This window comes from Danio aesculapii, chromosome 23 (assembly GCF_903798145.1).
Source record: "Danio aesculapii chromosome 23, fDanAes4.1, whole genome shotgun sequence".
NCBI classification, from domain to species: Eukaryota; Metazoa; Chordata; class Actinopteri; order Cypriniformes; family Danionidae; genus Danio; species Danio aesculapii.
The window spans coordinates 23,109,967-23,182,055 of record NC_079457.1 but is presented as its reverse complement, the minus strand read 5'-3'; the positions used below and the strand labels follow the sequence as shown (position 1 = coordinate 23,182,055).

Below are 72,089 nucleotides of genomic sequence, written 5' to 3'. Positions count from 1 at the left end.
TATTTCTCACGGGGTGTTTTGGTTTGGTCAAGTAGTGCTAAAACAGTGTTGAAGAGGATTTGTTGAGAATGCCAAAGTAAACATAAGCAGAATTTATTAAGGTAAGTGTTTTGGATTTGCTTACAAAATGCCAAAAAAGAAGTAGCATATGCCTTTTTTCCCTTTGTATTTTTGTGGTTGTCAGTTGGCATTTATTGTTTGGTCGTGCATTACATTTGTTAATGAGTTTAAAAGCTATATTTAAAACTCCAATTAACGTGTAAACTTCATGTGGTTGCCAAAAAACTACATGCACAATTCCTTAATAGGTCTGTTAATACTTAAAGATATGAAAGCAATTATTTGAAGTGAACGTTTTTCAGCTTTCATAAGATGAAAATGGGGAAGTTTGTATGAAGAATGATAGAAGGAGAGAGTCTGAGGGGGTGGCCTGTTGTCATGACTGACTCATGGTGAGGATGAACCGCTGTTGTCTGATTTGCTCTTTAACACAGGAAGTTTGCTACCTTCCCCTTTTCTGACACCCTACAAGTGCAAAATGTTCACTAAAACTGATCGCTGCACTGTACAATCACTGTACTGCGGGTCATCGCTATGGCATGTCGATGACCGCTTTCACCTCAACAACGAGCAGACCTCATGAATGAGTGCAGTGGCTGTAATGTAGATATTGTATAGCCTAGAATCTAGATGTTTTATGCTTAGTCAATTTAAATGTATCTGTGTGTTTAAAATTAGAATGTATTATACGAAATGTTATACAAGAATTTTAGACTTATTGTGAGTGAATATAATCATTTCTTTTGCGGTTTTTGTCTCAGGACTTGGGAAAACAAGCAGAGCGATTGTCAGTTAAAAAGATGTATTTTGATCTTGTTATTCATCTTGGAGGGTAAATTAATTAGATGAAAATATACATATATGTATACATATTTTGTAATTTTTGTTGGTCATATTGGTCAATATGAAATCAAAGGGATAAATTAGTTTACCCCTAAATGAACATTTGGTGTTGTTTTTACTTCTCCTCAGTTCCATACAAGGTGTGGGTGATGTTGTCTTCTGTTGAACATTAAAGTAGATTTTGTTAGCTGCACTGTAAAAACTATCCATAAATAAGCAGTTTTCTCTATTTTGTGATTCATGCATTATTTTTTTCCGGTTTATTTATGCTTTTGAATCTCATTTTGAGACCTTGATAATTCTCCTGACAACTTTTAACGTGTTTAATAGTTTAAAGTGATTTGTTCTTTTGGGTTGGTGATCTATATTATGCTACAAAAACTTTGTAAAAAGTTGCCAGTACATTTTCTCTTATTTTACAGACTTATTTCTCTATACATTATGTCTTATACATTTTTTTTTTTATTTCAAACTACTAAAATGTCAATAAAAATAATATAAAACATCACATAACACCATGATAAGGTTCTAGAGACCCACAAAAGTAGAAACAATAAAAAAAGATTCTTCTGAGAACTTTAATCCTTAAAAAGTTGGAAAAAGTTACTTTTATCAACCTTTTTAATAGTTTAAAGTGATAAATTCTTTGGGCTTGTGTTATATATTATGCTGCAAACCATGTAATAAGCTGCCAGTACATTTTCTGTTATTTTACAGATTTATTTCTTTAATCAAATCACTATTATTGTCACATCATCAGCAGCACGTGTACTGTGATGACTGAAAGTCTCCATATATTATTTCTTAAAACTGTTAATGTTTCAAACTACTAAAATGTCAATAAAAGTCACTTTGTTAAACTGTAAAGTTGAATTTTCAACATCAAAAGTTGACAGAGCTGAGATTAACATCACATAATGCAATGCACAACCGTAAATACACGCAAAACAGAAATAGGGAAACTGTTAATTAACAGATATTTTTTACAGTGTGATCATTGGTGATTTCTAAAATACAAGTCAACAGATACCAGCACTTAGATTTACTACAATATTACATTTTATCCACACTTATGGCCAAATGGTCCTTACCGAGAGTCTGAAGTTATAATAATAATAATAATACAATTTATTTATAATGTGCTTTTCTTAGACTCAAGGTGCTACAACAATAGAAACAATAAAGAGAGAATATAAAACATAATGTCGCATAATTATGAAAAGATCAATAACATAGAGAGCCACAAAAGTAGAAACGATAAAAGAAAAAAGAATATAAAACATCATATTGGCATCACAATAATATCAATGACCTAAAAAGCAACACTAAAAAATGTTTTAAGAGAACCCCCTCGGACCCTGTGTCCATTACAATGAACATCACATGTTTTTGTGTTTCCTGAGCATTTCATCTAATTTAAAGCCTCAATCAAATGGCGGTAAGGCTCGGCATGTCATAATTTGGAAAAAAATTATTGACTACACTGAAAAGCAGCATGGCATCACTTCACTCTACACACAGACTTTTATACAGACTGTTTTTATTCAGATTTATAGATATGTTTGCCAATATTTTATAGATTGTGTGTAAAAAAGAGGGATTGCACTTACAAATCAAAGTTTAAAATCTTTTGGAGCGTTGTAAGATTTAGATGAGGATTTTTTCAAATACGTCTACTCATTAGGATGTACAATGGGTTCAAGCTTTGTTACTAAAATTATATTTAAAGTAATGCTGCTGATTGAACTTTTTATATTAAAAAGAATTATATCGATGTACTTACTCATTATATCGATAACTACAGATGTATCGATAACTACTCATTGCTGAAACAATTTCATATGCAGAATATACAGCTCTTAAAGTTCTTGAGCATCACAGATGGAAATATCTCAGATGTGGACATTGTATGGAGTGATGAGGAAGATAAAAAACAAAGTTTGTTATAAACATAGTGCAATCTATACAACAAACACCTCAAAATTAAATAAAAAATCTTACAATCTTAACGTTTGTGATTTTGAAAATACATTTTAAGATTATACCAACAATCCTGTATGTATTTTATGTTGGTATAATGCCCGGGAAGTAGAACTGTTCTGACCTGATATCCATTAAAATGGACAAAAAATATATATATACTTAAATGTTGTTGAATTTTTATTATTATAATTTAGTCTGATTTATAGGAGCCTCAAAAACTATGAAAACATACTTTACATTTTTCAGAAACTTGGAACACAATTTGGGTCTGAAGGGGTGAAAACCCAAGAGAAGAAGGATGTGTAATTGTAGCAGCCAAAGAATTCTATAATTTCGCTTATTTTACAGCATGACTGATGTGAGATGGTGTAGACCCTGAAACCAAATTTTGGATATGCTCACTCTGGAGTCAGTCTATACTGTATACTGCGTTATTGGTTAAAATAAATACCTTACAATTTCATGTGCAACTCAACCGGAAGCCAGTGCAGTTGATTATGCATATTGTATCAAGCCTTGGGAATCTTTTAAAAGTCTGTTCTCCCATCTGAGATTGTGTAAGTGACTAAAATCTCATTTCAAGTAAAAAAGCTAAACATGTTAATCTTAATGGACAACACAATGTGCCCTTGACTTGACCAAGAACCAAGGTTTCAGCTAAAACAAAATATTCTTTAATGTTCTACTGAAGGACAAATTGACCCACATATTTTTGACTGAACCAATACTTTAAATGTACAATATGCCAATGACATTTAAATATAAATTATTTAAATTTAATTTAAATAAATTAAATTATATCCCTATTCTCATCATTGTTTCTACATTTCATCTGCTCAAAGCAGAATTACACCTTATTGGAGCTACAATGTCATCTCATGTCAAACTGAGGCGGGACAGAGTGGGCACTGGAGACTATGACACACAGATTAAAGGTAAAAAAAAAAACGTCATGAATATTAACAAAAGAAAAATATCTATCTATCTATCTATCTATCTATCTATCTATCTATCTATCTATCTATCTATCTATCTATCTATCTATCTATCTATCTATCTATCTATCTATCTATCTATCTATCTATCTATCTATCTATCTATCTATCTATCTATCTATCTATCTATCTATCTATCTATCTATCTATCTATCTATCTATCTATCTATCTATCTATCTATCTATCTATCTATCTATCTATGTCTGTCTGTCTGTCTCATGGTTGATCTTTGTTATGCTGGCATGTTGTAGATAACACACAGTTTTTATATCAGACTGAGTGGAACTTTATAGGTAGAACCGATGTCTGTCCATCTTAGTTTACCTTTTGAAACTTGTTACTGTTGTCCCAGTGATGGGTTGCAGCTTGAAGGGTATCTACTGCATAAAAAAATGTGCTGGATAAGTTGGCGGTATATTCCGCTGTGGCAACCCCAGATTAATAAAGGGACTAAGCCGAAAATAAAATGAATAAAAGAATGAACTTGTTACAGTAACTCTTAATTTTACACGAGACTAACTAAGTGAATATTTAGAAACAGAAACAGAATTGCTATATCTGTCTATCTTTATTTAGCTTTGTGAAACTGCAGTTAACAACAAAATGTCAACTTCACACCAGACGAACTGAGAGGAAGTTTAGTTACAGAACTGCTGTCTGTGTTTTTTCTAGAGGTGCGTTTGCAGCTGGCGGAGCAGTTGAGGATATTCGATGGTCAGGTGGAGCAGAAGACTCAGGTCTTTCAGGATATGGTCGAATATTTGCGCAGACGAGGCGAGATCGAGGGGGAATATGCTCGCTCACTGGACAAACTGTGTGACAAGTTCTCCTCTAGAACCAAAAAGTACGGATATGCCAAGAAAAGATCACCATTAATACATAAAAACTGATGTTAGCCTAGTCGGTTCATTTTAAAGTAAATAATATAATTACAGCCACATTTTCATGCAAAAATGCAATAAAACATATTTTATAATTGAGTTAAAGATGAAAGTTGTTTTTTTTCAAACTATAAATCTTTAATATAGCTTTAATTAGTTAAACCTTATTAGTTAATTTAAAAATAATGATTGATACATACATTCATTAAAGATGACTTCCCCTGTATATTGTTTAGTGCAGCGAAAGTTTTGATATGCATTTCTAGGAGAATCATTTGATGATTTTTTTTTTATTCTAATTTAACTAAAACTAATCTATAAATTTTTATATTTATTTTTTGATACTTAATGCTTAATAATGCCACTTACCTTCAAACTACTATTTATCATCATTTAAATTATAATAAACTGTAGTATTTTCACTCTTTTACTCATTAATTTCATTAAAATTTCCCTACACTACATATCTATATATATATATATATATATGTATATATATATATGTATATATATATATATATATATGTATATATATATATGTATATATATATATATATATATATATATATATATATATATATATATATATATATATATATATATGTATATATATATATGTATATATGTATATATATATATATATATATATGTATATATATATATATATATATGTATATATATATATATATATATGTATATATATATATATATGTATATATATATATATATATATATATATATATATATATATATATATATGTATATGTATATATATATATATATATATATATATATATGTATATATATATATGTATATATATATATATATATATGTATATATATATATATATATATATATATATATATATATATATATATATATATATATATATATATGTATGTATATGTATATATATATATGTATATATATATATATATGTGTGTGTGTGTATATATGTTATTTTATGTTAATGTTATTTTACATTTGATTATTTCTGTATCTGAATACTGTTAGCCTCCCCAGAAAACCATTAAGCACTGTTTATTTTGCTTTAATGTTTGCTCCATTGTACAGTCATAAACTGTAATTTTTTATTATATGTATAAAATAAATTAACATAAAAATATATTTATATTTCTCTTCTCCACTACAGAATTATCCCAATCAATCTAAATGAATGACTTTTTAAATAAAGCTATTTAAGTCATCTGGTGAAACTGTATTCATATCGCAATAATCATATCACAACTGTATATATATGTATATACAGATATATATATATATATATATAAAAATAATATTTATGTAATTTCATCAAATGAATATCAGGATCTTCATAATTCAACTCTTTGTTCTTATTGCCATCAGGAAGGAGTCCAGTCATCAGTCAGTTGTGAACTGCTGGCAGGTGTTGTTGGCACAAACACGTCAGGAGAGCCGAGATCACAGTATTTTGAGTGACAGCTACAGTAACATTCTGCCTCAACAGCTTTCACACTGCATTGAACATGCCCAACGCCTGGCCAAACGGGTACACACCCACCATCTCACACACACACACACACACACGCATACACACACGCGCGATTTCACATCCTTCCACATTTGCAGACATAAACACCCACACTTTACAAGACTTGAAGGAGCAATGCATGCCCACACACTTACATGTGGCTTCCTTTGCACTGACATTTTGCAGGCAGAGCACCGAAATACAATAGCGTTTGTTTCATTTGTTTCATTAATCGTTGAACTTTAATCATGAATCATTTGTTTTGTTTTGTCAGTTTCTTCAATGTTCATGAACATACAAATTTAGCCTTAGATGCACAACAACAACAAAAGAGTGAAAAAGAAAAGGTGAAAGGAAAAATACATTAATACAGGGAATCTGATTGTATCAGGCAGTAGACTGGGTATACAGAGTACAATGAGGTATCAAGAAAGTCATTAACAGTGCCACAGAGGTGTCCATATCAGCCAAAAGTCACTTGACTTCTGATGTGCATTGTAAGTAGTTTCTCAAGTGGAAGTAGTGCAGATATTTGAGACATCCACTTTTTGAAAGAAGATATATATTAATCATATAATAATATAATAATTAATCACCAGGGCCCAGTATTTCAAAAGTAATCCAGTGGGATTTTGGATCACAGATTGAATCAAATATTGGAAATGAGTTTTTCAAGTAACAGAGGGATTTTGAATTAAGATCAGGCCATGTAATCCAATCTTACATTTGAATTAGATCAAACCCGCTCTGTGGATTATTCAAAACTTTGAACGCAGATTGGGATCTAACGCAGATTGGGATCAAAAAAAAAAAAAAAAAAAACTATATGAAGCATGTCACATCTAATGAGATATGGTAAACGATAACAACAAAACAATATCAATGCACTATTGTATTAGAACAAACTAAAAAATGTAAATGTTTGTTGATTAAAGTGTTTCTGTTTCTTATTATTAAAACAAACAATGGCTGTTTGTGGCCACTGGTATTTTGCCTACCTGTTTTTCTTTGCTAAGCCAGAAGGCTACACTGTTGGTTCCATTTAAGGCTCTGGTAAACAGGAATTGGCAATCCTACAATTAGGATCACAGTGATCCAACCCAGTGTTCTGTCATAAAAGTAAGATAGATCAGGTAATCATGGATAGCAAAACATGGGAATTCCAAATCTGGACTAATATAATCCAGATACTTCTTACTCAAAACAACCTCATGGACAACAAGCAATCTGGCTTTAAGAAAGGAAACTCAACTGAGACTGTCTTGCTCTCGGTCGTGGAGGATCTCAGACTGGCTAAAGCAGACTCTAAATCATCTGTCCTCATCTTGCTGGATTTATCAGCTGCTTTTGACACTGTAAACCACCAGATCCTGCTATCTACGCTTGAGTCACTGGGCGTCGCAGGCACTGTTATTGAATGGTTCAGTTCTTACCTCTCGGACAGGTCATTCAGGGTGTCGTGGAGGGGAGAGGTGTCCAACCTACAGCATCTAAACACTGGGGTACCTCAGGGCTCTGTTCTTGGGCCACTTCTCTTCTCTATCTACACGACATCTTTAGTAACAGTCATCCAGAAACATGGATTTTCCTACAACTGCTATCCTGATGGTACCCAGCTATACCTCTCTTTTCACCCTGATGATCCCTCGGTTCCAGCTCGCATTTCAGCCTGCCTGTCAGACATTTCACACTGGATGAAAGATCATCATCTTCAGCTTAACCTCGCGAAAACGGAAATGCTTGAAGTTTCTGCCAACCCGACTCTATACCATAACTTTTCAATCCAGATGGATGGGGCAACCATTACTGCATCCAAAATGGTAAAAATCCTTGGAGTAACGATTGATGACCAACTAAACCTCTCTGACCACATTTCTAGAACTGCTTGATCTTGCAGATTCGCACAGTATAACATCAGGAAGGTCCGACCCTTCCTATCTGAACATACAGCTCAACTCATTGTTGAAGCTCTTGTTCTCTCCAAACTGGACTATTGCAACTCTCTACTAGCCGGGCTTCCAGCTAACTCTATCAAACCTCTTCAGCTGCTTCAGAACGCAGCAGCACGAGTGGTCTTTGATGAACCCAAAAAAGCACATGTCACTCCGCTATTCACCCGTTTGCACTGGCTGCCAGTTGCTGCTCGCAGCAAATTCAAAGCTCTGATGTTTGCTTACAAAGCGACCTCTGACTTTGCTCCTTCGTATCTGCTCTTACTTCTGCAAATTTATGTGCCCTCCAGAAACTTGCGTTCTGTGAATGAACGTCGCCTCGTTGTTCCATCCCAAAGAGGGAAGAAATCACTTTCCCGAACTCTCGCATTCAATCTGCCCAGTTGGTGGAATGAACTCCCTAACTACATCAGAACAGCAGAGTCACTTGCTGTCTTCAAGAAACGACTAAAAACTCAACTGTTTAGTCTCCACTTTCCTTCCTAATCTTAACTGCCTCTCTGGCTATACCACTAACTGTACTCTCTCTCTCTCTCAAAAAAAAAAACCTTTACTAATGCTTTGCTTCTTAGACTTTACACACCTGAAACTTGTCTATAGCACTTGTTCACTGCTGCTCTTATAGTTGTGTAAATTGCTTCCTTGTCCTCATTTGTAAGTCGCTTTGGATAAAAGTGTCTGCTAAATGACTAAATGTAAAATGTAAATGTAGATGATTTTTTTTGGAAAAACTGTTGGTAAAATAGCGTACTAAATACTAAATGTACATACTAAATGGTATGTCTCTAAAAGTGAGTGCGACTTATCCATCCCCACCCCGTCACTCCATTTGCTACGCCTCTGAGATGATAATAATTATAGTAACAAAATGTATTGCTTTGCCTGAAAAAAACAAAAAAACAAAAAACAGAAGCATAGCATGAGAATTAAACACTCTTTACCCTCCAATAGATAATAAATACAAATCCACAGAGAAACAAAACTGTAGCTTAAAAAGATCAGATTTTTGGTCCAATACGGAAACTTTCTCTTTTTTTATGTTGTGTATATTTTTCAGAGCAGGGAAATCTGCACCCAGTTACAGGATGGGCTTTTGAAGGTCACCATAGAACTTCATACAGTAAGTTTAAGTTTGTCATTGTCACATTTTTGTATGTGATTATTGATTCTTGTGTTTATAGATAATATAAAATTTATTCTCATGTTTGTTGAAAACCAGACCTTGAAGACATATTACCAGTATTATACTGAGTTCCTGTCTGCAGAAGGCAAACTAAAGGAGGCAGTCAGACTGGAGGAAAAGCAAAAACAGAGTGCTTCTAAAAAGATGGAAAGGCAAATAGAGAAAGTATGTATGGTTTTATTGTAATAGTAAAATAGGAAATGGTTTTAAAACAAATTGTTCAATACAACTCAGAGGAATGTGGATTACTAAAATGTATATCAAGGTCTTTCTTTAAAAAAAAACACAACTCAGTTACAGTAAAGCATTTTGAAAAAGTTATTATTCATTTGTTGTGTTTACATCAGCCTAGGAAGTTTATATTGGAAAAGACAAAAGTCAGGAATGTTTAATTCACTTTGGCTTAACATTTAAGATAATGATTATTTGAAAGAGGTTGTGCTTTTCTATTTGTGTTTTTCTGTTATTATTCAAGTTCAGTTTTTATTTATTTATTTCTTTTAAGATTTATTTTTTGCCTTTTTTGCCTTAAGATCTTGTATGATGGGAGTTGGACCGCTGCACATCCTAAAGATTCTCAATAGGGTTAAGTTCTGGACTCTTTGGTGGTCAACCCATGTGTGAAATTAAGTCTTCCTGGACCGCTTTTTTTTTTACAATGTGAACCTTTTAGAATATGCCTGTGCCACCAGGGAAGAAAAAATGAATTGTTATAATATCCTGGTCATTCAATATATTCAGGTAGTCAGCCGAAATCAGTCTTTGGGCACATAACTATAATGTTGCTAAATCTAGACCTAACTAACTGCACCATCCTCAGGCTTGTTTGGTTGGCACTAGGCATGATTGCACCACTTCATCCACCTCTTTTTGCTATTTCTGCAGAGAATTTTGGTAAAAATCTGCGGGTTTCTGCAGAATTATTTTTGGAGTATCATAACTAAAACCTTAATATGTGAAAAAAAAAATTATAATATCTTTTTAACTTTCATTTAATGTTTAAAATGCAAATACAATTAGATTAACTTTATTTGGTAAACAAAGCAAGTATCTCATAATATATCTACTAAAACACAGAAAATATTACTTTACAAACTGCATTGTACATCAGATGAACATTTTCACATTAGTCAATAATATTACTGTAATTAATTTAAAAACTGAATAAATATAAATTTACACACATTTACACAAGTAAACAAACAGAATTAATGATGGGCTAAAAATCTGCGGAAATCTGCAGAAAATCTGCAGAATTCTGCATGCACAGATTTAGTGTGGGCCTACCCATCACCCAGGAACATAGTAAATCTGGACTCATCAGACCACATGATCTTCTTCCATTTCTTTATAATTCAATATTTATTCTCTTCCTTTTCCTAATAACTTCACTGATGATGTTTTTAAGGGAACATAGCATGTTTAGCCTCAATCCCAATAAATTTCCCACTTAGTTTCCTTTGCATTGTGCTTGTGGAAACACTTTTATCTTCACTATCAAGAGTTCTACTGTTGTATTTTAGGATTTAGGATCAACATCAAATATGATTTAATTAATCATTTCAATTATGATTTTTACAATCTTGATCATTCAACATTTATTCCAATCACCATATTCCATGATGGAGCATATTCCAACCACATTCAGTAGTTTCAGCTTATTTTCTTTGCTTGATGCATACCAATAAATTTAGTTAGAGTCAAATAACTATCTAAAATATAATCATCCAAGCAGATATTATTCAATGAGAGGCTCTTATCCATTTGCTTTGTTAAATCCAAGTGGTGACTTTTTTTCATGGGCAGTGTATTACAGCATATTATAATTGTACAATACTGTCATATTTTATAGATTTTTAACTAATAAATGTAAATATGGTGGCTAAGTGGTTAGCATTGTCGCCTCACAGCAAGAAGTTTGCTTGTCCTGGCTGGGCCAGCTGGCATTTCTGTGTGGAGTTTGCATGTTCTCCCCGTGTTCACAATGGTTTCTTCCAGGTGCTCCGGTTTCCTCCACAGTCCAAAGACATGTGGTATAAACTAAATTGGCCGTAGTGTATGAGTATGAATGAGTGCTTCCTAATACTGGGTTGTGGCTAGAAGGTCATCCGCTGCGTAAAACATATGCTGGAATAGTTGGCGGTTCATTCTGCTTTGGTGACCTCTGAAATAGAGACTAATCCGAAGGAAAACGAATGAATAAAAAATAAATGTAATTGACAAAAGCAATAATTTAACCTCAAATATTAATATGAACATTAAGTACTGATATACCCCCGACCTAAATAATAAATGGGCTTAAATAAAATTTTGAGTTTATGAATAATTTAACCAAAAAAATCATACTTATGCCTTTTTAAAACCCAAAATCTTAAATGGGACCAATTAAAAAGTTGAAATAATGTTTGAGCAGAAGAAATTATGTTATGAAACCTTTCGGATGTACTTCATCCAGCTTATGAACGTATGTTCGGCATATTTACAAAAAATTAGTCATAATTTATGCCGCACATGCTGTTGATTTACTTTCACCAATTTATATTGAATGTAGGACCAATTCAATGCAGGATGCACATGGGCTTTTTTGTGCAGTCTTGATGTGGGTCAACTGCTCTTTGCAAGAATGGCAGATCAGTATTTGGTTATTGTGGTTATCTGTTGTGACTCACTCAATGTGTTTTGGATAAATGGTTGTTCCGGTAACTTCTGATGTTTTCACATTTCACCTTTATATTGTATATTTGTGCAGAGGCAAAGTAAAGTTCAAGAGATTCAGCTTAAGTGCACAAAAGCCCGGAATGATTACCTGCTCAACCTGGCTGCAGCAAATGCATGCATGAACAAATACTACCTTCAGGATCTTTCCACTCTTATAGATGTGAGTTTTATTTTTTAATTTTTCCATGTAGTATAATTGTGTTTGTGTACTGAGAAGGTGTAACTCAACCTTTTATTGCATGCCCTCTCAGTGCTGTGATCTGGGTTACCATCAGTCCATATCCAAGGTGTTGCATTTTTACCTGACCAGTCGCCAGTGGGCCCAGCAGAATTTGAGTACTGGGATGCGGCAGCTGGAAACAACTGTGTCTGAACTGAGCCAGAGCCAGGACAGAGACACTCTCATGCAGTTCAACAACTCAGCCTTTTGCCTGCCACTCCGCTTTCAATACCATCCCTATGAAGGCGACCAGGTACTGTGCAATAAAATGTGTCCATTTAAAGTGTTATTAAATGTATTATTTTAGTATGTGTGAGATTTTTCACACTCAGCTTTTCACACTGTGTTTAAAACAATGTTATCATCATTCTAAATACTTCTTTAAACTTTTGGGTACGTTTTCCAGCTCTAAAAAAACCCTTTGAATTACTACCACTTTTTTTTGATTGGATCATAAACCAAATTCTGTGGTAAAATATGACTATGATATGAATTTGCATGTCTTGTACATAGAATAAGTAGTATATTACAACTAGAAATGTTGTTTTGGAAATGAAAAAAAGTTATTTTATATATATTTTGTTTAAAAAAAACTTTTTTTTTTGTGTGGTTTTAGTTATAATTTTAGTAAAGGCATAATTTACTCATCCTCCACTTGTTCCAAACCTTTTCGAGTTTCTTTCTATATTAAACACAAGGGAAGATATACTGAATAATTTTGTAAAAAGTAGCCATTGCTCTCCAATGAATTTCTTTGTTCATACTATGGATCTCAACAGCTGCTTTGATCGAACATTCTTCAGTAAATCTTGTTTTGTGTTCAACAAAAAGAAAGAAAATGTGAGTAACTGGTGAGGACATTAGAGGCACACTATTCCTTTAACTATAATAACTGTTTACATATATGCATTTAGTAGATTTATTAAATAATATTTGACTAGATATTTTTAAAGACACTTCTATACAGCTTAAAGTGACATTTAAAGGCTTAACTAGGTTAATTAGGTTGACTAGGCAGGTTAGGTTTATTAGGCAAGTTATTGTATTTGATGATGGTTTGTTCTGTAGACTATCGAAAAAATATATAGCTTAAAGGGGCTAATGATTTTGACCTTAAAATGATTTTTAAAAAATTTAAAACTGCTTTTATTCTAGCCAAATTAAAACAAATAAGACTTTTCCCAGAAGAAAAAATATTATCAGGCATAATGTGAAAATTTCCTTGCTCTGTTAAACATAATTTAAGAAATATTTAAAAAAAGAAAAGAAAATTCAAAGTGGGGGCTAATTATTCTGACTTCAACTGTATGCATTTAGTAGATGATTTTAACTAAAGTGCATTCTATTCAACTGAATGTACTTTTATTCAGTTTTTGCTTTCCTTGGGAATCAAACCAACAATCATGTAATCGCTAGCATCATGCTCTCATGTTTGAGATGCAGGAAGACTAATAATCCATTTGGCAAAAACCCTAGACTAATAACTGGTGCAAAAATATGCATGTCCTCCTCCAGGTGGTTGAGGTGTCTGCAAAATGTGAGATGATGAGTGAGCTGGTGACTCGCGTCCAGCAGCTGCAGTCCAGACTTTCTTCAGTCACTCTGGAGGTTGAGGAGGTACACAAACTACACAATTTCTACACTATACAAACAAATGTCAAAAATGTCACAGTTATCAAAGTAAAGATGTGACAATAATCAGATGAATGATTATTTGATTAATTGTATTTTGGTTTACTCTTTACATTTTGACTAAATATGAATGTACATTTGAACATTTTGCAGTCTGGCAAATTACTTCAGTCAGCTCAATCTTCCATTCTGGAGAGTCTTGCTGAGATCGCTTTTGGATCCACTCCTGACTTTCCCAGCAGCCCCTCATCACCAGAGGGGAACAGCGATGTGTCTGCTAATAAGAACTTCACACTGAAGCGTAGAGCCAGCCTTCCGGATGCTGAGAGCGTGTACTTCACGGTAATCAATCAATCATTATTACATTTTAATTATATAAAATGTGGGTAGCATTGTGGCTTAGTGGTTAGCACTGTCACCTCACAGCAAAAAGGTCACTGGTTCGAGCCCCGGCTGGGTCAGTTTATTTGTGGAGTATGCATGTTCACCGTGTTCTCGTGGGTTACCTCCGGGTGCTCTGGTTTTCCCCACAGTCCAAAGACATGCTCTATAGGTGAATTGAATAAACTAAATTGACCATAGTGTATCCCAGTGCTGGATAAGGGGAAAAAAAAACAACATATGCTGGATAAGTAGGCGGTTCATTCCACTGTGGCGACACCTGATAATTAAAGGGGCTAAGCCAAAGGAAAGTGAATGAATGAATGAATGAATGAATTATATAAAATGTCAAATATTTATTTATATATTTATATATATAAAATTGTATTTGATATTTTATATATATGTATGTATATATGTATGTATGTGTGTGTGTGTGTGTGTGTGTATGTATATATATGTATGTTCATTATTATTATTTATCCATATTACTTTTTTTTTCTATCACTATGATTTCATATTGCAGAAAGTCAGAGACCATCTATGCAACAGCTCTTTAATATCAAAATTGGAGGCTAAACATGACCTGCTAAAGGTTGCGATTCAGAAAGGTGGAGTAATGTCTCTTACGTATACAGAATTTATTGAAAAGGAATACCAGCAAGAACAAATTAAACCAATTCTTTTTTTTTTTTCTTATCAGCTGAAAGTTTCGATGGTAACCATACCAGGTGAGAGAACTGCATTTATTAAAGTAGTTATAGCGTCTTAAAATACATACAGTGAAAATTGAAGTCAAAACTATTTTTTTCTCTTTTTAATATTTCCCAAATTATGTTTAACAGAGCAGGGAATTTTTCAGTTATTTCTATAATAATTTTACCTTTTGTTTGCTTATAATTTTAAGGTTAATATTATTAGCAGTTTTTGAGAGTCTACAGAACAAACCACTGTTATACAATGACTTGCCTACAATTACCCCTTAATTAACCTAGTTAAGCCTTTACATTGCACTTTAAGCTTAAATTAAAAAATGGAGTAAAATATTATACAGTGCTCATCAAAATTGAGTACACCCCATTTTGAAAATGAATACTTTATCCATTTCTCAGTGAATATAGATAATATATTGGTGCATTTAAACAAAACAGAAGTATTAAACAGATATATTTACTAAAATAATATTTTAGTCACAAAACATCTTTTGGAATTGGAAAATTAATGCAAAATATTGCAAAAAAATACAAACTACATTTGAACTAAATTTTATATATATATATATATATATATATATATATATATATATATATATATATATATATATATATATATATATATATATATATATATAAAAAATTATATAATTAGTTTTCTTTGATTTTTGCTATTTTGAACATTTGTATTTAATATTTTTCCCTAACAAATAAATTTGGGCTACTTATTTGTGAACCATTATTATTGTAAGTTATTTTGTTAGATACACTCCAGATTTGGCTTCAGTAGTGACTAATCTAATGTATATGCATAAATATAATATTGTAAAGCATCCTGTAGAAAATATTAATTTAAATGAGAGATTTGTGGGGGTGTATTTGTATATGCTGAGCACTGTATATTGTCATCATGGCAATGAAAAAAGAAATCAGTTATTAGAAATTAATAATTAAAACATTTATGTTTTAAATGTGTTGAAAAAATCTCAGAAATTGGGGAAAAAATATTAAAGAATAAAAATTTAACAGGAGGGCTAATAATTCTGACTTTAACTGTATATCAGTTATATAAAATAAATTTGACAGCATTTTAATGAGGTGGCAAAAGCAAACAAGCTTATTTTAAACATTATACATACTATAAAAAACTATAATTAAACCTTTCTATAAATTTAGGACACGCTCCAAAAGATCTGTGCGTCATAAAAAGAGTAACCCTGGTTCCCAGATCAGCCAGAAGCTCTTCAATGGGGATCTGCTTTCATATATTCAAGTAAGTCTCTCTCTGTGTTCAAGAAATGTTCTGGATTTACTCAGAACGTTTCAAATGACTCACTCATTCAGTGTTTCTTCCCATTTAGGCATCAGGACAACTCATTCCTGCCGTGGTGGAGAGCTGCATTCGCTTCATCAACCTCAATGGTAAACAGAAGTCACATAAGGAGTTTTCTGCCATTCTTTCCATCTTAATCACCGGTGAATCACGCTGACTCTGTTTTCTCTGGTAAGGTTTACATCATGAGGGCTTGTTCAGAGTGCCAGGATCTCAGATGGTGGTGAATCAGCTGAAGGATGCATTTGAGAAAGGTGATGATAAGCATTTGAATGATGATATTCTCCTCCTTTTCTTTGAACATTAGTAATGCTATAGACCATTGGGCAGAATTAATGGTCTGTAATGGTTATAATTGCCTTTTTATTTGAAGGAATTAAATGAGCAAAGGATGTTAAGGGGTAATTCACCAAAAATTGAAGGTTATGTCAACTGAAAAAGAAGATAAAAGAAGATACTTTGAAGAATGTAACAAAAACAATTATGGTACCCATTGACTTCCATAGTATTGTTTTCTTACTTCCTTTTTCCATTTCATTCATATAACCGCTATATCATAATTTAGCTACTTACTCTACATCCTACCTCATACTTTCACTGTTAAAAAACAAAGTATATATACATATATTCACACACACACTCTTTACTTTTTCTATAGGTGATGATCCTCTTGCTGATGAAGGGTGTGACATGGACTCTGTGGCTGGAGTGCTGAAGCTTTATTTTCGAGGCCTGGAGAAACCCCTCTTTCCCGAGGACAGTTATGACCAGCTAATGGAATGTGGACGTAAGAGGACTTTACCATGCTATTATGTGATTAAATGCTGGCTTAGAACACCAAAGCAATTCTTTTGCTCTATATAGTGCATGCCCTAAAATTCAAATTCATTTATGAGTAAGCTGATTTTTGTTTTGTTTGTTTGTTTTAAGAAATTATTACTTTCATTCATAAATGCAATAGATGCATTAAACTGATCAAAAATGACGGTAAAGGTATACTATAATGTATCATTATATCAAAAAGTGTTTGCTTTAAATGTGTATTTTTGCATAAATGATCCTGAATAATAAATGTTTTAACTGTTTTCAACGTTAATAATAATAATAATAATAATTATTATTATTATTATTATACAAAATTTTCTATTAGCTGCTAAGGAACTGTGGCACTGAAAATTAAATGCAAATTGAACTTTGTATTTTGCCATAACATTTTGAAATATTGAAAAAAAAAAAAAAAAAAAAAAAAATATATATATATATATATATATATTGTAATTGCAATTATATTTCACTATATATTTTTAGCAGAATTGTAAAGAAAGCAGCACATGTTGCGTTTCAACATGGATTTAGAGGCAAAATGTGATTTATAAAGAGTTAACCAGATACAGTACAAGCCGCGTGGAGCGATTACAAGTAACAAAACACAATTAAATACATATTTTGCAAGCTAGAGAAAACTAGGAGGCAACCATTTTAATCACACTTACTTACACTTGTGAACTGGAAGAAGAAACTAATCCATGAATTGCGTACTGATAAAGTTCCTGTCAAGCTCTGACAAAGTCCCATACATCAATAGTCAGTCCCACACACGCCTGCACTCTGCTAGCGTTTGATGGGAAAGGTGTGTTCTTGTTTTACCCGATCCAGCACTTCATACTTGGGATTGTTTTGTCAACAACGATACGAACAGGCAAAAGATCTGGAGGAACGATGAATTATTTAAATGACTCTGAGTCAATTTTTTTTATTAAAACTGATATTTTTAAACAATGTGCACTTTCAGATTTAAACCTCACCTGGATGTTTTCATTCACGATTTGTTGCACACTGCATGGAAGGTCATTTTTTAAAACTCATAATAGGGGCTCTTTAAAACGAATAATTAAAAAGCTGTATTAATCAAATATTGTGTTAATTAAATATATAATTTGTCTAAATATATAATAAAGTTATAGTTACTTATTTTAATACTATCGCTTTATTTAAATTTCTCCATTTCTCTTCATTTCAGAAATAGATGATGAAACTAAAAAAGTAACGCAGCTGAAGCTCATTGTTTCCTCATATCCTGCATCACTCATCATTGTCATGAGATATCTTTTTGCATTCCTTCACCAGTGAGTATCATAGTGTTGTTGTTTTTTTTTTCCTTTTTTCCCAGTCACAAAATCTAAATTTGTATGTGTCTGTATGCGTGTAAAGTGTCTCCCAGTACAGTGACGAGAACATGATGCAACCCTATAACCTGGCTGTGTGCTTTGGGCCCAGTCTGGTGAGAGGACCAAACAATGGTGATGCGGCAGAACTTCAGCGAATCAATGCCCTGGTCAAGAGCATCATCATCCAACATGAGAACATCTTCCCAAGCCAGAATGAGTTACCTGGGCCGGTGTATGAAAAGTGCATGACGCTTGAAGAAGACGACTGGTGAGAATTAAGCTCATGTTCTCTAGTATGCATTGACATGTGAACATTTACACACATATATAGTATATGTGGTTTTAAGGTTTTCCCATATCAGGACATTATAAAAGAACTATGTGGTTTTAAAATTTGGAGGATAAATCCTCAGATGAAATTAATAACATGACATCTCCCACCATATTATCATTTATTTAACAAAAATAAAACCAGTATAGAAAAGCTATGGGTAACAAACATATGACGCCATATGATTCAGATGCTTGTATCCACTTTTAGCAGTAATTACTCAAAGCAGTAATTTTCTTTATCAGTCTCTCAGATCATTCTGGAGGAGATTTTGAGTATTTTTTCCAGCTCTTACCACAGCATCTCAGTCAAGATGAGCTCTGGACTTTGACTGGACTATTGTCTTAATCCATCTTTTCTTTTCCGCTGTTCTACTGTAGATTTACTGCTGTGCTTGAAATCGTTTTCTTTTTGCATGACCTGATATTGACCAAGCTTAAAATAACACTTAACAGTATTAACACACACCTGAAGACGCCACAAACAAACTGCTAAAACTTTTAATGATGATCTGTTCAAGCATTTGATTGGCAGTGCCTGATAAATTTAGGTTAAAGCTATAGGTTTTTCATCTGAGGATATTTGATATGGAAAAGCTGAAATTTTTTCCTGTGGCTGTATTCTATACTAACCATATGTAAAGCAATATATAATGTATAGCTAATCCCAAATGCTTGTTAATTGCAATAATGTAACTAAATTATCACGTAGCTCTGTATTCCAAGGTGGATTAATATATACCTGCATGTACAGCATGTAAAACAATGAATATTGCATTTTCCATGGTTTCTAAATGTCCCACAATTCCTGCAGTCACAGTCAATTATGGCAAAATTGACAATTAAAGCAGCATTTAGGCTTTTCCAAAATCTGTTTATTGCCATTCAGCATTCAAACCGTATACTGTATACTTGTATAATATATAATGTACACAAATACAAAAGGTATGCCGTTCCGGGCAGTAATGCTGGATGATTAAACAAAATAGGTAAAAACTTTACATCATGCATTGTGTCATTGAAAATTAACAACTGCCTTTTTGAAGCAAGAGCACAAACAAAGAGTACAGACGGGGCATGTTATGTGTTGGCTATTTAGTTTTAATTTGAGAAAGCGTCCACATAAAGAAAATCTATCATTGGACACTCTGTTACATAACTGAGCCAGACAGGATGTCTTGAAGTTAAAATACGGTGCTATATATATAAATAATCTCAGTTGTGTTAGTGTGTTAACATTATCTCAGAGTGTTAACATTATCACACTATGTGCATTAGTATACATAAACATTAAAGTTATACTGTATGTGACCACAAAACCAGTGTTTTGTTGCACGAGTATATTTTTGTAAGTAGCCAAAAATACATTGTATGGGTTAAAATTATAATTTTTTTTTTTAATAGAATCTTAAAGGGCACATAGTTTACCTCTTTTTTATGATTTAATATTAATATTATGGTTCTTCTGAGTGTACCAGTTTAGGTTCAGTTTTAAACACAATTCAGATTTTTTATTATAATGTGTTAAAAAGTGTCATGTTGGGGGCGTGTCCACAGTTCGCTGATTTATGGGTGTGTTGCTTCACATGTAAATTAGTTTCGGCTTCCCGCCAACGTAACAATGGGGCGGGGCCATGAGCTCACCCGCTCTGCGTTTTCAACAGAGTCTGACAGGCAGACAGAGAAAAAGCTGGAGTGAGATGATCAGCATTCAGTCGTATATGTACGACTCGGACACAGACCAAGCAGAGAGTACAAAATCATTTGTGTCTTTGTACAGTTTTACAGCCAACTGTGCGCTAGTATTAAGTGCCGAGCTTGTACACAGAAACAAATAACCACGCACACTGAATTAACTTTGACAGAGGCACCGGATGCGCCGATCGAAGCCGCGTCACGGCACACCAGACACTCTCTGTGGCGCGGCAGAAACATGAAGTGTCCCGAATCGTCGCGCCACGCATTTTTGAATTCTAAACATAGGTTTCTGCAGCGGTCCGCGGCGCCCAGCCGTCGACTTGAGTGTACCCTGATAGAAACCTATGTTTATAATTCTAAAACGCATGCTAGTTAAGATCACAGGGAGCTTCTGGGATCGCGAGAAATGCAAACGGCTGAAGTATAAGGTAGACTCAATGAGAATGTTTGCAAACCTACCTAAAGATACAACCAATAATTCCGATTAGAGCGATAATGTGGAGAATATTGCTCTTGTGTTGAGCCCAATGAGCCTTGCATCTAAAAATAGAGCTATGGTGTTCCTTTAGTGATATTGCTTCGACTCACGCTGAAAATGGCGGACGTGAATCAACAAACTGAGGATATGATGACGCACCTGTCAATCAATATTGGTGGGCGGGGGAACCGCTCTCCTACGTAAAGTTGTGGTCGGTTTGAAAACCGCTCCAATTGGTCCACCGTTTTTTATGTTGTTAAATTGAAAAAAAAGCTCTGGGTGTGCTTATACTGTATCACCCCAATATGACGGTCTATACACCATACATGCACATATGTCTGTCCAAACAGCTTGAAAAGTAGATTTTTTTACCATAGGTGCCCTTTAAGTAAAGAACATGTTACATGAAGGCAAATTTCTATCTGTAAATATATTAAAACTAAAATAATATTAAACATACATTTTTTTGAACGCTCAGATTTTCCACTGGTTGTATCTTAAATAAATATTGTATACTAACAAGCCACACATCAATAAGTGTCCTATTTGTTCAGCTTTCATGTATTAATTAATGAACAAAAATGAATCTTATGACTGGTTTTGTGGTCCGGGGCCACACATTATTGACAGCTAATCTGCTAAATTCAAAAATATTCTAAACATTAACATTATGATTTCCTGTAAAGCTGCTTTAAATCAGTTCTGTATTGAGAAAATCTTTACATTCAACTTATTATTTCTCATGTCTATAGTGAAGCTGTAGCAGAGGAAGGAGATGGAGAATCAGAGCAAGTTCAAATAAAAGAAACAAGAGACGGTAAGGTTGACATGGTCTACTTTTCAGCATTCAGACTAGTAGAACTAAACTAATTACTTTTGGTCTGTTTCTGGATGTGCAGAGCTGCAGGCACTGGCCTTGTTTGACTACACAGGCCGTTCTTCAGCTGAGCTCTCCTTCAAACAAGGCGATCGCTTCATCGTATACAGCAAAGCCTCCTCTGATTGGTGGAAAGGCGAAGTGAATGGGTCAAAGGGTCTCATCCCAAATAAATATATTAGTGTGCAGAGGTAGGTTTTCATCTCTTGGACTGGAATGCTCTGTCAGATATATAAATAAATCTCACTTTTGTTGTAATTGTGATGCAAATTAAATGTAAAGCCACATTTAGCTGTATCATTAAAGGATATTGGCAGATAATAATAACTACACGTTATTTGAGCCATTGTAATTATAATATTCAATCAATAGGAATTTAAGAAGTTTAATGCTAGACTATGTAACTTTTATCTGCCATATAAAGTTTAAAAAACAAAACTTCTTAAGTGAAAAATGTTCCCAGCAGACACACAACGTCATAAGACATTAATATTAGGTTAGATTTAGGTCGCCAGCCTCAAAGGACAGTGTTATTTTGATGTCCAATAACAACGTGAGATGACGTTGGTATATTGTGGATTTTAGGTTGTGTTGTAAAGTGACCAAAATCCAACATCGAGCCAACATCTTAAACCAGCATCATATTGATGTCAAATACTGACCAAAATCCAATGTCTGATAGACGTCATCGAGGGAACATCCACAGAACGCCAAGCTGTAACATCATTAGACATTGATATTTTGTTGTTTTTAGGTTGCATTGGACATTGATATTGGCCTGGCATTGGGTTCTGACAACAACCCAATTGTCATTTCCGAACAAAATGCAACATCCCACGACGTTGGGTACAACGTCAATCTGACATCATATTGACGATCAGTGTCTTCTAAGTGTATTTAATATCCATCAAAATCCACAGTTGTGCAAAATATTTTAATTTACATTTTTCTTCGGCTTAATCCCCGCTTTATCATTTACATTTACATTTAGTCATTTAGCAGACGCTTTTATCCAAAGCGACTTACAAATGAGGACAAGGAAGCAATTTACACAACTATAAAAGCAGCAGTGAACAAGTGCTATAGACAAGTTTCAGGTGTGTAAAGTCTAAGAAGCTAAGCATTAGTAAATTTTTTATTTATTTTTTATTTTTTTGAGAGAGAGGGCACAGTTAGTGGTATAGCCAGAAAGGCAGTTAAGATTAGGAAGGAAAGTGGAGACTAAACAGTTGAGTTTTTAGTCGTTTCTTGAAGACAGCAAGTGACTCTGCTGTTCTGATGTAGTTAGGGAGTTCTTTCCACCAACTGGGCAGATTGAATGCGAGAGTTCGGGAAAGTGATTTCTTCCCTCTTAGGGATGGAACAACGAGGCAACGTTCATTCACAGAACGCAAGTTTCTGGAGGGCACATATATCTGCAGAAGTGAGAGCAGATACGAAGGAGCAAAGCCAGAGGTCGCTTTGTAAGCAAACATCAGAGCTTTGAATTTGACAACTGGCAGCCAGTGCAAACGGGTGAGTAGCGGAGTGACATGTGCTTTTTTGGGTTCATCAAAGACCACTCGTGCTGCTGCGTTCTGAAGCAGCTGAAGAGGTTTGATAGAGTTAGCTGGAAGCCCGGCTAGTAGAGAGTTGCAATAGTCCAGTTTGGAGAGAACAAGAGCTTGAACAATGAGTTGATCTGTATGTTCAGATAGGAAGGGTCGGACCTTTCTGATGTTATAGAGTGCGAATCTGCAAGATCAAGCAGTTCTAGAAATGTGGTCAGAGAGGTTGAGTTGGTCATCAATCGTTACTCCAAGGCTTTTTACCATTTTGGATGCAGTGATGGTTGCCCCATCCATCTGGATTGAAAAGTTATGGTGTAGAGTCGGGTTGGCAAAAACTTCAAGCATTTCCGTTTTCGCGAGGTTAAGCTGAAGATGATGATCTTTTATCCAGTGTGAAATGTCTGACAGGCAGGCTGAAATGCGAGCTGGAACCGAGGGATCATCAGGGTGAAAAGTAAGGTATAGCTGGGTATCATCAGCATAGCAGTGGTAGTTATCAGTGGTTGCCACGGTGGAGAGAACCACCAATTTTTGCCAATGGCAATTTTTTTTTTTTCTGTGGATGCCTTTCCAGCCATAACCCAGCACTGAGAATACACTAACTCATGAAACCCCTGTGTTGGGAAACAATCATACTCTCTCTTATTCACACACACACATACACTATGGCCAATTTAGCTTATCCAATTCAACTCCACCTTCTTGCTAACCACAGAGGCACCATGCTGCCATTAAATTAAATCAATTAAATCAAATAAAATTTGGATGATACATATTGGCATATAACATTATACATTATAAATATTGTTTTAACATTTTAAAAGCCACAATTTAGGTGCATGACATGTTCTTTTATTCCTATAACAACGTTATTTCAAGGTTATCTTTAGAGATTAGTTTTTTTTATGTTATCTAAACCGAAATAAATTATTAAGAAAATTATTTTAACCCTAGTAGAACAATATTTTAACGTTATTCTAAAGTTATTATAATGTTCCTTAAAATGCTTTACTCCAGTATCATTTACCTGCTGTACGTCACTAAACATCTAACACTACCGATTGTTCGTATGGAAGCTAGTACAGGATTAAATGCATGTTTTCTGTGGTTCTTGGAACATTATTTTATTGTTGTAAAAACATTACCTAAAAAATATGAAAAATAACCACAAGGGAACATTCTGTATGGATAATTTTCTGGTTATTTTGAAATAACCACCTTGCAAAGTTTTGAGACTTTTATTTTGAGGTTGCAAAAATAACATTCCTCTAATGCAATTTTTTGGTTATTTAAAAGGTTAGAGGAATATTATGTGTTTAGTTGGTTTGGGTATTAAATAAATTGACTATAACTTAATTTTACTTAAAATACCTATAGGAATAACATAAATATCATTGAGCCAGGTAGTCCAGGTAGTCATAACACCCCTTAAACTTCTCTTATTGTTGTTCAGTGTGGATGGAGGCCAAGATCAGAAAGGGAAGGAAACTCTGAAATCCAGCTGTGGCAGACACCAGACTGAGGAAGAAGTGAAAGCTGAGAAAAGCACACGGTAAGACATCATGTGTACTGCCTTATGTACAAAAACCTTTTCTTTGTACTTTGTTTTTGGTAAGTTTTATTAATGCACAGTCTATATAAATAAAGGAAATTATTTCTACTCCTACTTCATAATGGCTATCAAAAAATTAACCTTCGTAATGATGACCAATAGTAACAAGATAAACTCCACAATATTTCTGCATTTTTTTTTCTCATTTTCCAGATTAAAGGTCTTGACTGACAAAGCCGGGGTCGCACCTAGTCAAGTCACCTCAGGAAAAGTTTCTTTACAATTACCCACAGGACAATTTATACAGCCAGGAAATTCTCCAGGTGCTCTGCGGAAAACATTAGAGTAAGTAATTAGACTATTTTTAACATTGCAGTTTTATTATTGTTGATTGAATAATGACTCCATTTGTTGAATCGTCACTTTAACAGTCCTCAAATGAGACGATCCACTACTGAAGGAGGAAGTAGGGAGGAATGCTCAATAGATGTAGATAAGGTTTGAAAATTCTAATCTAATTTACAACACCAATTAATTCTCTTGCTAAAGTGTGTTTTTGTCATTCATATTTTTTATTTCATATTTTGCAGGAAGTGCATCACATGATGCACTCTGTGTTTAAGGAGCTCCTTAATCGCCAGTCTTCCCCAGATCAAAATACATCTGCGTCCTCCGAGATCACATCCACTGTCCAAACACCTTCAGTCAGAGGACTGGGATGGAAAGGAAAAGGTTTATTTAGATCAGCTGACAATGCTGCTGACTGAAGAAATAAAAAAGAAAAAAGGGGAAACCCCAATAACCACAGTCGGAAACACAAGAAAATTAAAGTGAAACATCAACGTGAATGTACAGTTTTCAATGATAATGAACTTTCAATGCAATGTTAATTCTGTTTTATGGCTGTGTTTGTGTGGAAACAGTAGTAGTGTATGTGTGGAATGAGAACATAATGCTATAGGATCACAAAGGCTTGTTTGCTGATATTTCTTGCATTTTAAATTATAATGTTCAAATGTTTTGATGTTTTGAACTTGACACTGCACATCTACAACAATATTAAATTAATTTCAAAATTATAAAGTTTCAACAAACTGTTTCATAGTATTTATGGAGTTTTTGCACTCTTACAGTGTAGCTTTAAAGTTCATCCTCAACCCCCAAATTTCTGTAACTTCACTCACCGTCAGGTCATCTACACATGATAATTTTTTTTCTTCAGTAGAACATTAAAGAAGATTTTATTTAGCTGAAACAGTGTGGTATTTTGATAATTCATAAAATTTGAAGGGGCAGTGCACCCGAAAACTACTAATTACCCACCCTAAACACAAATTAGGATAGTTTAGATGAAATCAGAGAGCTCTCTAATCCCCCATAAACCACAATGGTCCAGAGAGGTTCAAAGTCCAGAAAAGGAATCAAAATACATTGCAAACATTTTAGTGGCTAAACTTTGATTTCATCTGAAATATTTCATTTCCAAAGATGAGCAAAAGTCTCAGGGAATTAAAGTGACGGATCAATATCACATTTTCATTTTGGGGTGGCTAGCTACATATGTGTTTCTTTGATAGTCAAAGTCATAGGCAGTGGTGGAAAGAGTACTGAAAAATCTAAATGCATTTAAACAGTCTCATGGTCATTGCATGTAAAAATTTTGGACATCGTCTTGGACACTGTTCATGCTTCCAACCGGTTTTCTGCATTTATAAAGCATGTCTTGAGCTTTAGTATAATGCGATTTAGTTTCTATGTGCAATTTGATTGGACAAGAACAGCATTGATTATTCTACTTTAGCTAATCCCTATAAGGTTAGACAAGAAATAAAAAAATAGTGACTGCAGGTTTAAGTAGTGGACAGTACCAATACAGCACTAAAAATATACTCAAGGAAAAGTACACATTTTAAAAACAACTTAGTAAATTACATTTCCTGAGAAAAATCTACTAAATTACAGTATTTGAGTTTTTGTAATTTTACTTTGGCTAGCCTACAGGCAAATCAATTAACGTTATTTTATGTACGTGATTCCTGACTCATGAAGTGAAACAATAGTTCTGTAGGGTACAACTGACCATTTACAGCAATTTTACAATCCTCGCGCCCAACTGAGCAGTTTTCTGCAGTCTGGAACTCTGTCTTTTAATATCAACTGCCGGAAGTCGTGTGAGCATTTCTGTTTTGACAACAATTCCTCAATCGAAATGTTCTGAATTTGCCAGCAGCAAACCTACAGTATACATGGTAATCGTGTTTGCTTAGCAACGTTGATTTGAAAACAGCTGTGTATAAAGATGACAAGCTGTGACTGACAAAGAAGAAGCAAAACTAAATGTAACACGCGGTAGCCCAAACACAACACAGCCACGCTTTCATTTTCTGTGCTATATTTTCATTTTTGCTAGTGTAAAAGTTTTTACAATCTTATATTGAGATGTTTTCATTCGTATCCCTGCAGTGGCTATGAAAAGGACATTTTTCATTGAGGTAAGCCTATTGATTTGTTTTGTGGTCGTTGCTTCGGTCTAACGTCACCTGTATTAGATCGTTTTTAAACTGATTTAAATGCTTGACATTTTAGTTGTGCGAACTAGTAACCAGTTTTACCTTACGGTAAATTTGACGTAAAAGTTTTGTAGTTCTGCATAATGAACACTTGAGGGCAGTAAGACTTCTCAGATATTTAAGGAAGTGCCAGTCAGTCATAATCATAAAAATGACTTTTTCTACAGGATTTAGTAACATTACTTCCATATAATATATAACCCAAATTATAAGAACTCGAGTAATATTAACCCCCTCCCCCCCACACACACACCCCTTAAGAAATGTCAGTAATTGTCCACAAAACTTGTAACGTTAATGTTGAAAAAATAGAAGTAATTCTTTCCATTGTTATTTCCAGTAGTTTCTGAACACTTTCACGTTTGTGACATTTTTATATGAACTTTATAGACCTTTCAATACTTTTATATAATACCGTGACATTTTAATGTTACTTCACTTAGTTCTAAATGCAAACAAGACTAGACAGCTTTCAAAAGTTTTTCTCCCTGTGTGTGTGTGTGTGTGCGTGCGTGTGCGTGTGCGTGCGTGTGTGTGTGTGTTCAGAATCCTTCAGCATGCCAGTAACATGGCCGTCTTCCAGGGTGGCCTAGGGTGAACTGAAACTCAAGGTGTAAGTAATTTCATCCTTATTAGAGAGTAATGCTCAAAGCTTATGCAATACTGTAAAATAAACACACAATCCTTACTGAAATCCTTGAAAACATTCTTGCAAAGGGCTCCTAGATAAATATTTCGTAAATGAGCTGGGGTGCAAACTAATCTTATGTTGAGCAGCTTTTATTGAAATTGTATTTTCATGCATGATCTGAACTGGTGTGGAAATGTTTTTAGCATCAGCTGATTTAAACGTCTGTATTCTCTCTTGTTTATGATCCGTTCAGTCGTCTCTCAACATTTAGATACTAGTTGTAATGTAGACCAGCTGTTTGTAATCATTTTGTATACATAACTGCAGGATCGGTGTATGCAACAATAATCTTTGTTTAGGTTTTATGCTACGTAAAGTTCACACTGTTATTTCCTATTTATCATACTTTGGTTTTCTCAGCTGGATTTTTAAACAATCTCATGCACTAAAACTAAAATATTAATATGTCCTAATATGTGCTATAATAAAACCTGTAAACTTTAGGCTCTTAAATACAAACTCGAGGTCTATGTTATCGGAATGATGAATGTTTATAAATGAGATTCTACAAATGGTTTTGCTCAAATTAATCTCTTTCTCTCATACACAAACATTTACCATGCTCACTGAAAATGCTTGTTATTGTATCCATTGTAGTAAAATCCATCACTCCAAGAGGAAAATTACAGAGTGGAAAATTTAGACCAGACATGGCTTTCCTGAAAAGGGAAATGTGGCTATTCTGAAACATTAAATTCTTTGTTGTGACTTAGCGCTGTATATTTTGGAAGCCCCTTACTGCCATATTATGTAAGAAAATCAAAAGATAATTGTGAGATATAATTTCAGACTTTTTTTTCTCACACAACTCTCTCTTTTTTACAAGTCTGAATTTAGACCTTCTTTCTTGCAGTTCAAAATTGCAAGATTTAAACTAGAACAAACTAGTACAAATTCACATTCACAAATTTCACAGTTCTTATTTTTTCTTATAGTGCACTTACCTTTTTACCACAATTGTTGATTTTTTTCCATTCTGACTTTTTAATTAATTAATCAATTCCTTCCATTTATATAGCACTTTTCTGGATACTCAAAGCTCTATACACATTTTTGGGGGAATCTCTTCATCGACCACTAGTGTGCAGCATCCACTTGGATGATGTGACGGCAGCCATATTACACCAAACTACACACCTGCTGATTGTATGAAATGGGGATGGTTAGGGGGCCATAATGGCCAGTGGGCAAATTTGGGGTTAAACCCCTACTCTTTTTTTCGAAGGACATCCTCTGGTTTTTTAATGACCACAGAGAGTCAGGACCTTGGTTTATTGTCTCATCCGAAAGTCTCCATCATTATTCTGGGGCATTAGGACCCACACAGAGAGCAGGTTGAGTGCCCCCTGCTGGTCTCACTTACTCCAATTCCAGCAGCAACCTAGCTTTTCCATGTGGTCTCCCATCCAGGTACTGACCACCTGCACCACTGTTTAGCTTCAGTGGGTGACCATGTGAGTGTTGCAGAGAGCTAGCTGCCGGCATTTTGTCCAAAATTGTACATTTAAACCTAAAATGATGAGATATTTAATTTGAATTTCAATATTCAAAATTAGATATCCCACAATTCTTACTTCAGAATTATGACTTTCAAATGCTATATTTTTGACTTTTGTTTTAGAATTGCAATTTTCTCTGTTGTTAGATTATAACCTTTCTCAAAGCTCTGATTTTTTTTCTTGTAATTCCTTTTGAAATTAACTCTTAATTTAAAGTTTAAAACTCAAAATTAAGAAACACAAATTTGTACTTAAGAGCCCCTGTTATGGGTTTTGGAAAATGACCTTCCATACAGTGTACAACAAAGCTCTAAGTGAATGAAAACATCCAGCTAAGGGTTAAATGTGAAAGTGCACATTGTTTAAAAATATAGAATTTTTTTAAAAGAAGTTTCTACTCTAGAGTTATTTTAATGATTCGTTATTCGTTCGAATCTTTTGCCTGTTCTTATCGACGTAGACACAAAACAATACCAAATATAGTGTCGGATCCGGTAAAACGTGATTGCACCTTTCCCTTCAATTGCTTGCAGAGAGTGGGTGTGTGTGGGACTGATCATGACTAAAGATGAGGGAATGTTCTGGTGGTTAATGCAATAATCTACCCTGTAACAGGGGATTTGTCATCCAGTTATTAAAGAAAGGATCAGAAAAGACTATTGATGTATGGGACTTTGTCATTACACAGTTCATGGATCAGTTTCTGTTTTGTTATTTGTAATCACTCCATGCGGCTTGTACTGTATCTAACTCTTTATACTGCCATATAAAACCATGTTGAAACGTGGCACGTGCTGGTTTCTTTACCAATTTGAACGCGTTTGTGAGCTCGCAAGCTGCTATGGGCACTGACAGCTGTTCCTACACACGTGCTGCAGTCAAGTTTTAAAAAAGTACCATTACTTGCCCAAAAATGTAGTGCAAGTAGAGTAGAAGTATCTGTTGTAAATATTACTCAATGCATGAGTAAAAAGTAGCCCTTTTAAAAGTACTCAAAAGTAGTGAGTATTATGCTGTGAATGTCTGATGTTTTTATATGCAATTTGGCAAGGGATGTGTAAACGTAACATTCTGTAGTGCATTTCGTTATTGTTTAAGGCCATTTGGTGATTTCAGTCATTATACAGTAGCTGTCAGTCATCTCATCAGTGGCATGTATATAAACAGTCTCTTGGTCATTGTGTGTAAAGATTTTGGACATCATCTTTAGGTTGTTTAGTATGATGCGATTTAGTTTCTATGTGCAATTTCATTGAACAAGAATCACAGCACTGATTATTCTACTTTAGCCAATCCCCATAAGATTAGACATGAAAGAAAATAGTGACTGCATGTTTAAGGAAAGTAGTGGAGTAAAAGTACCAATACAGCAGTAAGAATTACTCAAGGAAAAGTGGGTCAGAAAGACTATTGAGGTATGGGACTTTGACATTACGCAGGTCATGGATCAGTTTGTGTTTTGTAACTTGTAATAACTCCATGTGGCTTGTACAGTATCTGGTTAACTCTTTATACTCCCATATTGCATCTAAAATCACGTTGAAACGTGGCACGAGCTGCTTTTTTTACCAATTTAAACGTATTTGTGAGCTCGCGATCCTCCTGCTATGGCCACTGACAGCTGTTCCTACACACTTGCTGCGGTCAAGTTTTTAAAAAGTTCAGCTTTTGCCACTGTCTGGATTAATAGTGAATGTGTGTCGTTGTTTTTACTTATGGTTAAGAATAGAGCGATATACTGGTGTTTAACTGCATTGGGCTCACACATATACTCTGCACTCTGACTACTTTAACTGTTTATAATGTGGGCATTTCTCTTTGACCTATCATAACAGACTGGGTCATCGGACCAATAAGCGCAGGAGTTTGGGAACAAATGAATCACTGAACAAATCATAAACAAGTCATTGGGATTAGGTAAAACATAAATCCATTTTAAAAGAGAATGAATGTGCTTTTTGACCTTGCATGCATTTCAGCCTGTTGTTGGAGACCCCCAAAACCAAAATATTACCTTTTAAATGCATAATAGAGGCTCTTTGAATTTGAACATGTTGATATCTCTCAGAATGGGAACATATCCTCACAATTCAATCTCTTGTGTTTTGCAATTCTGACTTCTTTTCTTTGTAATAATGATTTTAAGAAGTCAAGATAATTGCTGTTGTGGTTAGTGAATTTGAAATTGTTCATATCTTAAAATTTCAACAAATAAAACTTGGAATGGCTAAATAAAATGTAATTTCTATAAAAAAAATCTCTAAATGTGACTTTTCTTCAGAACTAATAACATATTGCTCACAACAGAACTTTTAGACTTTCTTGACAATTCTTGAAAAATAAAAAACAATTGAAATCGCAATACTCAAACCCACATTTTCAAAAAAAAGATGTTAATTAATTTACTTATTTAAGTTATTATCTTTCTATCTAGATATTTTTTCCTCAGAATTGTGAGTTTTAAAACTCAAGACTGAACATACAAACTGCGGATATAGAAAAAACACCAAATTTTGAGATATAAACTTGCAGTTGAAAGAAATAGAAAAGGAAAGTTAGAATTGCAAGATAAGTGTGCAATAACCTCGCATTTTTTACCTCACAATTTTATTCTTATTCCCTGATGGAAACACACTTCCATAATATTGTTATATATCTTTCCATAAAAAGAAATCAAGTTTATAGTCTTGTATAAGCTTCATGCTATCTGTGACCCTAATTACTACTTCATACAGGGGTCGGCTATTGCATGTCAAGCTCTTAACTGTTATATATATCTCTTAAACTGCCAAAAATGGCAGTGAATTAGTGAATGACCTCGGACACAAGCAGCATGATGTCTAACACTGGCAGGATCTTTGTGGTCGTTGCAAACTGTGGCCATTAATAAGCACAGTGAAGCTGTCCTACAAGACCTACGGGATGGGAAGAAATGATGGTTTTATTCATAGGAATGCTTCGGAGGTCCAAATCTATCCCTCATGACCCTGGCTTCCAGGTTTTCACTTCAAGACGGTTATATATTTCTTTTGCCACATAAACAGCATTTAATAAAACTCACTTGCCAGGCAGTTCACATTAGTTTAATACCGGTCTTCATTGTATTTCCTGTTCTCGGAATAAACAGACTTAAAAGGATTCATGGGATAATCGGGGATACAAATAGATGTCTATATGGTGATGCCGGAGAGACAGATACCCGTTTAAGGAGATTGTTTATTAGTCTTATAAACATTGTATATTTTTGTGAGCAAATTTCACATCAATTTTTTGTCTCATTATGTAACAACAGTTGATTTGCAGACCAAAAAATAGAAAGAAACCACTCCTATTTCCGTCGAGGTATTGCTATCTTTGATAATGGCTGCATATGATAATAGCACAAGTTATCAAATAGATATGTGAGCACAAAATATGGATTTGATGTGTTTATAAACATACACTACTGGTCAAAAGTTTGGGGTCAGTTTTTTCATTTTCTTTTAAAGAAAATTATTTTGTTCATCAAGGCGGCATTTATTAAATGTAAAAAAAGGTTAAATTGTTAAATATTTACTACAATTTTAAATAACTGCGTTCTTATTGTATGTCGTTTCAAATGAAATTATTACTCCAGTCATCATTGCTTTTATTACTGTTACCATTAATAATAATAATAAGAAGAAGAATAATAATTAATATTATAGTGATTTCTGAAGGATCATGTGACTCTAAAGGCTAGAGTAATGAAGCTGAAAATTCATCTTTAAAATCACTGGAATAAATGATTATAAATAACTTTTGAACAGTTCTTTTTACAGTGCAATAACATTTGACAATTTTACAATTATTTTTTGATGAAATAAATGCAGCCTTGGTGAGCAGAATAAGCTTATTTTAAAACATTTAAAAATCTTACTGACCACAAACTTTTGACCAGAAGTGTACCTGTATAATTCCCTAAATCTTCCACACAAAAAAAACATCCTTATCACAATGCACAAAGCAGTCAATGTAGCAACAAGGACAAGCGTTGTAATCAATGTTGTGTGAAATTAATTACAAAGTAACTAGTCACTGTAACTCAATTATATAGTAAAAAGCAAGGATTGATTTAAGTACAGTTACTTATAATGTACTTTCCTTAACCTCTGTAGGTAAATGTAACAGTTCGATAAATCAATTTGGAATAAGAAAATAATCTTCAGTAATCGTAATAAGAAATTGAGTCAGAAATTAGTCCATGAAAAAAGTACATATAGTTCATATGTGGATAATAAGCTGATTTTTCAACTTAAGTTGATTTTGAGTTTTGATACGTTTGAAGCTTGACATTGTTTATGTTATTTTTTAAATAAAACTAAAGGTTTTGTTTGACTCAAAATTAAAAGTATTAATAGAGTTTAATTTCTATTGTCCATGCATTGATTTAAATGGATTTAAGTTGTATTAAGGAAAGTAATTCTATTACTTATTGAGTAATTAATTTACTTTTCACACAAAGTAATAAGAAAAGTAATTTAAATACAATTTTAATTATGTAATTAGTAATTTATCACTTTTAAAAGTAATTTACCCAGCATTGGTTGCAAAATTATTACAGTAATAAAACCATTGCTATGGATAACATTAAACAAGCTATAGGATAATATTGCACTGATAAAGGTCATGATTTCAATATAATCATTATTCCACACCAGAGAGCATAATAAAATATTTAATATGCTGAAATTATCTTTAGGAATTTACCTTTAAATGTACTTTTTTATTTCAGTCACAGACCAACAAAAAACATAATAATAATTTGAAAAAAAGCAAACAATGTCATCAGTTCAAAAACGTATTATGAGTTTCAGAAAAAAATAAATCTAAATTGTGAAATTATGTGAACTGTTTAGAATTGAGAACATTTTTTTTTCATTAACCTTATCAGTTAATTTGCCATTTAGCACTACACAAGCAGACATATGAAGTGATCTTTCTGATTAGGTTGAGAAGAATTTTAGCCTGTTCGTTCTTACAGTCCAGATGCCGGATGATAGCCTCATCTCCACATGTTATGGCTGGAATGAGATACTTTCCTGGAGGGATGCGGTTTATCTTCATCAAACTTTCAATCCTAATTTATGCCATAAGTTGAACTTTCATCTTCTTTGTCCGCAGTGCATTCTTTAAATAGCTGTCTGGATCATCCAGGTGGTCTTTGACAAATCGTTACAGTGTAAGCCTGGGGCCATTTGCTAAATGCTGTCTTCTTTTAATCGTTTATTCTTCTGTGAAGACTGACAACTGTGCTCTGTCTATTTAATTTGCACACATGAACAAACATTTATAGATATCAGTAAATAAAACTGATTTTGTCCATAAAATCAAAATGGTAACAAATTCTGCATTAATGCGATAAAGGACTAGATTGCAAAACAATAAATAATTCCAAATGCATTCATTTAAATGCTTTATTTGACACTTCAGCAGTATTTCTTTAAAGATTACTTCAAATATATGCAGTTTTGGGATTTATTTGAATTATTTTCGTATCTGGACTACAGTATATATACAATAACAAACATTTGAAAGACATTCTGTCTCTTTAAAATGTAGAATAAATATATTTACTGTAGATAAACATCTTCAATAGTTTTTTAAAAACGTATTTACAGTATATTAACATTATGTGTTTTACTATTATTTAAACAAATATATAAATAGCGTGACATCAGCTACAGAAATATTCTCTCAATCAGTACTTTGGTTTGCTTTCCTAGTATAAATTTCCAGCCGTCCTTAAAACTTGATACTTTTTTCCAGACTCATGTGTTTAGGAGTAAAATGATTTATGTATGACTTAAACCAAAATGCTGATTAAGAAAATGCTTTTGCAGACAGAATTCTATATACATCAAGGCACTGTGTGACTCATGTCATATTAGATTCTCTTCCTTTACCGTCGTCTCATATTCATTATGACTTCCTGTAATCTTTGCATGACTTTAAATAATTGGCCCATAAATAATTCAGCTCTTATTGAGGAACTGAAAGTGTTTCCGCTTTGCATGCTGCTACTGTTTCACAGAACACACACATAGTCAGTAAGTCACATTAAATATACAAATCAGTTCAAATACGTTCAGCATGCGAGCCTGTACCTTTTAGTATCGGACATACATAAAAGTCATTTGTCAGATATTTGTCCAGTAACAAACACATCACTTTCAGGCCTGCATGGATTTCAACTGTCCTCTTGATATATATTTTCCATTCATTGATCACATTATTCATCGTCTTCCTCAGTTTTTTTCCATGAAAGCTTTGAATCTGAAGCAGACTTGTGGCAAGAAAGACTGATGAATGGGATGAAATGACTGGCTCAGAGGTTAAGGCCTTAATCCCGTCTTCCTCTGCAGATAAGACGTTTATCTCCATCAATAAAATATAGTGTTTAATAAATAATTTCAGTTGCTTTGGAGTTTAATTAAGTTTATTATGACGGTCAGTAAGCTGTTTGTTATAATAGTTGATAAGACAGCAAATGTAAGCCTCAGTTTTTGCACAAAATCCTCATTTATATCACATGCTGGTTATAAAAGTGCCACTTTTAGCTGTTCACTCGGATAAAGCAACATCTTCAGCTTGTTTTTAATAGACATACAAAGAGATATGGCAATATATATATGACAAATATACCCGCATAAATCTCCACATCTGCTGATGCTCAATTGTGTCTTCTTCTGTTGGTGTCAGTACTGGTTGTCCTTGGTAGTGGAGGTGTTTATATCACTGGAGTGGTCGTACAATGAGCTCCTACGGGGCAGTTTTGGCCGACAGCGCAGCAGGGCGAGAAGTTCACGGGACACACTGCTGGAGAAGGCCGTGTAGATCCATGGGTTGGTACAGGAGTTCAGACTGGCCAACAACATCAGGATGGTGAAAGCCACTCCTGAGGATATAGAGGAGGTGAGAAGAGAAAGACGAATCAATTTCAAGTCAATTATTTTGGAGGTCATGTTATTGTCCTTGTTTAAAGGGCACTGAGCTACTAATATAAACCACATTAGAGACGGTGACACCTTGAAATGTGCTGTTAGGAAAGCTTGACTACCGTAAATCCTTGTTTCTACTTTTACAAGCCCATGTCAGGGATAAAAGCGAACGTCTTTTAATTTATGGACAAACAATTCTCCTGTTATTTTAATAGAATGTTCAAATGTATCTGATTTTTATAACGTTAGAGCAGAAGCATTTACACTCCTGTGGTTGTATTACAGAAAGATCCCAACTATAAAGGTCCCGTGAAACAAAATAACGTTTTTTTTTAGATGTTAGTATTGGTGTGTTAGATTTAATGGTATCTATAAGCTAGTGTTCTCCAAAAGAGTGACAAATGTTGCGTTCAGAAGATATAAATCTGATATAAATCTCCGAAGCTTGCAGTTTGTCACTTCCGCCTAAATGGATTAGCAATTTATTTTCAACTCTTCTCACCAGTCAAATGCTCTCTAGTATCTGACATGCCCCACCCCCCTCAAGACGCTTCTCATTTTCTTTTCGTTTGAGCGCTTGTTCTCAACCACTCTCTCTGACAGGGCTGTGATTTTTTAAAAAGTTTTTTTTTTTCTATGTCCCACCCTCTTTTCATGTTTCAGTTAAGATTACATGAAACATCAAATAAAAAATTCATATTTTAAAGCACTTCATTCATTCATTCATTCATTCATTCATTCATTTTCCTTCGGCTCTGTCCCTTTATTCATCAGGGGTCGCCACAGCGGAATGAACCACCAACTTATCCAGCATATGTTTTACACAGCGGATGCCCTTCCAGCTGCAACCCAGTATTGGGAAAACATTGATAATAATTTTACTTAAATATTTCTTGAACATCAAAGCCACATTGAACTCTCTGGAGGATCATGTGATGCTGAAGACTAGGGTTGTCACAATACTGGAAATCCGTACCAATTGATTCTGAAAATTTGAAAAACGTCAATTTCCCGCTAACATTTGAGCACTCTGGAGCATGTTCTTAAACAGCGTTGATTTGCCATTGTGTTCACGTGCTGAGCAGAAATGACTGTGATTGGCCGTAAAGGTAATCAGTTCACCGAACTCACCGCAGTATACTGAGTGTACCCACAGATACAGGGACACTGGAGTGTTTCAAACTCATGTCGATCAGCTGGTTTGTCTATAAGCTGACATACGAGCGATCCGCTGATGAATGGCTACTTTAAAACGCTGTTTAAAAAGTTTAAAAAGCGCTCAAATGTTAGCGGAAATTGACGTTTTTAAAATTTCTGTATCGATTGGTACCAAATTCCAGTATTATGACAACCCTACTGAAGTCTAGAGAAATGGCTGCTGAAAATATAGGTTTGCCATTACAGAATTAAATGACTATTTAAAATATATTAAAATATAAAAAAAGTTATTTAATTCAGAATAACTCCTCACAATATTACTTTATTTTTCAAAAAACATTAAAATACTGTGTCCTATCAACCACATTTTTTACTTAAACGTAGTAGAGGACAGAGCTTACTCTATAAACTGAAACATCCAAGCAGAGATTTACAGTATAATAACAACAAAATATTAAAATATCCTTTTCCAATGTGGGAAATTTAGTAAGAAAATCAGATATACTAAACAGTTTATAGTACATTCTGCTGTTCAATCAGTGCAATTTGTTGCCCATTTGGCTGCAAGTAAACAGCTGAAGCTAATCATATGCAGCTGGAGCAGGAGCGCAGATGTGTGTACATTAGCAGGTTCCAGTGACCTGTGCTGCAAGATATCAACATCTGGTTAGTGATGGAAGAGATGAAAATGGGTTATTTATTGGTGTGAAGAAATGGGCTTCAAATATGCATTTGTCTAAGAGGAGAAAGAGATATGGAGGGCATTTAAAGGGCATTTCTTTTAGTAAACAAGGACTTGACTCATTGCATTGACAGGCTCCACATTTCCCAGATAATTTGCAGCCAATCCAAAGCACTTCCACAATCCTGGCAGTCTGTGCTCTTGAAGCGGAATTAATAATACCTTTATTAAACAGCCACAATGGCTATGCTACAGTTGCGCTCAAAATTATTAGCCCCCTGTTTATCCCCCCCCCCCCCAAATTCTGTTAAACAGAGAGATTTTTTTCCAACAGATTTATTATACACAACATAATAGTTTTAATAACTCATTTCTAATAACTGATTTATTTTATCTTTGCCATGATGACAAGTTATTGTATAACGATGGTTTGTTCTGAAGACAGTCGAAAAGAAATATAGCTTAAAGGGGCTAATAATTTTGACCTTAAAATGATTTTTAAAAAATTAAAAACTGATTTTATTCTAGCCAAAACAAAACAAATAAGACTTTCTCCAGAAGAAAAAACATTATTGGAAATACTGTGAAAACTTCCTTGCTCTGTTAAACATCATTTAGGAAATATTTTTAAAAATCCCCAAAAAAATCAAAGGGGGTCTAATAAATCTGACTACAACTGTATATTCATTGGGTAGAACCTGATTATAAGTAATTTTTATTATGTAAATGAATTTAACAAATTGAGTCTGCTTGTAAATATTTTAACACCGTTTTTGTAAAATGCTCACAATCAAATTAAATACTTTTTGTTTTGTTTTTTGTTTATTACTTATTATTCACACACATGTATTTATTTTCTCAAATTGTACAAATAAAGATACAAGTATACAAATTATAATCTTTAAAAATTCATTATTATAAATATTAAAAATAAAGATCTTTGCACACACATGCCACTTGTCAGGTGACCATCAATATACATGAATTGTTACACTCTGTAGAAAACAAATGGCAGGTATATTTGTGGTAATAATAAATAATATAAAATAGAATAATAAACTATATTTTCTACACTGTAAAACTGATTCATTTTACTAGAAAATACTTTTTCACTTATTTATCTAATTTATTTGAGGGTTTTTCACCTTTAATTGCGATAGGACAGTAGATGTTACTGACAGGAAAGTATTGGGAGCAGAGAGTGGAGTAAGGTTGGCAAAGGACCTCGAGCCGGGAATCGAACTTGGGTCGCCGTGAGCACCATGGTGCGATATATTAGAGCGCTTCACCACGAGGCTATTGGTGCTGACCTATTACACTTTTATACTTAAAATTGTCAGTGTGACAGTATACCAAATTTCTTTCAGTGTATTCACATTTCTTAATTTAAATTTTCTTTAGTGACTTTTTTATTTTTTCATTAGTTATTGGCTTGATTCTAATTGTTTGAACAGAAATGCAATGTTATTTAAGGAATAGAACAAATAGGCTAGTTTCAGACCGATTTTAACCACATTAAAGTTTTATATCACTTCGTTAAATAATTTAGTTTTTTTTGAAAGTCAAATTAATATTTTATATGGTAAATATGATATGATAAATATGTCAGTATGATGATTTTCAGTGTTTTTCCCACATATTTACTGTATGCTTTATTAATCTATATTACGGGAAAACTCTCTCTCATAAAAACAATATAAGGGATTTATTATATAAGTGCCACTGATAAAAATTTTGCTATATCAGTTTGTTTGCTATTACTTTAAAACTTACGGAAACTATATATTTATTTATATTTTATATCAAAGTGATAGAAAATAATTACATTCAAATCATTGTTACGAATTATAGGTCAAAATTATTCTGAATATATTACATGTAAAATATATATATATTATTATTTTACTAACTGTATCAGTGTATTAACTAATTCATTCATTCATTCATTCATTCAGGGGTCACCACAACGGAATGAATCACCAACCTATCTAGCATATGTTTTACACAGTGGATGCACTTTCAGCTGCAATCCATCACTGGGAACACCCATACACTCATTCACACACATACACTACAGACAATTTAACTTACCAAATTCACCTATAGACATGTTCCTGTGGGGGAAACCGGAGCACCCTGAGGAAACCCACACCAAAGGGGTAGAAAAAGTGTGCAAAGTCCACACAGAATTGCTAACTAACCCATCTGGGGCTCGAGCCAGCGACCTCCTTTTTGTGCGATGACCATTCTACCCACTGCTCCACTACGACGCGCTTAGCTTAACTAATGTACTACCTTATTAGTAAAATCATCTAACTTGTAATCAGTAAGTGACAACAATTTGTAGGTAATCTACAGCACTGGCTCTATATTTTGGAGTGAGGACTGCTTTAGTTTCTCACCTTGGTCAGGAGGGTTGGGGTCCCAGGCAGCCCACAGCTGGACAATGAAGAATGGTGACCAGCACACGGTATATACAAGCACAATGACCAAAGTCATCTTTACTGTTTTGGACATAGCCTTGGACACACCCGTAAGAGGTGGATGAAGGGGGCAAGGCTGGAAAGAGGGTTCTGAGGATGTGTTGGAATCCTCATTAGTGGTGTTTTTAGAGTTCCTGTGTGGAACAGAGTATCCATATGATGTCTGGACGGCTGCAGAGTTGCTCCAGATGGTGTGAGGGTTAGTCTGAATGCGAGGCAGCACATCAGGAGACGAACTGTGAGTCTGTGAGGCCAGATTGCTGGGACTGTAGCCATCCTGACAAGATTGATCACAGCAATCCGGCTCCAGTGCATCCTCGGAGTTGCAGGTGTGAGAACGGGATGATTCACTGCTGGTACTCTTTTTGTGGAGTTCTCGTGCTTCTCTCGGCATGCCTGAGTGCCGCGCTGTCTCTCGGACTGTCCTGGCCCGCTTTTTGAAGATGGGAAAGTGAAAAATGACTCTGTTCTTCTTCATGTCCACAGAAACCACGCGTTCGGACTTTAGATAGATGTTATCGTGAATCTCCTTGAATATTCGCACCTAGAAAAACAAAAATAAATACCAGACTCACTTTAAAGTGACACTATGATACATGAGATCAATTATTTATTCATTCATTTTCTGCTTTTTCTTTTCTGCTTTTTTTAACCAGGGGTCACCACAGCGGAATGAACTGCCAACTTATTAAGCATATGTTTTACGCAGCGGATGCCCTTCCAGCTGCAACCCAACACTGGGAAACACCCATACACTCTTGCATTCACATATTGCACACACATACACTACAGCCAGTTTAGCTTATTTAAGTGAAGCTTCATAAACTAATTTCCAGAGGAGCACGTGATATGATTGAGCACGACTGGCTGCTCATCTGTAATCAGTAATAATGCAATCAGAGTGATCCTTGTTCAGAATAAATGGATTGTTTTTCCCTACTGCTCTATCTTTGTTTTGGAAGAATCCCCCCTTGCACCCCATCTCCTCCTTTTCCTCCCTTTACCAAGGGAGAGCTCTCGAGACCTACCTGATCACGGATCTCCAGATATGCTTATTTGACCGGGCGGGAGCCTTGGGCTCAAATATCTCCGAGCTCAGGGTTCTCTCCCGGGACAGCATGCCAAACCTGCTATAAACGCTAAGCATATCTATGTGGGAACTCTTGAATTCCCCTATAGCGCATGTCTTTGGACTGTGGGGGAAACCGGAGCACCCGGAGGAAACCCACACAACATACAAACTCCACACAGAAATGCCAACTGACGCAGCCCGGGCTCGAACCAGCGATCTTCTTGCTGTGAGGCAATTGTGCTACCCACTGCGCTACCGTGATTAATTACATTATTATTATTGAAGATTATATATGAATATTTTATATATAATTAACTTATTTCTTCAAATGGCTACTACATTTTCTGGGTTTTATACAGTGGGGGAAATATTTATTGAACACATCATGTTTTTCCTGGGAATAACATTTCTAAAAGAGCTGATGACAAAGAATTGAACCAGGTTTTGGTAAAAGCCCAAACAACACAAAGTATTTTCTATTGAATTTAAGTCAGGTGATAGGCTGGTTCATTCTACAGCTTGATTTTCATTCTCTGAAATCATTTGCCAGTTTCCTTGACTATGTTTTGGATCTGTTGCTGCGTCCTAATTCACATACTTATACTACACCCAGGGGCGGATATAATCAATTAGCAAGATAAGAGGCCGCATGGAGCCCCAGGAAATCTGAGAGCCCCCAAATAATTACATATAAGTATAAATTATACCTATAAATTATATATAACATAATTTTCTGTCATATTTTGTATGATGAGGGTCTAAAAAATAAGTGTTTAATGTTTATTACATCAAATGTATCCCCCCTCCTCAATCATGGAGAAGTCCAGCAGTCAAATTAGATAAAGATTTAGTTTTAGAAACGAAATATATAAATATTTGCATTAAGACAAAATTTAGAAAAGGAGTGATTGAGTAATAAAAGAAAAAAAAACAGCAAATATAATCAATTAAAAACAAATTAAAATAGAAAAGGTGCATTTCAGAACTTTTGGGCCCCATGGCTGGAATTGGATCTGGCCCCCAATTCACCAAATCCGCCCCTGACTACACCCTAAAAATATGTACTTTTTTTGTTAAGGAAAAGTATATACTTTTGAGTGTGTAACAGAAGATTATGCAAGCTTTGGGACATACTACTTCCTCATTAACAGATCGTTATGTTGATTAATTACGTCCTCTGTCAATCATCTTGACACATCATCCACATTTGTTTCAGATTTAATTACCAACCTTATTGGAGCAGCAGGATAATCTGCCATTCGCAAATCTTTCATGCAGAGAAATCTCCTTAGGTCTTTGAGTAATTTTGCACTCAGAAGTTAATGCCCAAACATATCTTGATATAAGTTCACATTGTTATTGCAGATGAAATTTTACCGGAAATAGTAAACCATCCGGGAACCTGTGGCATACTCTTTTCAACATACTATGGTTTGGGACATACTAATTCTGTTTTGGAATACTATTTGGGATGGATAGTATGTGAATTGGGATGCCGCAATTGTCTTGCTGAAATGTCCACTCCGGTTTTATCTTCATCATTCTGGTAATGAGGATGTTGGACTGAAGCAGCTAATGTTAATTTACAAAGACGAAGGGCAGAGGGTTGATGAAGAACTACTTTCTGTTTCTAACTATTTCTGCTGCTGTCTGGGCTTTCACTGCCTATCTAAACCTCCCTTTCTTCATGTTAAATATTTTTTCTGTGTCATTTCATTACACATAACTTATGTTATAATTTATTTTCTTTGCATATATAGATTTCTTTGGTTGTTACAAATATCCGTTGACCATTTCAAGTCAACAGCACCTTTAGAAATATGTTTTCTGAGAAAAATGGTGTTCAATACTTATTTCCCCCACTGTATATGTGACCCTGGAGCACAAAACCAGTCATAAGTGTACATTATTGGAAATTGAGGATAGAGGTCACAGACTTTCACAAAAATATGCAAATTCAGACTGCTGCTTGCCTCTGAAGATTAAAGTGGACAAACATAACAAACATGGACCGATTCCTTCACTTAAATTATTTCGCAGAACACTGATTCACTCTCAATCTCAACAGCAGAGGTTCTCAAGTCTGGATTCTCTCAAAATTTGGAGTGTTCACTAATGAGCTGAGATGAGTCTGGTTTGTTACATAAGAAAGATATACAAAAACGTGCAGTGTTGAGAATCACTGCTTTCCTGTCTCTGACACTCATTTATTAAGTAAATGTTGGAGAAAAAAATGTTTCTTAATGGAAATCTTGTTTATAAACCAGACCCAGATGGGATTTTTAACATAAGTCATTTAAAGACTTTGTAATGCCGGGCCGAATCACCAATGAAATAATAAATGTAACAAAGTACAGCAAGTATAGCTTTCACAAGTCTGTCAAAAAACATCTGCAGGTCAGTGGCGGAACTAATTTGATGTGTAAGTTTATAAAGTGTGGGGAGTTTCACTGTTATTGCAGGTTTTGTGAGGATATACCTGTATATTTTCATGCCAGTAAGAGGTTTGCTCGAAAAAAGTTGACTAATGGTCATACCAACAGAATAAAGATTCTACAGAATGTTTTCTAAAGATTATTTGCTGCCAATGTGATATTGTTTACATTCTGTGGGGAGCATTTTATGAACAGTGTATTCTTTCTTAAATAAGAATAATTTCCTGGGAACTGTATCAGCTGGTGGAGGAAAGGATCTGCACATTAGAGAATTCCTCTCCTGAAATAGAACTTCACTGACCAAAAAACCCTTGACCAGGTCAGAGACCATAATCTCACTAAACAAGTTTTATGATGCACGTCAGGGAATCAGCCACCCCTCAAATTATTTTCATTCGAGCAGATCATGTTTTATTTCAAGATAACAAAGGTATCAATGAAAGGAGTTCTGCAGGAAAGCATTCCCAAAAGTTTGAAATGAATTAGCTGCATTGTCTTGAAGTCAATGAATTTTTGCTTTTGGTTTTATTCTATGCTGTAAAAAGATGCAGGTTTCCACAAATTAGTGACACAAAATAACACAAAGAAATAGCTAAGTAACAGAACTTATTTAAGTTGTTTTTAATTATTTTTTTTTTACTTCAGGCTGTAATATCTTTGGCTTCAAATGAATAAAAGTGATGTAAATTTGTAAAGATTATTTAATTGAGCAGGGTGTGTATGAATAAAAATTTTGCTTATTGCTGAAATTATTTTCTCCATTAAGCTTAAGACAAGAGGAATTTTCAGTTATTGTTTTTTGAGAGATCCAGGGAAATCCTAACCTCCATTAAGATTACAAAAGTACAGTGCTCAGCATATATAAGTACACTTCTCACAAATCTTTTCAATTATTTTTAATAGGAAGCTATACAATATTATATATGTGCATATACATTAGATTAGTCAGTTCTAAAGCCAAATCTGGAGCTTATCTGACAAAATAACTTACAATAATGGTCCAAAAACTAGTACACCCAAATTTATGTTATAGAAAAATATTAAATACAAATTTTTGAAAGAGAAAAAAATTAAGAGAAACAAAAACATTGGAATTTTAGTTGAAATTTTGTAATATTTTGCTTGAATTTAATTGTATTATCTTTCAATTTCCAAATATGTATGGTGACTAAAATATTATTTTAATAAATGTTTCTGTTTAATAAATCTGTTTTGTTTAAATGCACCAAAATACATTGCCTATATTCACTGAGAAATGGATAAAAATATTCATTTTCAAAATAGGGGGTACTCAATTATGCTGAGCACTGTACATCATCCCTGTACACAACACAGTGGAAGTTATAGTACAGAACAGTGTAACCATCATTTATGGTGGTTATACAAGAAATAATGTTGATAAAAATAATATTGATAAAAACTATAAATCTCAAGCATTAGTTTCTTTTAAACTATATCTAATACTTAACTAAAGTGTTTGTGTTTGTTTTCTTTAAGGTGAGAAAACTGTGAGTCGAGACACAAATGAAGACATGGAGACTCTTAATACCTGACAAACGGTGATAATAAAGGTAGGAAGCACAAACACGGCTACAGTCATCCAGGTGACATACGCTTTCAGGCCCCATGGTTCAGCAAAATTCCCCCAGCACTCGTAGACCCCCGGAGATACCTCTGACCTGGAGAAAATAAACACCTGTAGGCAAAACAGCATAGAGAATGAATGAAAAATTGTATTTATTTTAGTGCTTTTTGAAATAGGTAGTAGCTTATGGGTTTGTGAAGATAAATAAGTAATGGGGTTAAGTTATCACATTAAGACTGCATAATCACTGACTAATAAAACGATTCCAAAGATTTTGTCATGAACATTACCTGCGGCACACTGAGAATAAGGGACAGAGCCCAGGCTACCATGATAGGTGTATTCCAGCGTGAAACTGCCCCTCCTTTGTAAGCCTGCAGGGGGCAGCAGATGGCATTATGACGGTCCACTGTCATAGCAACGATCATGTATGAGGATGCGAACATTCCCACAATCTGCAGGTATTTCACTGAGCGGCACAACACGTCAGGACCCTGAAATCTCTCTGTAATATCCCATAACATCTGCGGGAGCACCTGCAAAACATAGTGTACTGCTGTTGGCAATTCACTTAAATGACAATACAAGGGTCGCCAACTTAGGTTACGTGGCTTAGTGATGACATGGCCTGAACCAATAACAGGCACCTTTAAAAGTTTTGAGCATGCAACAACTCAGATAGAGAGAGATATATAGGCAGGGAATATGTAATAGAAGTGGGCAGATGCTGGAAACCCAGTGTACTAAATAGAAATCAGTTCTTGGACAGATTTACAGCATATATATAGTCTTTTAATGCATAGTCCAAACAAATGACTCTGTTATGAACCGCTTTGAGAATAATCATATTATTTTAATCTAAATCATTGCACAAATCTTTCTCTTGAGCTGTTTGAAACACATGTGCGTATGCGATCTCAAAGTTTAGCCTTGACTCTTTACTTTTTATGGTCATTCTAGTACTCTTTCATCTGTTCAGACATCTTTTGTCGTTCTGTTTTTGCATACTATAAATAGAAAAGCATTTCGAAATGGACACAGTGTCATGAGATGCACGCCTTAGACTTCACATCTGTATAAAAAAAAACATATTTTAAGCTGGACCAATGCTGAAGCATCCTGCTTTAAACTACTTGAACATAACAAACACAATTTATGGAACACTTCATGTCAGTTTGTTGTTGCTGATATTTGATATACGTATTTCTGCTTGAAGTTAAATTGCTCTTGCATGTCTGAAACTGCCCTAAGGCAATACAAATATGTATTTTTCTATTCTTTATTTTTTTTTAAGTACTATGGTATTATTGTGCATCAACCTTGCTGTGCACTAAAGTTCAGCTCACCTGAAAAAATCCCACCACAAGGTCTGCAACACACAGATTGACCATAAACTGGTGCATGGGTGCGTTGTATTTGCGTCGCCTTAGCAGAACCCACAGTATAAAGCTGTTCCCTAATGTTGTGAGAGCCAGTACCAGACCCAGAATTCCAATCTCAGCTTGAGCCAGAGCCACGTCACGTATTTTGACCGGCCCGGGCTTCTGAGTGGGGTTTATTGAGCTGTTTTGAGACACCAGCCAGAAGTAGGATCCTCCTCTGAAAGTGCTGTTGAGTCCAGTGTGATCAGAGAATAAGGATGAGGTGAAGTTGATCCATGCTGTGGTCGCATGGGGGGATCCTTCCCAACCTGGCTCTCTTGAGAAGGTCTCCATGCCTGAAAGAAGAACACAATTATCTCAAAGAGGTATAATATAGATTAGTTGCTCTAGAATCAATATATTTGAATGTGCAGGCTTGTTAAAAAGAAAGTCAAATACACTTTGGTGAGGTTTTCATTTTTTACAGTAGTTGACTACAATAGTTAACAAGAACTAACAAGTTAACGAGAACATTTTTGTTCATTTCTATATTCACTAATTCATTAAAAATAACAAATGTTTTATTTGTTAACATGAACAAGCAATAACAAGCAGTGAACAGTGGATACTTAAAAAAAACAGAAATAAAGGTAAAAATTATCAAATAAATTATAAAGAGTCAAGCCCAAAATTATGCATACCCCTGGCCAACTCTGACTTAGTTACTTTTATTCAATCGGCAAGTTTTTTGTTTGCTTGTTTGGCTTTGTTTTGTTTTTTGACCAGAAAAGACTGGCTTCTTCCAAAAGATAATAAGATGATGTACAAGAGGCATAATTGTGGAAAAAAACATACTTCTTACCTTCAGAAATTCAGTCAGTATTTGCCAGGGCTATGAATAATTTAGTACTTGACTGTATACACTCACCGGCCACTTTATTAGGTATACCATCTGCTTGTTAACGCAAATTTCTAATCAGCCAATCACATGGCTGCAACTCGGTGCATTTAGGCATGTAGACATGGTCAAGACGATCTGCTGCAGTTTTAACCGAGCATCAGAATGGGGAAGAAAGGTGTTTTAAGTGACTCTGAACATGGCATGGTTGTTGGTGCTAGACAGGTTGGTTTGAGTATTTTCAGAAACTGCTTTTACAGGATTTACAGAGAGGGCTTACAGTCCGAAAAATAGAAAATATCTAGTGAGGGAGCGGAGTTCTGTGGGCACAAATGCCTTATTCCAGAGGTCAGAGGAGAATGGCCAGACTGGTTCGAGCTGATTGAAAGGCAACAGTAACTCAAATAATCACTCATTACAACCGAAGTGTGCAGAAGAGCATCTCTGAACTCACAACATGTTGAACCTTGAGGCGGATGGGCTATGGCAGCAGAAGACCACACCGGGTGCCACTCATGACAGCTAAGAACAAGAAACTGAGGCTATAACTAGCACAGACTCACCAAAATTGGACAATAGAAGATTGGAAAAACATTCCTTGGTCTGATGAGTCTCGATTTCTGCTGTGACATTCGGTTGGTAGGGTCAGAATTCGACATCAATAACATGAAAGCATGAATCCATCCTGCCTTGTATCAACGGTTCAGGCTGGTGGTAGTGTAATGGTGTGGGGGATATTTTCTTGGCACACTTTGGGCCCATTTGTACCAATTAAGCATTGTGTCAACGCCACAGCCTAATTGAGTATTGCTGCTGACCATGTCCATCTCTCCATCTCTTTATGACCACAGTTTACCCATCTTCTGATGGCTACTTCCAGTAGGATAACACACCATGTCATAAAGCGTGAATCATCTCAGACTGGTTTCTTGAACATGACAATGAGTTCACTGTTTCTCAAATGGCCTCCACAGTCACCAGAACTCATTCCAATAGAGCACCTTTGGGATGTGGTTTAATGGGAGATTCGCATCATGGATGTGCAGCCGACAAATCTGCAGCAACTGCGTGATGCTATCATGTCAATATGGACCAAAATCTCTGAGGAGTATTTCCAGTACCTTGTTGAGTCTATGCCACAAAGGATTAAGGCAGTCCTGACGGCAAAAGTTCCAACCCGGTATTAGTAATGTGTACCTAATAAAGTGGCCACTGAGTGTGTAATGTTAGCAGATGAATGAATAAACTATTGATACCATATAATCTTATAGTCATTGAGTTATTGGCTGGAAACTATGGCTTGCGTGAAAAAAAAAAAAAAGATCACGAAATACATTACTCGATAATTCTTCCCAGCAAACAAACAACCAAAGCAACAAAACAAACAAAAAAAAAACATATGTATCTCAGTATTAACATATTAACATTCATTCTCAAAATGTAAATGAACTGCGTACACAAAATGATTCTATTCAAGATTATTTTTGTATAGCGCTTCTTACAATAATTATTGTTTCAAAGCAGCTTTACAAAAAATGCACATTATTACATTACAATCAAATTAAGTTAACGTTAAATCAAATAAGTTATTATATATAACCATGCAATTGTATTATATAAAACATGCAGTCACCTCATTGGCATGACTCATTGGCAAGTTCAACAGAACTTGAAAGTGAACATAATACAGTGCTACACTGAAAACACTCAGACGCTGAGGTATATTAGTATTAGCCATATTTTTGTATGAATAAGAATTTGCACCAAAATTTGATCAAATTTGACAAGCCATAATCAAGTAAGCCATATACATGATTATATCATTAGCTTCATTGTATCATTTGCATTTAGAGTTCCTTAACCCACACAAACATTTACAAAAACCCTAACCTGATTTCACCAAGTAGGACATGTTCCTGGATCACCATCTATGTTGATCCTGGAACAACATTCCAATCAGCTAATCCGGAATTATGGGATATGTTTATTGTATATGTTAAGTTTAGGCATATGCACTTCTATATGATTGTTATTTAACTATTATTTTCCTCTGATTTTGCGAATAATTTACAGTTAAGGTTGGGTTTTCTAACAAAAATGATGTTCCAGGATCAACCTATAGATGTTAATCCAGGATTGCATTGTATTTTGTAAAATCATGGCATGCTTTACAAAATGCATGTAAACATAAATAGACATTCTGCTTCACATTGACACTATTGGCATCAATTGTGTTTCATGTTAATTAAATGACGTGCTTATTTAGTTTGTAAAACTGATGTAATCATATTTAGAGATGCTAGACACATTAACATTTTAGTGACAAATGTATTCAAAGTGAAATACCCAGGGCTCCTTTTACAGGAACATTTCCTCTCTCTAAAAGATTGAAGAATGCTACAGTGATAAATTAATAATTTTGCTCGTTTTTATTTTTGTTTGGAAAAACTGCAGAATTACCAGTATGGCGATTGTGATTTGTTAAGGTTTCTGACCATTTAATCAAATCAGTATCAAATTATGTACAGTAACAGTGCCATTTAAAAGTAAGCTCCCATTTAGTTAGTACATTAATTATCATGAACTATGAAGAGCAATACCATTTACAGCATTTAACTTTTGTTACAATAAAAATAAACAGTAACACTTTAGTATAGGTACCAATTCCTATATACTATAAATTATACAGGCTTATTACCTTCCTTTTATTAAGATATTGGCTGTATGTTAGTACCTATAAAGTTATTATACACTGTAAAAAATATCTATTAATTAACAGTTTCTGTATTTTGTGATTCATAAGTATTTTCCCTTTATTTACGCTTGTGAAGTGCATTATGGGAGCTTGATCTCTGCTCTGTCGACCTTTTGATGTTGAAAATTCAATTCTACAGTTTAACAAAGTGATTTTTATTGACATTTTAGTAGATTGAAATAATATAATGTATAAGAAATAATATATAAATATCTGTAACTTGAGGATGCTGGACAACAGAGTTGAAGATCCACGTGCAGTACTTTATTACACAGAGAATGGTCAAGCAGGCAATGGTCACAATCAGGAGCAGACAGTAACATAAAAGGGAAATCCAGAAGCGTAGTCAGATAACAGGAAAATGGTCGTACAGACAACAGGCAGGATGAACAATAAAACAAGATGAGGGTAAAAGCACAAAGACTAAACTCAAAAAACGCTTCGTAATGTTACAGGGTATGTACCAACTAGACTCAGCAATGTCTGTGAGTGTGTGTGCTGTTCATATGGTCCATGTAATCAGTCTTGAGTAGCTTACAGCTAATCAATGAAGAACCGGGACAGGTGTGTGTGTGTGGTGCCTGAAGGGAGTTGTAGTTCATATGGTGGCAGAATTGTACTTCAAGTGAAAATGAATGTTCTATGAGCGTTAGATTGCTGGTGAACATGCCAAAAAGTCTGTAAAATAACAGAAAATGTACTGGCAGCTTATTACAAGGTTTTTGTACCTTAATATACAACACCTATCTAGACAATATATCAATTTAAACTATTAAAACTTAAACTATTTAAACTATTTTTACAGTGTACATCCCTAATACTAAAGCCCAACTGCAGTCTTAATAAATAATAATAAGCAGAAAATTAGTAGTATCACACTACAAGCGATTCGCAGCAACAAAGCTGAGAATCCTTCAACTTTATGCAAATGAAGAATGACTTTCTTGAGCGACAGCCAATAGAAGCACCAGTAGAGCTCACGTGATCCTCTCTCAGCTCGCTCAGAGGCCAGTTGTATTCTCGGTGCTGTAGACCTACACAGCCCTCCATTTGCAGCAGATCACCACCCAGAGCGACAGACAGCTACAAAGTCACAACTACAGTAGTGTGAATGAGGCCTTAGTTAATGGTTTGTTAATAGCGAGAGTTGCATATTAAACATAAAGTGTGACCAAACACACACACAAACTCATAATCGGCCATTGTGCAGTACACTGAAACTCTCAACATTAATCTTGTTTGACAATCTGATCTTTCGCCACCAAAGTTAGTTTAGCAATTTCACAGACACACAAAAAGCAAGCAAACAAATCTGCTCCCTTTTGCACTCTTTGATTTGTTTAATCCCCAAGGGCTACAGTTTTTCCCTTCCAGAATGGGTCTGTCAAGTCCTCTCTCTTTTTGTTTTCTTTTCCAAATTTCCCCTGGCTTAATTTGAGTCCTCCAATCCCACCCAGCTTCAGATCACCTTCGCTCCTCGATCAGCATCTTTCTCATTCATGATCGACTCCATAAAGTCATCCCGCTCCCTCCTCCCTCAGTTTTTCCATTGCCCATTCTTTTACCCCTTTTTCTGGGGCTTCCTCTCCCTGTCTAGTATCAACTGCTCCTTGATCCCAATAAAATATGATTTGTTTTCTTAACTATGCAAATAAATAATACAAATAAAACTACTGACAGTTTCAGAGAGTGGTAGCATGGGACACTGGGTTAAATAAACAGAGAGGAGGAGGGGGAGGAGGTGCTGGGGTGAGATGTAAGATACAGCGTGAGATGAGAACACACACAAATGAGAAATAACCAAATATAGGGCTATTCATAATAATGCCCATATATGACAATAAGTAATATAAACGTGTGCTTTACATTGCTTTTAGTTACATGCATTGTTTTATAAAACTGATGATTTATTTCTTATTCAAAGTTGCTAGAACATTAACACATTACTGATACATTTGTCTGGTGGTTAGGTAGTGCTGTCGCCTCACAGCAAGAAGGTCGCTGGTTCGAGCCTCGGCTGGGTCAGTTGGCGTGGAATTTGCATGTTTTACCCGCGTTTATGTAGGTTTCCTCCGGGTGCTCCGGTTTCCCCCATAGTCCACAGACATGCGGTACAGGTGAATTGGGTAAGCTAAAATATTCCATAGTGTATGTGTGTGAGTGGGAGTGTATGGGAGTGGGAGTGCAATGGGTTGCAGCTAGAAGAGCATCTGTGTAAAACGTGCTGGATAAGTTGGCGGTTCATTCCGCAGTTGCGACCCCAGATTAATAAAAGGACTAAGCCAACAAGAAAATGAATGAATGAATGAATTACATACTGTAAATATGTTAAAGTTAACATGATAATTTGAAGTAGAAAAACTGGATTAGTACATAATACTCACAAAATTATTTCTGTTCTTTCCATTTCTGTGTGACTGTGAAATGTACTTGCAATGTCTGAGTGAAATTAGTTTTTAGACCATTTCATTTCAAGTGCATTGGTCAAACAAGGTGTTCAATTTGTTCTCTGCATGAAGAGTAAGTTTTTAAAAGAGAAGTGTTTTTTTAAGAAGCCTGGCTCACCAAGCCTGCTTTTATTTTATCAGTCGATTTAAATGTTATCACTCGATTGAATGGGCATTATCAAATGATATGGGCCACTAGGGGCCTTCTACGCCTACTTGTGTAATCATCCATCCACATGGTTAATCAGCTATAGATCACATATTAACGAGAATTATTTATATTATTTATTAAATTTCCCATTGATTGTATATTATTACCATCTACTCCTACTTCAACCCTAAACCAAACTGTCACAGCACAAAACAAAACAAATCTGGATCTGCAGTCTTCTCTATTAGTATAGCTGATTACCATGTGGATGGATGATAACTGCTTTCTGAGCCTACTAGTCGGTGCAGAAGGCTCCTACTGGCACATATCTATCAATCTATCAGCTGATAACCACTGATAATGGCCATTCAATCCAGTGATAACATTCGAATCGACTGATAAAATAAATGCAGGCTTGGTGAGCCAGGCTTCTTTAAAAAACACATGGACAAAAAAACTTACTCTCCATGCAGAGACCAAATTGAACACCTTGTTTGATCAATGCACTGAAATGAAAAGGTCTAAAAACAACAAAAAAAAGTACAGTAAATACAGTAAAATGTTGAAATATTTGTGCCATTGTATTTTAGAATGCTGATTTTTTTTTTTGTATTATTCCAGTCACATGATCCTTTAGAAATAATTCTAACATGCTGATTGGCTGTTCAAGGAAATATTTATTTATGCTTATTATACATGTGTTTTTTTCAGGATTCATTGGTGAATAGAAAGATCCAAAGATCAGCATTTATCTGTAGAATTTTTTAATGATTAAAATTTTTATAAAAAAGCAAAGGATGCTTTACATTAATCATAAAGTGGTCATAAAGACGTTCATAATATCACAAAAGGTTTCTTTATTAGATAAATTCTGTATTTCTGAACTATTCATTAAACCAAAGCTGAGCAAACTCTACTCAGCTGTTTTTTAAGAACAACAACTACAACCAGAACAATAATAATAATAATAATAATAATAATAATTCATTCATTCATTCATTCATTTTTCTTCGGCTTAGTGCCTTTATTTATCAGGGGTCGCCACAGCAGAATGAACCGCTAACTTATCCTGCATATGTACACACTCATTCACACACAAACAGTATGACCAATTTAGTTTATTCAAATCACCTATATCGCATGTGTTTGGACTGTGGGAGAAACCGGAGCACCCGGAGGAAACTCACGCAAACATGGGGAGAATATGCAAACTACACACAGAAATGCCAACTGAGCCAGTCGAGACTCGAACCAGCGACCTTCTTGTTGTGAGGCAACAGTGCTAACCACAGAGCCATCTTGTCACCCAATAATAATAATAATAATAATAATAATAATAATAATAATAATAATAATAATAATAATAATAATAATAATAATAATAATAAAACTACTACTACTACTAATAATAATAATAATTATAATAATAATAATAATAATAATAATAATAATTGTCTTAATAAACAAATATTTTTTTGAGCAGCAAATCTGAATATTCAACTTAAAAACTACTGAAGTAAATAACATTTTAATTTAACATTTCTTTAAATAATTCAAATAATATATGTACTTTGGAACAAATGATTACAGACTCTTAAATTTTAAAACATCTTGCCGTTCTAAAACTTTTGTCATGTAAATTGAAAGTGTTTTTATTTATAGTACACAGAAAGCAAATTAAATGTAGGTAATGTGTCTACTTATTGTTTCAAATAATTTTATTGGGGAAAAATATGGGTCAAATTATGTTACATTCAGCATGACACATTGATTTATTTAAAAATACTTAAAATGCCAATGAATTAGTATTTTGTAGCTGCACTGAGAATTTACCTGAAAAGTCAAGTTTTTAATGAAAAAGTAAGCATGAAATTAAATTGTAGATGTTATAACATTACAACTTTGTTATAGCATTTTATTATAGTACATTATGATAGCGATCATTTTCTTTTCATGGTTTTTGATGTTCAATTATGTAACTTTATTTTACAATCATCTATTTTATGAGTTGCATAAAGCAGTTTTTATAACTTTCTATATGAAGAATGTTTGACAATTAGCATCATTCATGATGATCATATATAGGATATGAACGATCAAAAATGCTAAATCATAACACCAAAGCATAATGCACTGTATGATACTGCACAGTTCATTTCTGGCTGCCACATTGCATCAAGGAACAAAGACACAATGATGATAATTTGTCAGGAATATAGCTGAAGCTGGAAACTTGCTATCTAGTATCTTTGTTAATTAATTTTATTACATGAATGAAAATGAATTATACATTATACAGTCCAATGTCAAAGAGAAGGTGGCTATTATACTGTTTCCTCCTGTTCATTTTTTTAACCACGTTTTTGAATCAGCCTTTCCCTTTGTTGCTCCTCATTCCCTTTATGTTTCTTATTCGATCTCTCTCTCTTTCCGAAAGACCATTGTTTTCAGCAGTCACCTCATTTTAAATCAATGAGAAGTCTCTTTACACTGCCTGTGAGCCATATATATCTTCTCCAGTCTTCCCCTATCCACACAAACCCAACACTCTCATACAGAAAATCTATTTCAGAATGAAAACTGAAAAGTTGCCAGTATAAAGGGGCACATTCCCCTCTGAAAATTAAGTTTTTAATTTATTTATTCCTGATTATGTACATTATATATTGCTATATGTTTATTTTATGTTTTTATTTTTATTTAGTTTTAATAAACATTTGTATTTATTAACATAAAGTGTGGCAACCTTTAATTAAAACATTCATTCATTTCACCTGCAACCCCCGAACTGGGAAACACCCATACACTCACTTGCGCACACTCAAACACTACAGCCAATTTAGTTTACTCAATTCTCTATAGCGCATGTCTTTTGACTGTGAGGGAAACTATATGGAATCATTTTTGTGCCAATAAGAATGAACGTAACTTTATAAAACTCAACGTAACTCAAAAATATGCCACTGCAAAAGAAGAAAAACATAATGAAAACAAAAAAATGAACTCAGTCGCACGAATTTAACATGCTCTTCAAATATGCTTCATTCTTTGTTAATGATTTTCAAAGAATCGTTTTCGCGAATCATGGATTTTTGAATGTGTTGCCACAGTTTTCGCTTACGCTTCGTAAATACACAAACTTCTCGTGGGGGCGGGCTTAACAGCGATCTACACTGATTGGCTAATGAGCTTTTGATGGACAGTTGCTCTCTGACCTGGAAGCACAGACGGTGACGTCAGTGGCGCGCATATCGGAAAGTTGTTGCGGTGTGCAATACGTCGTGCTTTATGTTAAGTATTAATGTTAGTATTTTACCTACGGTCGTCTCTTAGTTTCTAAAGATGACCTCCCGGGAGAGACACGGAGCGGTGCCATCATCTTCCACCTCAGCTTGTCCCTCAGGGCAGCTTGAAGTAAGTTCGTGTTGCTAAAGTAACGTTTACCAATAACAACAATAAAAGTTTTATTCATGTACAGTGTGCAACAGTTCTGGCTTTTTTAAAACACTTTTATTGTTTAAATGTTGTGTTTAGAAACGTTATACATTTTTGGTTTATTGTGTAAAAATGTTTAATCTGCACCAAGATTAATGCCTTGCTGTAGAATAAAAAGACCAGTTTGATACCTGCACTACAATGACACGTCCTTACATATTATAAGTATAACTGTATAAAACAGCAATCTAACTAAAATTAAAACAATTAAACTACATGACATAACATCAGTGCACTGCAAACTTGTGAATAACAACAATAACCCGCAAAATAACTGTTGCACACTGTACATGTTACTTTAGCAACACGAACTTACTTCAAGCTGCCCTGAGGGACAAGCTGAGGTGGAAGATGATGGCACCGCTCCGTGTCTCTCCCAGGAGGTCATCATTAGAAACGACCGTAGGTAAAATACTAACATTAATACTTAACATAAAGCACGACGTATTGCACACCGCAACAACTTTCCGATATGCGCGCCACTGACGTCACCGTCTGTGCTTCCAGGTCAGAGAGCAACTGTCCATCAAAAGCTCATTAGCCAATCAGTGTAGATCGCTGTTAAGCCCGCCCCCACGAGAAGTTTGTGCCAAAACAGCAAACGAAAATTTACGAAGCGTAAGCGAAAACTGTGGCAACACATTCAAAAATCCATGATTCGCGAAAACGATTCTTTGAAAATCATTAACAAAGAATGAAGCATATTTGAAGAGCATGATAAATTCGTGCGACTGAGTTCATTTTTTTGTTTTCATTGTGTTTTTCTTCTTTTGCAGTGGCATATTTTTGATCGTTTCTTGGAAAGTTACGTTGAGTTTTATAAAGTTACGTTCATTCTTATTGGCACAAAAATGATTCCATAAAACTAGAGCACTCGGAGGAAAACCGCACGAACAAGGGGAGAACTCCACACAGAAATGCCAACTGACCTTGTTGGGACTCGAACCAGTGACCTTCTTGCCGTGAGGCGACAGTGCTAACCACTGAGCCACTGTGTCGCCCTTAAGTAATACAATAAAAAATAATAATGATATTCAAATGAAGTGCTGCAAAAATAATGAAAGTAAATGTACTATTTTGTATAACCTTTTTTCTCATAACATATTTATTGGCAGGTAAATGCTTTTGTTAGTATAGTTGCGATTTTTCCTCTTGATATTTACCAATTTTTAAAAGCAAGCAGATATACACAAATAAAATAAAAAAGATATGCACACATGTTTTATTGTATACAGTAAACAGTTTTTCAAACTTTTTCAAATGATATTTAATGGAGCAAGGACATTTTCACAGGATTTCAGTGTTTTTTCTTCTAAAACCCAAATAGTTAAGGCAACTCAAACCGTTTGAGGAAACCGATTGCTACAAACCATTTGAGTTAAAAAAACTAATCTATATGAGTACTGTGAACTTACTTCATTTAAGTTGAAGTAATGAGGTATTTAATCAACTTCAAAGTTCAATTTTTATTTTCAAATGAGTAGAATTAGCTTTCAGTAAATTTTGAGTTAACTACACTCATTTCATTTGATAAAGTTGACTGTTAAGTTACAGTGTAGAGAAAGTCTTATTTCTTTTATTTTGGCCAGAATAAATACAGCTTTTGAAGTGTTTCAATAACATTTTAATGTCAATATTATTAGGTAAATTAGTGAGTACTATTAATGACATTATTATTATTATTATTATTATTAATAATAATATTTTTTTAAGCAATATTTTTTTTTCTATATTCTACAGAACAACCCATGGTTATACAATAGCCCCTTTCACACAGTGATACCGGTAAATATCCGGAAAATTACCGGAACGACATTACCAGTGTTCACACAGGCAAGGACATTATGTTTTTTTTTCCGGAAAAGACCATTCACACATGCATTACAAAATACCGGTAAATTCTGACATCATTAATCAGAAATGACCTCTAAACGGCTGTGCTTGTATTTGTAAACACAGAAGGGGTCTGGCTTTTGTTGATGGTTGATTGTACATACTGTAATATGTGTGTATGCTGGCGCTCACCGGCAGCTTTAAGTGCACACGCGTCAAGCAACTGAAGCAGAGCTTGAAGGTAAACAAACTGCGGTTTATCAAAGCATTTTATCGAGAATTTTTTTCACAGTTGGTATTAAGAAGGAACATAGAAACGTCATCTGATTAACATCTAGCAGCTAAATGTGTCTGGAAAAATATTCAAAGGCTTTTATTTTCCTAAACAGTGCGGATGTGAATAAGTTTGAGTGTTCTGATTGGCTGGAGTAGACGTCTCACATCAGCAAATTCTAATCGTGAACGTGCTCTTTCCGGCAATTTTCCGGTAATGTTACAACTCCTCTTTCCGGAAAATTGCTGGAACGAATTTACCAGTATTTTCAAAAAGGGCCTGTTCACACATGATCATCTGCATGTGTGAAAGGGGCTATTTACTTGCCTAATTAACCTAGTTAAACCTTTAAATTGCACTTTAAGCTGAATACTGTGAATATGTAGTAAAATATTCTGTACTGTCATCATCGCGATAAAAATGATCAAATAAATCAGTTATTGCGAGCTGTTTTAAAACTATTATGCTCAGAAATTTTCTCTCCATTAAACAGAACTTGGAGAAAAATATAAAAGAAGACTTCAACTGCATATAAAGTATTAATTTTTTTGGTCTAAAAAAAGCTGTCAGGCTGTTCTCATTTATTCTGGTCACTGTGAATAAAGCATCAGTGTAATTGAATTTGCTCTAAGCTGTTTATTCTTACTTCAGAACTATTTAGACCCCAAAACTAGTCTAGAAACAAAACCAAAAAATATCTCATCCAAAAAGTCATTAATATCACCTCATTTATAATGTTTGACAATATCTATCACCTGTCATTCTCCTCACAGTCTGTAATTCATTCTCTTGCAGCAAATATAAACATTGCTAAACCCTTGGTTTTTATGGAATGAGTGTTTTTTTTCTCTCACTTCTCTACGGTTGTGTGGCTGTCGGGGTCCAGTCATAACAGTCATAAATAAAAGCGGTTGTCCCTGTCACAGCAGTGTTTGAGGTCATCTTTCGAAGCCGCTGATGCATGAGCTGCTCAGTTTACCCTTGCTTTGTCATTTTCTACCTTTGCTTGAATCCTTTCTCTCTGTGGAATCCACTAATATGGTGCAGCAGAAATGTTGACCTACACTAAATGTAGCTGATGATACAGAAAAGGCACTGTGCTTTTATAGCTGCTTATTAATGTAGAGTGTCTAGAAATGTTTTAAACATGCTTTGAGTTCTGATGGTGTGATTGGACAGATTAGCTTTAGTTGCTCCAAGATGATTGGCCATGGAATGTCTGAGTTGCACCTCAAATGAATCTTAAATTCATTGTTGTCAGTCTCAGATCTCAACTAAATAATAAATGGGCTGTTTAATTTAGCTTGTTTTGGTAAAAAGAAAAACAATAGCTAGGTTTCTCTGTCCTTGAAATTTTAGGATATTGAATGAATATTCATTTCAAAGATTATGTCAAAATTGAGATGATGAAACAGTAATGATGATGTATTTACATTTAAATTGTAACTGATTAAATATATATCCATGATGAGATTATCACCCTTTAATGTAATTAGAGAAAAATTGCACCACAGTTTAAAATGTTTGATTTTGATTTTGAAAGCAAATTTAGAAGTCACATTGTGATTTTGGGGTTAGTCATGATGTGTTGGAACTCTGATAAGATTTTAAATAACTGATAAGATTTTAAATAAGATTAATTTAATTTAGAAAAATGTTTGTAAATATATAATAATATTTATCACTGTAAACAATGGACTGTGCATCCTGAAATGTAGTTAACTTAAAACCAGCTTAGACAAAGTGATGTTGTCAATTATTTAGCATGTTTACTGCAGCTCTGCACAAGACGTTTGGCTAGCGGAGAAATTAAAATGATCTTGCCCAACTGAGCCTGGTTTCTCTGAAGGTTTTTTTTTCTTCACTTCCGCCATTAGTGAAGTTTTTTTTCCCTCTCCGCTGTCGCCCCTAGCTTGCATGGTTCGGGATCTGTAGACCTGCGCATCGTTGGATTTGCCCATCGATATTTGGACTCTCAGTAGTGATTATTAAACCACACTGAACTGAGCTCAACTGAACTAAACTTAAACACTACAAACTGAACTACACTGTTCCTATTTACTGTGACCTTTTATGTGAAGCTGCTTTGACACAATCTACATTGTATAAGCGCTATACAAATTAAGGTGAATTGAATTGAATTTAGTAAAAAAATAACATAATAAAATACTTTGATTTTGTATCTTTATACTTCAAACCGCTAGGTTTTGCATACTTTATGTACATTTTAGTTATTTATAATATGATAACATTTTATTTGACAACTTATCAGTACTGAAAAAGATTTCTGCAAAATGTATCAATTAAAATCTTTACTTGGGTGTTAAATTTTTTAAACAAACAAATTAAATTTGGTAATGTTCAACTTAATTTGTTTGTTTAAATTCAGCCCAAATAAATTGTTTACAACCACTTAACTTAAAAAAATAGTAAATCCAAGGAATCATCTTTGAATATTTTTTTTGTGAATCTATGTTTATACACTTTTTTTTGCTGCTTGTTCAAACTAATTATTTAAAATAAGCTGAATCAATTCTTGAGTTTTTTGCAGAATAACTTAAGTTCAATCCACTTGAATTTGTAAAAACAATTGAGTTAACTTAATCGAACATGAGGAATTGTGTGGAACCCATGATTTTTCACTGTGAATATTTTCATGAGTATACTACTATATAGTATACTATTTTCAGGTCAGAATAAATATGTTTTTTGTTGTTGTTGACATAAACGTATCTTTTAAACTGAGCATGATTAAACATATTTCTATTTGATTATTTTATTTTATTTTCGAAAGTATTTTTTAAACATTAATTTAGACTTTAACTTCCTTTTGTAAATTTGATGTAGACACCAAAATCACATCTTTGGCCAGTATATTTACACTTAAAAAAAAAATGTGTGAAACTGAATGTAAAATTATTAGTCCTCCTGTGAAATTCTTTTAGAAATTTTGTAGAAATGTCCCAAATGATGTATAATAGAGCAGGACAATTCAGTATTTCCTATTATATTATATAAAGTATGAATCATTTTTGTTTATATGGAATAAAAGTTTTTAAAATACTGTTAATAAATGTTATGGTCAATATTATTAGCCCCTTAAGAAATGTTTAGCTACAGAACAAACCCCTGTTGTCCAATGACTGCTTACTTGCCCAATTGATCTAACTTCCCTAATTAATGAATATAGTGAATACTTTAAATAGTACTTTAAACTGAATACTAGTATCTTAAAAATAACTAGAGAAATAGTATACACTTTCATGAGGGCAAAGACAAAAGAATTTAGTTAGAAATTATCTATTCAAACTATCATCTTAATTTGAAGAAAGTTGTTGAAAAAAGACTTCAATATTAAGCAGCACTTGGGTAATACCTTTCCAAAAAATCATAATTTTACAATGAATGACAGTATGGACACAACTGTATGTGTATGGTGGGTCTAAGTTTTGAGAGCGTCACAAAACGTTTTACTTTATTTTTGTTTTCTTCGCTAAACTGACGAACATAAAAATACATTTGTCAGCAATCAGGTAGTTGTCTGTTATTGATGATAATATCAGATTTATGGCATTTGCAGGTTGTAATAATTGCTCAAGATGGCGAGCATCTAGAAACAGGCCAGGTTGCATAACGATTGAGTGTGTCATTAAAAGTTGCTTTTTTTTTCTAATGTCTTTTTCTTTAGTTTTATCCTCCAATGGTTCATGCGATTGTGACTTTAATTTTACGGGTCATGGATGCCTGCCATGTATCACTGTACTCAGCACCTTATTAAATAAATCAAACATGCACTACAATATTGCGTCAGCAGGAGTCCAAAACATCCCTGTTGGATTTCAACAGCTTCAACAGCTGATAAGAGCATTAACTTACACAATCACAGACTCATAGCCATCTTCAGGAAAAGCTTTCAGAAATTTAATAGGAAACATAATAAGAAATAGTTTAGACTGATAAAATGAAATATTAAAACATAGGCTCCTTTCATTCTTTAATACCAAATCTCACCTGAGCTACCAAAAAGGTGAAGAAAAGCTGGATTTTGAATCATGATATGGTCATTTTCTGCACACCCAGAGTTAAAATGCTGCGTTTCTGCTGGTCAGCCTTGGGTTCCCCTTAGGCTTTTTCTAACAGCATTCATTTTATGGCCTGAAACACTCACTTGCAGAAGTTAAAATGCTCTACTTGAAATAGCCATGCGTTGTTTATGCAATTTAACATTCTCCATGTTCTGAGAGATTAAATAGTTAGCAGATGAAAGTACGCTTTCGTTTGATTTAGCAAAACTCTTCTGTCTGGCACTAAAATTTAAACAGATTAGTTTGATTTGTTTCCAAATTCAAAGTCTTTTATAAAAAAATCTAATAACTGCCCCAGCACATGAGAACTATACTCTTAATGCAATCACCCAAAATTGCTCACTTATTTTTAACGGCTTTAAAAATGGTCTTATATTTAAATTACAGGTTAGTATATTTTATTTCTATTTTCACATTTTATACACTGAAAATATCCTTGCAACAAGATTACCTTGTTTTGTATTTGCAACCCTGCACCACAAAACCGTATGTCTTATGATGTAAGGGAACATTTTTGGCAATATAAGTACATTTTTTTATATATATATATATATACTGTGCTCAGCATATATAAGTACACCCCTCACAAATCTCTCATTTAAATTAACATTTTCTATAGGAAACTTTACAATATTTTATTTGTGCACATTAGATTAGTCAGTACTGTAGTCAAATCTGGAGCTAATCTACAGTAACAACATAACTTATGATAACAGTCCAAAATTAATATTCCTAAATGTTTATGTTTAGGAAAAATATGAAATAAAATTTTAGAAAGAGTAAAATTCAAGAAAAAACAAAAATGCATGAAGTTTTGTTGAAATTTTGTACTATGTAATTTATTCATCCAATATTTCGCATTTATTTAAATGTATTATCTTTCTATTTCTAACGATGTTTGGCAACTAAAATATTATTTTAATAAATATATCTGTTTAATAAATCCGTTTTGTTCAAATGCTTCAAAATACATTGCATATATTCACTGAGAAATGGATAAAAATATTCATTTTTAAAATGGGGTGTACTCAATTATGCTGAGCACTGTATTTATGCTGAATATAAATTAAAGATCTTGTTACATCAAGATATTTTGTAATGTCCTTATTGTAAATATATGAAAATGGCAATGTTTAGATCTTATTTAGACCATTTTAAATGTGATTTTCTTGGTTATTCAATTTTTTTGGAACCCGCAGATACCAGCTTCTTAAGTTTTATCTCACTCAAATGTTGTCATATATACGCCAATTATTATTTATTCAGCTTTCAGGAAATTTGTCAATTTAAATTAGCCAAAAACTGATACTTAAAACAGGTTTAATGATCCATGGTGACATTTTCCTTTTTTTTAAAAACTCTAAACCTCAATGCATTTCATTTCAATTAAATTCAATTCATCTTTATTTATACAGCACTTTTACAATGTAGATTGTGCCTAGGTAGTCCAAGTAAATTTAAACTGTCAGTCCAGTTTTCATTTCCATTCCATTTTGTTACATTCAGGCTTATAATGGGACAAAACAGTTTCCAATGTATTGATTAAAAAATAAACAGATTCAAGAAGAATATAAGGTATATTCAACAATTTTGTTGATGACATTTTTGCATAAAAATCATATTTTATTTGTAAAACAAGCTCAAGAAAATAAATTTTGCAGCAGATGCATTTAATTTAACTAACTAACTAATTTACCCACTAACTAAATAAATAAATAGACAACTTACTCTGTATTGTTTAATCAGCAGCAGCAATAATCCATGTGTTTAGTGAAGATCCTCGTTCAGTTCTTCAAAGCTGCAGTTCTTCTTTGTGATGGTCAGTTGACATAAGAGCCACCGTGCTGATGAACAGCGCTGAGGTATTTCAACACCCTATGTGAACATTTAAAGCCGTGCTTTTGCAGCTTTCACCCAAGTTCACGTTTACAGAATTCTGAACTTCATTTCTTCACCTCCAATAGAGCAATGCAATTTATTCCAAGAGAGACCCTTCGCTTCTGAGCTTTAACTTCCCACTTCACGTGAGCAGGCGCTGCACTGATGCCGTTGAATTTGAGCATGGGCTTAGGATAAACATATCTCTTACATTCAGTCACTCTCTCTCTCCCTCTCCCTCCCGTCTCTCCTTTACTCAGGTCTCCAGTGTTGTTGGACGAGGGGAGGAGACTGTAATGTGAAGTGCTCCTATACATGCATTTCACACACACGCACACACATACACAGATACTAGCCGAATGCACATTGTCACAGTTTGTAACTCTGTTCAGGGTGATCTGTGCCAATATTTGCTTTCATATTTACATTGACCGGCCCCTGGGTGTGACTGGACTCTATGGCAGTTGTTATAGTTTGTTGGATTTGTAAGACGACTGATTGACATTCATACAATGCGTTTCTGTATGTGTACTGTATGTTGTGAAATGTGCTTGGCTTCAGTTATAAGGAAATGATTTTCTGATTTGTGTTCCAGTGATTCAGGGAGACGGAGTTTGAAAAGAGATGACAGGTAGAATGTTCTTTCATTTTACACTTTTAGATTTACAGTGAAGGTTCTCTACTGGCATTGGTGATTGCATGAGAAACTTTTAGCATCCATGGAACCTTTTCATTTTTACAAAATGTTTATATTGCAAAGTGATTTTTTTTTTGTTTTAGATTATTAAAATTTTCTTTACACTTTGGTGAAATAGATTGACGTTTTATTCGTTTGAGACGTTTCATTCGTTTGATTCATTCATTCTTTTGTAAACCAAAACAGTTCTTCTATGGCATAACTGATTCTTCTACTGGTTCTTCCTGGAACCTTTATTTTTAAGGTTTTTTGCTCAGAAAAATAAAACAGAACAAACAAAAAACTACTAAATTCACAGGACAAATAAAGCTGTAAAACACTTCTTCTGGTGTTTGCTTATTTTTCTTTAATCATATTTTGACATGCCGAATTTGACTTCTCTAATTTAACCTTGGACTGGATAACGTTCTCTGGTCTGCAGGTTTTTCCTGCTGTTTATATTTACAAGCTCAAGACAGATTCCTTTTTCATATCAAGTGTTTATGTATAAAAAAATAACTAAATTAATTGAGATTTTGGCATAAAACAATGGAATGGGTACGATAGAGTTTTTGATGGCAAAAGATAAATTAATCCATAAGCCAAAATTTGTTTAATTATTAATGGTTTGCTTTATTTATTTGACATATAAGTATGATTATAAGTATAATTAAATATTTATACAGTAGTTCATTTATTTAATTCAGTTATTTGAAATGATTCATTCATTCATTCATTTTCTTTTCGGCTTAGTCCCTTTATTAATCTGGGGTCGCCACAGCGGAATGGACCGCCAACTTATCCAGCATATGTTTTACGCAGCGGATGCCCTTCCAGCCGCAACCCATCACTGGGAAACCCATACACACTCATTCACACATATACATATGGACAATTTAGCCTACCTAATTCACCTGTACCGCATGTCTTTGGATTGTGGGGGGAAACCGGAGCACCCAGAGGAAACCCACGCGAACGCAGGGAGAACATGCAAACTCCACACAGAAACGCCAACTGACCCAGCTAAGACTCGAACCAGCGACCTTCTTGCTGTGAGGCGACAGCACTACCTACTGCGCCACTGCATTGCCCCTATTTGAAATTATAGGCAGTAAGAATCATCTTTTTGATACGAGTGTCTGGTGAGACAAAATTGTTAATATTCTAAATTTAAATTTTGCATTAAAAGCATTATATGTGATTTGTGAAAGCATAGTTTGTAAATTCACTAATAACAGGGTGTCCACGGGGTCTTAAAAAGTATTAAAAGTTGATAATTTAATGTAGAGAAATTTAAGGCTCTTAAAAAGTATTAAAGTCTTAAATGCTATTTTGCAAGGTATTGATTTTTTATATTATATTTGATTATGCAGTGTATGCTTGTATCCTAAAGTTTGCCTGAATTAAAACTGAGGATATCAGGATGCTGTGTAGTTTATGAAATCAATGAAATCCCACTAGATTTGACATCATGCTGCTAAATAGTAATCACCAATATTTCTGCAGTTCTATAGGTGCCAACCTGCTGAATTAGCCAGATTTAATAGATTTTTACTCAGTGTATGAATACTGTTTTAGTTTGGATTATTTTTTACAGTAATATATAGTAAACATACTGTAAAATTCAAATCTCACCAGTGTTTCCATGTAAAAAGTGGCTATAAGGTCTTAAAATGTCTGAAAAGAGTCTTTAAAAAGGTCTTAAAAGGTATTGAATTTCCTGTATATACTCTGAATAATTAATCTAATAAAGCGTTTAATTCATTGCACTTAACTATAAAAGTCCATTGGTTTTCCACTGATATTAAAACAACATTTTCAATACATTGCAATATATGACAAAATTTGGTTTCTAAACTGCCTTTAGGTAACAGGCTAATTAAGAAGAACAAGACAAATGTTCCCAAATCGGTCAGGAACTGTAAGTACAGCATAGCACCTCTTCTTGACAAACTCTAATACATGCTGTCTCTCCGTCCTCTCCTATTGTTGTGGGTTTGGACAAATGTCTCCAAGGCAGAATGCATTTGCAGCACAAATCAAGCAGAAATGGAGCAGGCTGCAGTCTTTTCCCATTGTCAGCCGCTTTATTGAAGGGAACGTTTCCAGGGCCCCGTTGCACAGGGATGAAGGCCAGATCTGAGACCTCACTGACCTCATATGGCTTTCTATAGATTTAGACCTTCTTCTGTGGCCAGTAATAATTAGTGAGCAGCTGTTTTCCTCTAACAGAGCATTTGTCTGGCATTGGACGCATATGCATGTCATCAACAGACTTCCTCCTAATAGAAGTGCTGAGAGACCCAAAAGTTAACAAGCAGTCCCTCACAAGATCACATGATGTCTTAACACATTTCTGCCAGAAAGAGCAAGTTTTAGAAAACAGCTTGATCTTTGGGGTACGTTCTGCATGGCAAAATGTACTTAAATTCTTTCATTTTGCAATCTGTCAACTTAAAATCACTTAAAAACTGTGTTTTTCATGCCAGGACAGTGATTGCTGATATCGCTTTGTGAAGAAGCATTATTTGTTCGCCACAGTTGTTTTGATTAAAAAGTACTTGCATATGCTTAAACTTAACACACATGATGCTACTGCTTTCACAAAACCATGCATTTCTTGTGAGCTGTTTTCAATTATTTGTCTTCAGCCCCCTGAAATGACATTAATGCCTAAATAAATGACCAAAATACATACGCTTTTAGTTCAATTCAAAGAAAGTGGTCCATTGGTGATATTTGATAACATACAGTAGTGATATCCAGAGAACAATATTTGTTTTAAATCCATCTAAATTTATGGAGCATGTTATATTGGAAAGATGAAACGTTGAAAACTGGTAATGTATTTAAATGACTTATTTAGTGTATACGGCAAAAAATACAAATAATATTAAATATATTTATATACACTGCAAAAAAGTCATGACAACAAAACTTTTGTGTGATTTTAGCTTATTTTAAAAAGTGAATCAGATTTAAACAAAACGTTTTTTAGTTATACACAGTTTAACTTAATATTTTAGCCAGTTTGATTGATCTAAGTTAAGATGACTAGAAAAGTTCAGTTGATTTATCTAAAAACTTTAGGCATCAAAATAAAATTAAAGTGTATATAATAAAATGATTAATATATATCACTTCACAGCAAGAAGTTCACTGGTTTGAGTCCTGGCTGGACCACTTGGAATTTCTGTGTGGAGTTTGCATGTTCTCTCCATGTTCGTGTGGGTCTGAGTGCTCCAGTTTCCCACACAATCCAAAGACATGCTTGGGGGGGGGGGTGTTTCCCAGTACAGGGTTGCAGCTGGCAGGGCTTCTGCTGTGTAAAACATACGCTGGAATAGTTGAATGAATGAATGAATATTGGCTGTTTGTTTGTACTTATTAAGTATATTATGCATGATCCATTCCTACCAAAATCTAACTATACTTTAATAACTATAAGCTGCAAATTAGGAGCTTGAGTCAAAAGGGTTGTTAATAGTGAGAATTGTACCTTAAAAGTTGACCATGTATAGTCACTTGTGACAAATTAATTACTTATAAACATATTACTGGCTCTCGCTTATTTACCCAGCTGGTTCGAGCCTCAGCTGGGTCAGTTGGCAGTTTTGTATGGAGTTTGCATGTTCTCCCCTCGTTCACGTGGGTTTCCTCGGGTTGCTCCGGTTTCTCCCACAAGTCCAAAGACATGCTGTACAGGCGAATTGGGTAGGCTAAATTGTCCCTAGTGTATATGTGTGAATGAGAGTGTATGGATGCTTCCCAGTGATGGGTTGCAGCTGAAAGGGCATCTGCTGCGTAAAACATATGCTGGATAAGGTCATTCTGCTGTGGAGGCCCCTGCTTAAAAAAGGGACTAAGTTGAAAAGAAAATGAATGAATGACATTACAATAAGGTTTCATTAGTCAAAGTTCATGTATTTACTAACATGAACTAGAAATAAACTATACAGCATTTATTAGTCATAATTCAAAATACATTGTTCAAAAAATTTGTTTTTTTTAAAGTTAATGCAGTGTAAACATGAACCAATTGATTTATTTTCATTAATTTGGATTAACAAAAGTGAATTCATTCTGTCATAAATATATTTTTCATTGTTTGATCGTGTCAGCAAAGGCATTAACATAACCTTGATGGGATTTTTTTTATATATATAAAATGTAACCCAAGTTGTCACAGAATAACAATATGTGAATAACACGATTTTGATAAAAAGGCAGCTAGAACTTTCCATAAATCCAAGGTGACGATTTGCATAGGACTTTGCTGACTATGGTGACTCTGAGTTAACACCTGGTCTCAGATGACTTTGGAAGCTCCTGCTTCTTAATCCAATGATTTTCACAAAGGCACAGGAGAGGTGAAGTATCTGTGAGTCTTTTGTGTGGAGGATCTGGGGGCTTTACAAGGGGAATGCAAGGAGAAAACGCTGAACTGACAAGCAATAAAATCAATGTGAGGTCCTGTGTGAAAAGGCATGAAGTACTAGTTCATTTAAGACATTTCTCTTGGGATTTCGTTCTGGCCAGATGAAAACGACACTGAATCAACAAGTTCAGATTAAAAAACAACACTCTTATTGACTGAGGTTGAAAGTCACTGTTTTAACCTCAGAAATAAATGCATGTCCATCTATGTTATAAGTTGCATCATAAAAAGGTCAAATAAATGAGCTGTTCTTACAAATATTGGTTTATGGATTAATTTAGCTTTTGCCATTAAAACACCTTCTCATTGCAGAGCATTGTTTTATCACACAATCTCTATTCATTTAGTTATTACATATGCATAAACACTTAAAAAGGAATCTGTCTTGAGCTTGTAAAGACAGCAGGGAAACTATTTTAAAAACCTGCAGACCAGAGCAAGCTATCCAGTCCAAGGTTAAATTAGAGGAAAGTCAAATTTGGGATGTCAAAATATGGTTATAGAACACCAAAACAAGTGTTTTACGGCTTTATTTTTCCTGCGAATTTAGTGTTATGTTTGTTTTTGGCTGGTTTTCTTTTTTCTGAGCAAAACATTACTCATATGAATGACTTGATGAATCATACATCTATGTCATTCAGTATAGCGAATAATAACAAACAAATCTTTTTAAAGATCACAGTTTAGCTCCAATTTACAAATGAATGATATGTTTTTAATTGATACTTTGAATTAAGTTTTAAATGACAGTGTCCTTCAAACAACTAGTGTTTTACCTTTTTATTTGTGCTATACAGTAAATACGGGTCAGAATAAGCATGTTGTTTTATTTTAATGTAAAGACATCAGTAAATGGTGAGGGATGGAACATTGATTCACCCATAGCTTTAGACACTTCATGCATTTTCATGCTTTCTATATATAACTCTATGGTTTATTTGATAAGTCACAAAATGATCATCTATGACCCAGAAGATAGATGAATATGAATTTTTCAACAGCCACTGAACAATTTTTATACTGTCCGGAAATGCATGCATTTATTTTTTTGTAGCTGCGCAAATTAATCATAATTTAGTCACTTGAAAATTGATTTTAGTAATATACACTACCTGACAAAAGTCTTGTTACCTATCGAAGTTTTACCAACAACAATAATAACTTGACTTTTAGTTGATTATTTGGTATCAGAAGTGGCTCATATGAAAGGCAAAGGCCTCTGATTACACATATTTTACCAAAATAAAATATGATCATGCGTTGATTTTGAATATTTGAACTAGGACAGTAAGGTCTGACTTTGCTTAGACAAAAATCACTTAACAGAAATAATGTACAGTATTGAAAATAAAATCATGGTGTAATGGAAAAGAATTATCATTGTGTATGACTCCCCCCTTTGGATTCATCTTCAATACCTCCTCCTACATTTCACCCCAGATATGCTTAACAATGTTCATGTCTGGTAAATAGGCTGGCCAATCCTGGAGCATCTTGACCTTCTTTGCTTTCAGGAACTTTGATGTGGAGGTTGAAGTATGAGAAGGAGCGCTATACTACTCAAAAATTTGCCCTCTCCTGTGGTTTGTAATGTAATGGGCA

General features: G+C 34.3%; 2 protein-coding genes across 3 annotated transcripts in view; one reads left to right on the top strand and one right to left on the bottom strand.

Annotated features, from left to right (window-relative positions):
• The window catches only part of arhgap4a (Rho GTPase activating protein 4a), a 26,317-nt gene extending 39 nt beyond the window's left edge, over positions 1 to 26,278 (top strand). Inside the window, exons 1-24 of one of the 2 annotated variants that reach the window (XM_056449866.1) lie at positions 1 to 101; positions 3,732 to 3,821; positions 4,555 to 4,726; positions 6,133 to 6,295; positions 9,287 to 9,349; positions 9,449 to 9,577; positions 12,162 to 12,290; positions 12,382 to 12,603; positions 13,866 to 13,967; positions 14,136 to 14,324; positions 14,890 to 14,974; positions 15,067 to 15,094; positions 16,253 to 16,349; positions 16,438 to 16,498; positions 16,586 to 16,663; positions 17,068 to 17,196; positions 18,430 to 18,535; positions 18,621 to 18,845; positions 21,836 to 21,900; positions 21,983 to 22,151; positions 24,964 to 25,062; positions 25,276 to 25,407; positions 25,494 to 25,560; positions 25,653 to 26,278. The exon at positions 1 to 101 is cut by the window's left edge and continues 39 nt beyond it. In XM_056449866.1, the coding sequence (XP_056305841.1) occupies positions 3,755 to 3,821; positions 4,555 to 4,726; positions 6,133 to 6,295; positions 9,287 to 9,349; positions 9,449 to 9,577; positions 12,162 to 12,290; positions 12,382 to 12,603; positions 13,866 to 13,967; positions 14,136 to 14,324; positions 14,890 to 14,974; positions 15,067 to 15,094; positions 16,253 to 16,349; positions 16,438 to 16,498; positions 16,586 to 16,663; positions 17,068 to 17,196; positions 18,430 to 18,535; positions 18,621 to 18,845; positions 21,836 to 21,900; positions 21,983 to 22,151; positions 24,964 to 25,062; positions 25,276 to 25,407; positions 25,494 to 25,560; positions 25,653 to 25,829 (2,754 nt within the window). In that variant the 5' untranslated portion in view covers positions 1 to 101; positions 3,732 to 3,754 and the 3' untranslated portion in view covers positions 25,830 to 26,278. Of the gene's footprint in view, positions 102 to 3,728; positions 3,822 to 4,554; positions 4,727 to 6,132; positions 6,296 to 9,286; positions 9,350 to 9,448; positions 9,578 to 12,161; positions 12,291 to 12,381; positions 12,604 to 13,865; positions 13,968 to 14,135; positions 14,325 to 14,889; positions 14,975 to 15,066; positions 15,095 to 16,252; positions 16,350 to 16,437; positions 16,499 to 16,585; positions 16,664 to 17,067; positions 17,197 to 18,429; positions 18,536 to 18,620; positions 18,846 to 21,835; positions 21,901 to 21,982; positions 22,152 to 24,963; positions 25,063 to 25,275; positions 25,408 to 25,493; positions 25,561 to 25,652 lie in introns of both variants that reach the window. The other variant, XM_056449867.1, reaches the window with a different exon arrangement.
• A 9,041-nt stretch (positions 26,279 to 35,319) lies between these two features.
• On the bottom strand, positions 35,320 to 65,582 carry avpr2aa (arginine vasopressin receptor 2a, duplicate a). Its single transcript, XM_056449948.1, has 6 exons — positions 65,224 to 65,582; positions 47,543 to 47,913; positions 46,487 to 46,732; positions 46,161 to 46,307; positions 41,024 to 41,648; positions 35,320 to 36,738 (listed from the first exon to the last, which is right to left on the bottom strand). Exons 2-6 carry the CDS (start codon positions 47,909 to 47,911, stop codon positions 36,539 to 36,541), a joined length of 1,587 nt encoding a protein of 528 aa, XP_056305923.1. The 5' UTR covers positions 47,912 to 47,913; positions 65,224 to 65,582; the 3' UTR covers positions 35,320 to 36,538.
• Positions 65,583 to 72,089: the final 6,507 nt, after the last annotated feature.

Coding starts and splice junctions, on each gene's coding strand:
- avpr2aa (XM_056449948.1), bottom strand. CDS start 47,911: ATGGAGACCTTCTCAAGAGAGCCAGGTTGGGAAGGATCCCCCCATGCG. Junction 46,308..46,486: donor TTATTCTCAGTGTGCCGCAG/GTAATGTTCATG, acceptor TTTTGCCTACAG/GTGTTTATTTTCTCCAGGTC. Junction 36,739..41,023: donor CCCCAACCCTCCTGACCAAG/GTGAGAAACTAA, acceptor CTATATCCTCAG/GAGTGGCTTTCACCATCCTG.